Genomic DNA, 72,089 nt, shown 5'->3' on the forward strand with positions numbered 1-72,089 from the left:
CAAATCTTACACTCCATACAACAACTTGTTCATCTGAGCCCTGGAGTCAGCAACCATGTGAGGAGCATACCTGGAGAGGTTGTTAAACTTTAGCCCATACTCTTGGATTGTCATGTTACCTACCTCAAGTTTATGAATTCCTGAGACTTTGCTTCGCTCAACTCTATTCGAAAAAACCTTTGGAGCAAAGTATCACTAAAGCAATCCCCAAGTGATAGGAGTTGCATTTTCACCCCTATTCTGCTTCCACTGAGTGTACAAGATATGAGAAACATCCTTCAACTGGTATGATGCTAACTAAACCCGATTATTCTCAATGACTTGCATTACCTCAAAGATGTTCTTGATCTCATCCAATAAATTCTGAGGATCCTCATTAATCTATGATCCTAAGAACTCAGGCGGATTCATCCTAACAATGTTATGGACCCTTGCTGCTATTGATCCACCGTTTTCATTCACATGAGCATGATCCCGATTGTTCTAGTTAGTGATACTCTAAGCCTACATGTGTATGACATTTCAGAACTCAGCATTGGAGACTTCCTGATCTAGGGCTGGAGGAGCTGCGTTTGCATTTCTGGAGTTCACATTCCTAGCGTTAGCTCTAGGAGAAGGCATGATATGAAACGTAGAACGTCAAGTTAGAATGGAATAAGATCATGCGTCACACACAATGAGAGTAATAAGAAAGTGATGTTTTTCTCGAAAACACTTCATAGCCTCCCTCTCATTAGATGTGGTGCACTTTACACCCATGAAAATGACTCTACTTAGTTCGGCTTTTCAGACATCCGAGGACACTTAAACCTAGTGCTCTGATACCATATTTTGTCACGCCCCGAGCTTCCCCGAGACGCGGACAAAGAATCTAGGACCACAAGTAATCCAAAGCTAACTCTGCTGGCATAATTATGAGCATACTAAAGAAAATAAACAGTTGTGGAAACTAAATCATATATTTTAAACTCAAAAAGACGGGGAATAACCATATTCTATAACTGAGATGAATGAAATCAATGAGTTTCATAAAAAGAAGTTATTAACTCAATACTAAGATGAAACTAACTATGTTTGAAAATAGCCTCTAAACTGGACGAGAAATACTACGACAAGCCCCAGCTAAATCTAGGAAAAAATGAAACTAAATGACTAAAAGACTTAAATGAAACTCATGACTGTTATCCTCGAAGAATAAGGACTCACCACTGAATCTGCTTAACTAGAGATCGAAAATTGATCTATGCGTGATCTAGATGCTGAGAATCTGAACCTACATCACGAGAAAATGTAGCGCACATATGCGTCAGTACTTGAAGGTACTGAGCATGTAGGATAGAGTAAAGCTGATATAAAACATAACTTAACAAGCACAAAAGCAAGTATAATAGTCTAAATTTGATACATTTAATACTGAGATAACTGAATGCAATGACCAATTTATAACATATTGATGGTCAATGCAAGAGAGTCTAAGTGAACTGTCGGAGCTACTAATAACCAATAATAAAACCATATGAGCTAAATGTGGAGTCCGTTGTATACGCCCCACCGAGAGGACCCAATATACCCTGTCAAAGGTATAAAGGCATGCTAGCATGATTACTAAACTTATTCCCACAGATGGGACTTACAACCTACTTGGGTAGTAGTTCTGGTTAAGTGATTATGTCTGAATTTTTGTAATTACTGGATAGCCCAAAACTGAACATGCAAACTGATACTGCAACATTTAATTTGATAATGATGCATTAAAAAATGAGGCATGTATAACTGAATAGCCGAAATATCTGACCTAGCATGTGTGATTCAAGAACTAAAGAACTACATAACTAGGTTTCTGAAATTCATGCAATAATATGAGTAATAACATCAAATCTGATTTGGAACATATATTTCAACTAAATCATGAAGTTCTGCTGTAATTCTAGGAAACCTAGGTGTAATCATTATAAGAGAATCATGAACTGACGTAAAACTAGGGACCCAATGGGTGAAAGGAATCCACCAATGAAATCTCACATACCTAGTGATATAATTCACGGAAAAAACACTTGGGTTTTGGGGATGGAACTGCTGGAAACTTTTTGCGTTCTTGAACTAGGGTTCTTGACCTTTTTCTCCTTTCTTGCTTCTAATTTTCTATGTTTTGATTAATTTTTTTGACTTAGGTAAGTTTTTTGTTATGTTTCTAGGCTTAAACTGACTAAAATCTGATGATTTACGGTCAAAACAACATATGTTAGGGTTTAAACAAAGTGGGAAAAGACCAAAAGACCCCTGACTATATTTTTGTCGGACCAAACGACGGCCTAGACAGACGTTCCATTGTTGGATCGACCTTTCATCATTGGTTCCGTAGGTTGGACTTGTTCGACAGGCCTTCACTAAAACAAGCATAACATTTTACTCGGAGGTCTGATTTTAGCACGGTTGGCGGCTATGGAAAGCTTATTCAATTATCTATCTATGGGTAGGTCATACAAGACCTAATTCATTTTTTCTAAATATTATGACCATTTGAAATTGAACCAACTACATTTCCCCTTAACTGTCTTCTAATTCCTACCTTCGATCAGACCTGCGGACTGTGGGTCCACCTAAAGACCGTGCTGGTCATCCGTGGCTCTTGTCATAGAGTGAGTGAATGGGGTGTCGATCGATGGTCAGGGACTACAGACCGTAGTCTTACGTACGGACCATAGGTACGTTCGTTGATCATGTTTTAAACAAATTTTCCTAGGCTGAGATTTTAGGGGTTTCTAACACCACTAACGGATATGCAGGACGGACCGTGGGTCAGTCTACAGTCAGTCGATGGCCATGTTGGTTGCACTTGTAGATTTTCTAAATGCTGGTTTTTGGTCTGTTTAGGATACAGGGTGTTATGTGAACTGTGAAATAGAGTTATTCTATACCCAAAACTAACATCTAAACCCAAAATTATGAACGTTCAAAATTCTTCTTATTTACAACTATATTAATCTCTTTTTAAATAATATAAAATTGGTGGCATTTGAAAGAAAAGTCATTGACCTACAATTTTTCATATGTCATGGATCACCTATTTCATTACGTACTAAAAAGATATGGTAGTATACATTCTTTCCCTTCAAGAGAGACAAAATTGATTCCATGTAGTTTTTGGACCAAACTTTTTCATCGATGTTTATGATGATTTGATAAAATATGTGTTAGTTGGAATGAGTAATTATAAGTTTTTTAATTTGAAATGAGGTTTATAACGTCTTCATTAGCATGTTCCAAGTTTCTGAACATACAAATAAAATTGGTTATATTTTCTGTAATACGCATAATACTCTTTCACCCATAAAAGGAGGGAACCAATCCACAAGGTTTGCTTTAACATTTGTTGTGTACTAGTTGGAATCAAGTTATGTAAATCTTCTATATATCCATTTTTCTTCATTCGGACCTGTTTCATTTTAGTACTCGACAATATCGTGTTCTCTTCACATTCTAGAGACATTCAAATATCTAATTATACGAAGAAAAGAAAAGGTTTATACCAAACCAAGTTTTAACACAATTGTTATCAGGATTTTTAGTTTATAGCAAATGATTTTAAATCTGATAAAGAAAGTCTAATACGAAAGATAACATATCAATACAAGACTTCATCATTTCGATCCATGAACGCAACAACAACTATTGATTAGTGTTCAACTTTAGCTTCCACTTCCTGAAATTCAATAGTACAAAACAAATAGTTAGGTTGTGTCTCAAAACAAATTCACAAATAGTTTAAAGGATTTCTTTAGAATTCTTTGGCTATATATATTTGTTTCTTCCATTTTAGTTAGTTAACTAATCATTTTTTCTTCTAAAACATGTCATCGTCATCAACAAGTGCCACATTGTTATGTTTGTTTCTGTTGTTGGGTTGCATTGCTACTGCTACTACAACCGAACCCAAAACAGAAAACAACTTTGCTACTTCTTAATTCGATTTGTACCCTGATGGTAGTGGAGTACTCACCCGAAAATACCATCACCACCAACTCCAACTCCATCTTTATCTCTATCTCTATCTATGATTGATAATGCTGCTTCACCAATGCATATGTCTCCATCCCCAGATGATGTGTGGTTTCACCACCACACACTACCACTGCTCCAACCATTTCTTGCACCAAGGTGGACGTTTGTGCTTTAGATTTGATTACTTCCATTTTCAAGCGTAGAATTTCATGATCAATTTAATGATGTCAAGTACTTTCAACTATTTCGGATGATTGCTTTTACACAGAGTACACACACTCAAAGAGGGTTCCATTATTCCTTTGAAAAGTAAGAAACTATTGTAGTCATGCAGTTGATGATGCTATTCCATCTCCATCTATGGTTGATAATGTGGTTCCGTCTCCATCTCCGGTTTATAATGCGGCTTCACCAACTCATGTGGCTCCATCATCAGTTGATAATGTGACTTGACCAACTCCTGTGTCTCCATCACTATATGCGGTTGATAATGAGACATCTCCAACTCACGTGGCTCATCAGTTGATAATGTGGCTTCACTTACTCATGCGGCTCCATCTCCATCTACGATTGATAATTCGGCTTCACCAACTCATGGAGCTCCATCCCCATCCCCAATGGATGATGTTGTTTCTCAATCACACATGGCACCTTCTTGGGGGCCAGCCCCATCTCCAACCACTTCTATCATCAAGGTGAATTGTTGTGCATTCAATTTGATCACTTTTGTTTTCAAGCGTAATATTTCATTATCCACGCGATGATGTCAACTACTTTCAAAGATTTTAGATTATTACTTTTACATAGAGTTCACACACTCCAATAGGGTACCATTTTTCGTAGGCAAAGTGAGGAAATATTGCAGTCATTATCAAGCCTGAAGCAAGAGAAAAGGATAATGCAAATTTTTTTTACTTTTTTTGTTAGGTCATTTAGTTTACTTTCCAATTGGTTTTAAAACGGGTGGTAATTAATTATTTTCCAATTAAAATTTCTTTATTAGTTCAATTGGACCTTAATTCTATTTTATTGTTTAATTAGATTACTACTCTTCCATGCATATTTATTTGTCGACTCCATGCAAATAATTTACGACATCACTCCTAGACTATTGATAATGTTTGCTAGATACAATACTGATAATTCTGAGATTAGGATATATCAAGCATTCTCAATACAATCCAAAGAACACTGGACAGAAAGCAGCGAGACATGGACAATGAGGTTGGTTGTATCTTTATGTCAGATAAAAATAGGTCTTATTGAAGATTTCAATGATATTACAATAATTTGTTCATCAGAGAAATTGATGTACACAGTTCTACAATCAATTATGCTATTTTAACTGATCCCAGTACATTAAATTGGCTAATAAATAGGTTTCCCGACTATGGTAAGTTTTTTGGCAAGATTAATGATAGTAATAATTAGACCAACAGTAGTAGAAGTTGTTGTTGATCAATAATTAGATTTGAAGCATTTTCATAATTGCTAAGTTTTACTAGAACAACAAATAATAATCTTTCACCCTAAAAATCAGTGGAACAATCCACAAAGTTTCCTCTAACATTCTCGGTGTACAAGGCGGAATCAAGATTCAACAACAATTCTGATACTAAATGCAGCAGACGAGATGGAGCAAGAGAATAGATCATGACAAGGTTTCACAATTTCGATGCATGCACTCACCAGCAAGTACAGAATTAGCTTCCACTTCCTGAAATTCAATAGTCCAAAACAAGTTAAGGTTGCATCTGTCAAAATTTTCGTCAAAAAATTGTATAGTATGTTAGTATGTAAGCTTCCACTATTAGTAAATGGACTAGATCCCTTGACACAGCAAGAACAACAATAATAAGTAGTAAACAACAAAGAAGTTTATGTGAAACCCTCTTGCTCAAGGGTGGGGAAAACCACGACTGGTTCTCATAGGATTTCAAGTCAAACTCTATTTATCTCAAGAAGAGCAATGATTCAGATTACAGACTCTTGTAACTCTAAATCCCTTATGTAAGACAACCTGATTAGAGTTGGTTAAGGAGTCCTAAAGTTCTAGCCTTCTTACGCTCACTAAGGCCTCATTTATTTACACTTAATGAAGGTCTCAATTTTAATCATTCAGATTCATCCCATTCAGTACGTTTGGTTTTTAGCTCTGAATCTGAATCATTCAGATTTAGCCCATTAAGTTCATTTGTTTAATTTTTTTAGAAACCTCTTAATGGTCTGAAGAGGTCTGAACGAATCAGATCTGTAGGAGACTCTTAATAACATTCAGACTCATTTGATAAGTTTTCAAGTATTAAATCATCACTTTTTTGCTTTGGGCGTGCCTTTTTATCTCATAACTAAAAACTTTTTTTTCTCTCTTTTCACAATCGATCACCATTTTTTCCCTCTTGAACTAGTTAGTTTTCATAAAGTCTTTCAATTTTTTTTATATTAATAATATTCTTGTATTGACGTGTGTCAATAAATGTTGTAATAATATTTTTGGTATTGTTGTTTATCAAGGTTTTTGAATTAAAAATAGTACCCAAATGATGATTATTAAAACTTTTCAACTTTTTTTTTTTTATCAAAAGTGATATATTTTGTTGAAATGAGATTTTTTATAATTATTTTTTAATATATTGTTCAGTTTCACTTGCACATTCAGATATTAAAAACAAACAACATTATTATTTAGTGTTCAGATTTAGAGACCACATCTTAATATTAAGATGTGTATTCAGATCAAAACACTCAAATCTTAATGCAAATCTTAATATTCAGATGTGTAATCAGATTTAGACATCTTAATTTAATGAAAACAAATGAGGCCTAAGACTTTGTATAAATCCAACATTACTTGGTGAGGTAGATGTAAATAGGACCAAGGACTCTAGTTGGCTATATATATTTGCTTATTGAATTGTACCGCGACATCAAGAGAAAGAATAGCTTAGCAGACATACGTTGTATTCTCTATATTTTCTTCATGGTATCAGAAGCCTGGGTTCAATTAAGAACAAACTATCTTGAAGCCATTTTTTTCTTCTTCTTTACAAACTGTACGTTATGGCAGCATCCTTCAGCACCACCTTCGACCTCTCTCCCTCTTCACTGCACCAACTCATTGCAATATGTCCAATTAAACTAAAACCTTCAAAATATCTTCTTTGGAGGACACAACTCCTTCAACTAATGCAAGCCTTAAAAATCAATAAAATCATCAAGGACGACCCTCCGCTCCAGACTATAGAAAATGAGAAGGAAGAAAATATTCAAAACTCAAAATTCGCTGAATGGCAAGACCGTGACGTTCTTATTAGGAGTTGGATGTCTGGAACAATGATAAAAGAGTCAATGTTCCTTATTATAGGATGTTCAACCGCAAAACAAATAATGGAATATCTCGAGGATACTTACCTTCAAACAAGCAAGGATAAGGAATTTCAATTGAAACAATAGCTTCAAACTGTGATGCTAGGGTACAAATCCGTTGATGAATATATCAAAGAGTTTAAGCGAGTTTGTGATATCCTCATGATTATCCAAAATCCATTGGATGAAGATAGCAAAGTTACTAATTTTGCTAGAGGTCTTGGAAACAAATACAAGACCCTTCACACTGTCATGTTGGGTAAAACACCATACCACTTTTGGACAATTTGTGACCGCCCTTAGTGGGTTTGACATGAGGGAAGAAGAAGACGAACAAATGATACAACCTACTCTTGATCCAAACGTAACCTTCATTGCACAAAAGTCTCATGGCAGAGGTCGTGGAAACCCTTAAAGAGGAAGAGGAAATCAAATAGGCAGAGGAAACAGAGGGGGATTTAATCAAAGGCATTCTAATACACAATCACCAGGGCCTATCAGCAGAATGAGAATTCCAAATATAATACTTGCCAGATTTGTGTAAAGAACAAAAATTCAGCTCTCTCTTGTTTTTATAGGTGGTATTATTCTTATGAGGCACAACAGGAAGTACCAGAGGCTCTCGCAGCTATTTCACTTGATAATCAACATGATAATCATCTATACATGGATTCAGGTGCTAGTAATCACATGGTACTCTCCTCAGGTATTCTTATGAGCCCTTCTCTATATAAGGGAACTGATTAGGTCACTACAACAAAAACAACTTTTAGCGGCATTAAATATTGACACTAATAAAGAGTACTAAAGTCTTTACCGGCATTAGTTAAGTGTCATTAGAACCAATGTCGCTAAAGACTTTAGGGACGTATACAAAGAGTGACAATTGCCGCTAAAAATACATATTTAGCGTCAATTAAGAATTAAATGCCGCTAATGGTCATTTTTATTGTAGTGGGTTATGGTAGGCATTGGTGATGAATTACCTATTACACACATTGGAGAACAAAATATTGTATAAAAACTTCGTTTAAAGAATGTTTTTGTTGTGCCTCCACTCAAAAAGAATCTTATCTATGTTAGTAAATTTGTTGAAGATAATGCTTGCTCTCTTAAGCTCACTGACAAGGGTTTTGGTTGTTAAGGATAAAAGAACGGGCATAGTTCTGGCAAAGGGTAATAGAAGACATGACTTGTATGCTCTGGCAGAAAGTCTACATGAAGCTTTGATAACAACGAAAATAGAGAAGAACTCGGACACAGTTTGGAATCAAAGAATAGGACATCCACACTCGAGGATTCTTAATTTTTTTGCAGAGCAGTAAGATGATTGATGTTAGGACTTGGAGTAAAAACTTTTTTTAGTTTGTAGTAGTTGTCAAATGGAAAAATTTGTAAGCTACCTTTTCAAGTTTGTAATAAAAGAGAGCTTGCACCGTTAGCTAAAATTCATTGTGATGTATGGGGACCAGCCCCTGTTGTTTCTTCTCAAGGAAAAAAATTCTATGTTATTTTTGTCAATGATTGCACACGATTTACTTGGATCTTTCCCCTAAAGAATAAATCTGATTTTCTATCCATTTTCATGGCCTTTCACAAGTTAATAGAAAACTCAGTTTTCCAAGAAACTTAAAGTTTTCAATGTGATGGGGGAGGAGTATTCAACAGTTTAAATTTTGTATCTTACTTGTCTCAACATGGTATCACGAGACAAATTTCTTGTCTACATACTCCTGAATAAAATGGAGTAGCTGAACGAAAACATAGACACATTGGTGAGACTAGTTTGACTCTACGTTTTAATGTGAATCTACCTTTGTTTCTTTGGGTTGAAGCTTTTATGACTGCACTGTTACTAATCAATAGAATGCCTACATCAACATTGAGTATGCGGTCTCCATTCTTGAAGTTACATGGAAAGAAACCTGACTATAATGCCTTAAAGGTATTCGGATGTAGATGCTTTCCATATCTTAAAGGGCAGAATACAAATAAATTTCAACCCCGAAACTTTTCCATGTGTGTTCATCGGTTACAACCTACTTCACAAAGGTTATAGGTGCTATCACCTGAAAACAAGGAAAGTTTTTATCTCAAGACATGTAATTTTTGATGAATTTTTCTTACCCTACGTGTCTACTAGAACTGATTTGTCTGCAGATTAAGATAGTTCATATTTTACTACGTTCCATGATTTTCGGAGCATAAAAATGGACAATCTTCAGTCGTTACTCCTCTAGATAACTCAACAGACTGCTCTGCCCTCCAGCATCTGATTTTTTTCATGAATCATCTCTTATGCAGCAAATCTCCTCTGACTTGCAGCAGTTAGGATCATCAAATATAACTCCAAATTCTCTAGTATCTGTGTCCAACTCTACGGAAATAGCACCTCATGCAGCAGCTACACCTTATAACCAATTGTATCATAGTCCCAACATAACATCCTCTTTCACACAATTAAAAGACAACTCTTCATCACCTGACAATCAGTTGATGTTCAAGATCAAACACACACCCAACAAATCACTGATAATACCCACCACATTCTCACCTGAACAAAAAGTCATGCCATGTCAAACCCCACATTTCATACCCTCTTCACAGCTTCTATCCAACCCAATATTCTCAAACCAAAATCACTCAAAACAGCTTTATCCATGCCCCGTTGGTTGGATGCTATGCATGATGAATTGAATGCTTTGAAATTAAACGAAACTTGGACATTGGTTCGCGGCAACCCGATATCAATATTGTTGATTCTCGATGGGTATTCAAGAAAAACTCAAGCCTAATGGTTCTGCTGAATGGTTCAACAAGTAAAGCTGATCCATCATTATTTGTGTTGCATTCACCAGAGGGTACTATTTTACTACTCCTTTATGTTGATGATATTATTCTCATTGGGAGTAACTCTCTCAGTATGTCTAAGCTCATCAACAACCTTCAATCATGTTTTGCCATGAAAGATATGGGAAGCCTTCACTACTTCCTTGGTATTGAGGTTCACCATCGTGAGGATGGTCTTTTCTTGAGCAAGAGCAAGTATGCCTCTAATCTTCTTAAACGCACAGACATGTTGGGAGCATGTGCTATTCAAACAATTCTCTCACAAAAACATACTCTCGATGACTTTTCTAATTCACAAGACATTGAAGCTTTTGCATATCGAATTGTCGTCTGAGCCTTATACTTGACGCCCACTCGTCCAGATATCTCTTATGTAGTAAACCTTTTGTGTCAGTTTATGCAATGCCTCACATCTATACACTGGTCTGGCGTCAAACATGTGCTTTGATACATTGATGGTACATCTACATTAGGCCTCCGTATCTACACCAAGTCCTCTCTTAACTTTGTAGGATTTTCTGACGCCGATTGGGCAGGCTGCCCCCTAACTCGACGTTCCACATCAGGCTTATGTATTTTCATTGGTTCTAATTGTATCAGCTGGTCTTCAAGGAAGCAAGTTATTGTGTCGAAGTGTAGTGCTGGAGCTGAATATCATTCATTAGCGTCTCTTGCTGCTGAACTCAGTTGGGTGACCTACCTGCTCAAAGACGTTGGCATCTCAATATTCAGTGCTCCACTTCTTTTCATGGAATCAATGCCCTACACCTAACGTCTAATCCAGTTTTGCATGCTCAACAAAACATGGGGAGCTTGACTATCATTTTATGCGTGAAAAAGTTGTCCAAGAAGCTATGATTACCAAGTTTATCCCTTCAGGACTTCAATTAGCTGACATATTTACTAAGACATTGCCGAATATACTGTTTCAAGCCTTACGAACCAAGCTTGGCATTGTTTATCACCCCAACGCCAGCTTGAAGGGGGATGTAAGACAACTTGATTAGAGTCAGTTAAGGAGTCCTAAAGTTCTAGCCTACTTAGGCTCACTAAGAGTTTGTATAATCAAACTCTACTTGGTAGGGATTATGTAGATAGGACCAAGGACTCTAGTTGGCTATATATATTTGCTTATTGAATTGTACCGCGACATCAAGAGAAAGAATAGCTTAACAGCCATACGTTGTATTCTATATATTTTCTTCACCTTCCCCCTCTAAGCAACAAATCTATTATTCACTAACCCAACTAGCCATAGAGAACTCTAGCAATGACTCAAGAATAATGTTGAAAGGAAACACTTATCTATTTTCTTTGTAGCTTAGGAATAGATCTACAAAGATAAGCACTGATTGAAACTCTAATGCAACATTGTTCGTACCAAATTAGACCAATTGTCTATAACAAATGCTTTTGAAACATGTATATTGATAAATATTTATTGCTTTAAAATTACAAACATTATCATAATTGACGATAAGGGACAAAGTGCAATGCACATGTCTAGAAACTAATAACGTAAAAAATACATATTCTTATGGGAACTACGAGCTATACAAGGAAATATATCAATGTTGTGCCACGTTTTTAAGGGGGAAAAACATATTCAACGCCTCGTCCTATATTTAATAGAAAAAGAAGTGCAAAAAGAGCATACAAGCTAAACTAAGCAGAATTCTTACTAGTAATCGTAAGGGATTAACAATGCTTTCAGCATAATTTTCTACAGGATGGCATCCCATGAGATCAACAGTGTGCTCTAGCTTTCTTGTTGAACCCCCAAATATCAGTGCTATTTGTAGTTTTGATGATTTGACAAACACAGGGACCTTGTGAAGGAACATGGTTCTCAGCTCAATATGCCTTTTGCTGCGAGCTTGAAAAATTACAAAAATTTAGTGCACAATCTCCAATAGTAGAAAAAGTGGCAGACACGTCAGAAACCTAAACCAATGGAATGACTTTAAGGTTTGTACCTTTCTACAAAATCATAACAACTCCACATTCACTATTCAGTTTTTGCAACTTGAAAAGGCATATCAAAAACTTTTGCAAAGACTGAGAAAATCAGAGAGAAGAAATAATTCAACGTACGATTCAAACTGAAGTGAAGATAGTGTATGTGTCTTAGAAGTATTTCTTCTGATCTGAAATTGTAAGCTGATTCTAAAACCTATAAAAGATTCAACGTGTTTTGATCTGTAAATTCTAAATTATTTAAGTTCAACTAATTTAGTGGGCAACCCGTGTGTTTCTTAGAAAAGTCTAATCATCAGTAGATTGGTGGTTTGGTGGCCAGTCTGTATGATTTCTTAGAAAATCATTAGTTGTCTAGAGGTGATAGCTTAATGGGCAGAGTCGTATCTTCTTAGGCTCTTCAAGAAATAGAGTTGTTGCTTGATAGTGAAATTAATAACTTTTCTCAATAGTTATTAATATTTTAGTGTGTCAAGGGACCTTGTCCATTGACTGGTAGTGGACGCACAGATTCTAACAAGTGTTATCAGAGCAGGTACTCTCTATCTGGTTAACACCATGAGTGTGATTCCTATTCTAGAATGACTGCTCCACTTAACCTAGAAGAAGGTCAATCTTCAACCCAACCTCTTCTATTCAATGGCCAGTTCTATAGCTGGTGGAAAAAAAGATGCTTGATTTTCTCATGGCTGAAGATAGTGAGGTATGGGGTTTTGTCTTGGATGGACCGTTTATTCAAACGTATGAAGTTAAAGATGGTGAGATCACTCAAGTTATTCCAAAGACTCTGCAATAATACAGTGAAACTGATAGAAGAAAAATTGAAAAAGGCTACGAAGCAAAGAAGTTGCTTGTTTGCGGCATAAGTGCTGAAGAATTTAATCGTGTTTTCGCTTTTGAATCAGCAAAGGAGATCTGCTATTGCTTAAGAATTCCTCATGAAGGGACTGAACAAGTAAAGGAGTCAAAGATAGACATTATTACATCTCAATATATAAACTTCAAAATGAGAGAAGGAGAAATCATTCATAACATGTATACCAAACTCTCGTCCATCACAAATGAGCTGCGATGTCTTGGAGAACCAATTAGTATGAGCAAGAAAGTTAGGAAAGTTCTTTGAATTCTTCCTAAGTCCTGGGAAAGCAAGGTAGATGCTATCACAGAAGCCAAGTACTAAAGTTTTTAACGATGATGCTCTTGGAAATCTCAAGACACATGAGATGGACAGAAGTGACAATTTGTCAAAAAGGGAAGCCAAGAAGGACAAGTCTTTAATGCTAAAAGTCAATCCTGAAGAAATATCTAGTGAAGATGATGATATGTCTTACCTTACCAAGAGATTTCAGAAGATTGTAAGGAAAAACAAAGGCTTCAGAAAGGGAGGAAATTTTCCTATAGCTGCTACTGCCAGTGACACATGTCACAAGTGTGGATTGTCCATTACTCAAGGATGAAGACAATGAATATCAAAGGCCAAGAGGTTAAAAGGACAAGCGCAGGGACCTGGTACTTGACAAAAATATTCAAAAGACTGCAGCTAACTATGTAGTAAAGAAAGCTCTTGCTGCATGGGGAGATTCTTCAATTGAGTCAGAATATTTTGAAGAACCTTGAGATGCATCAATGGTGGTGATTCAAGATGAGGAAAATGTATTCAATGAAATGTATGCCTTCATGGCTCAGTCAAATGAGGAAGATGATAAAGATTAGGTAAATCTTGTTGATTTTAAGCTATATTTGAATACTTACTCTCTTAAAATATTGAAAAGATTAGCAAATGTTTTGATCGATTCTATGATAGAGTTAACTTCTGAGAGAGATTCCATGAATGCTGAATTTAAAAGTCTGAGTGAGAATAGAGAGAAGATGGGTGTGAAAATGTTAGTCATTGAAGACCAAATGCTTGTTTTAGAATCTGACAAATTAGAACTCAAAAACAATTGGACTTAATGATTGAAAAATCTGGAAAAAAAAAAAAGGAGAGTCTACTAGTTTATAAATTGAATTGGAGGAAAATTTGAAAACTACTGAGACTAAACTTGCTTTAGCATTGGAAAAAAATAGCAACTTAGAAATGGATCTGATCCAGCTTAAGGAAGAACTCACTAATTCCATAAAATGGACAAATTCCTCAAAATTACTTACTAATGTAACAAATCAAAGCAACTACAACAAAAGGGTTCTAGGAATCTTTAATACCTTTCCTCCTTACAATTCCCATAGTAAATATGCGTATGTGTCTGATAATTTGTTGTGTCTTCACTGTGGTAGAAATGGGCATTTAAAATGGGAGTGTACAGCTTGGAAAGAATCACAAGAGATGTTTTCAATTTATACAGGACCGAAAAAATTACCAAGAAGGGGACCTGGTCCTGTTCGAAATTCCTTGATAAAAAAAACATAAAATTACTTCACTAGGCAAGAAACACTTTGATCACACCTTTATCTGCTTTCTGGGAACTCAAGTTGAAATGGGTTCCTAAGTCCAACAAGTGATGTTGCAGGTGAGCGAGAAGAGTAGTATCCAATGTTGGTACATGGATAGTGGATGCTCCAAACACATGACCAGAAACACAAAAAACTTCCTCTCTTTCTCAAGGAACTTCAAGGTGGAGGTGTCTCTTTTGGTGATGGAAAGAAGGGGGATATTTTAGGTGTTGGCAGAGTTTGCGAATCAGTTGAAGAATCCTTGAAAATGTGTATCATGTGAGTGGATTAAGGTATAGTCTTCTTTGCGTATCTCCAGATCAGTGACAAGGGAAATGAAGTAACGTTCACCTCTGATAAGTGCACTGTAGTCAATCTGATTACAAAGAAAGTGATTTTTACTGCTCAAAGATGTAAAAACATGTATTTGTCAAACCTAAGAAACATCTCATGGAGACTATCTGACATGTCGTAGTGCTCAGAGTGATAATGCTGATCTATGGCATCAAAGACTAGGTCATGTGAGCTCGTCTTTAGTTAATAAGGTGGCTTCTGAGGACCTGGTCCGGGGTTTTCCAAAATTGAAATTTAGTGAAAGCAAAGTGTGTGAAGCTTGTGTGAAAGGCAAGCAAATCAGATCATCTTTCAAGTCAAAGAAGCAAGTGAGCTCCTCAAGAACATTAAAACTGCTACACATGGATCTGTGTGGACCTCTGATAATTCAAAGCAGAAGCAGAAAGAAATACATTTTGGTTATTGTTGATGATTACTCAAGGTTCACATGGACGAGGTTTCTAAGATCAAAAGTTGAGACACCTGATATGCTGATTGTGTTTTTCAAAATGATTCAAACAAAATTGAATCATCTGATTGTTGGGATTAGGTCTAATCATGGAACAGAGTTTGAAAACTCAAATATTGAAGAATTCTATTTAGAAAAGGGTATAAGTTACAACTTTTCACCTCCAAGAACTCCTCAACAGAATGGAGTGGTGGAGAGAAAAAATAGAACTTTGGTGAATATTGCTAGAACCATGCTTATTGAGTCAAATATTCCTCAAAACTTTAGGGCTGAAGCAGTCAACACAGCATGCCACGTTAGAAACAGGTGCTTGATAAGGTCGATATTGAAAAAAACTCCTTATGAACTACTCAACAAAAATAAAACTAAGTTGAATTATCTAAGGACGTTTGGGTGCAAGTGTTTTGTTTTGAATAATGGTAATGATGATCTTTGAAAGTTTGATCCTCGAAGTGACGAAGGAGTTTTTGTGGGATACTCATCATCAAGCAACGCTTACAAAGTATTTAACAAAATAAATGAATGTATTGAACAAAGTATTAATGTGATTTCTTATGAAGATGCTAAGTTGAAAAAGATAGAATCAAACGATGAAGATGAATTGAATAAGTTGCTACAAGTTCAGAAGAGTGAAGGAAGTAAGACTGATAATGATGATCCAGGTTCATCTGAAAAGACTGAGGAAAATGATGAATCTAAAGAAGGACCTGGTCCCATGCAGAATGAAAATCAAGATATAACTCATTGTCCAGAATATGATGATTCTGAGGATGAAAAGCATGATACATATCAACTTCAACCTTTAGTATCAAGGCCGGCTTGTAAGCATAGTTCATCTCATCCTCTTGATAATATCATTTCACATGTTGAATTCTAGAGTACATAATAGATCGACAACAAGAAATCTATTTGTTTTTTCAGCTTTCATCTGAACAATTGAGCCTAAAAATGTAAAGGAGGCTTTAAGTGATGCAAACTGGGTTAACTCAATGAAATAAGAACTGCATCGGTTTGAGAGAAGCAATGTATGGTACCTGGTCCGAAAACCTGTTGACAAAACAGTTATATTAGGTGGGTGCTCAGAAATAAGCTTGATGATAGTGGTATAATTACAAGGAATAAATCCAGATTGGTTGTTCAAGGATGTAATCAGGAAGAAGGCATAGACTATGATGAGACATTTGCGCCTGTCGCTAGAATGGAGGCTATCACAATTCTTATAGTTTTTGCTGCTCTTATGAGATTCAAGTTGTATTAAATGTATGTTAAAAGTTCTTTATTTAATGGAGACCTAAAGGAAAAGGTGTATGTTAAACAACCTCCTGGTTTTGAAGATACTGAGCTACCAAATCATGTGTTCAAATTGAATAAGGCCTTCTATGGGTTAAAACAAGCCCCCAGAGCTTGGTATGAGAGGTTGTCCAAATTCTTGTTGAAGAATGGTTTCAAAAGGAGGAAAATTGATAATACTTTGTTTCTGATGAAAAAGGAACAAGAACAGCTCATTATACAAGTATATATGAATGATATCATTTTTGGGGCTACATCTGAAAACTTGTGTGAAGAATTTGCTGGTTCAATGGGAACCTAGTTTGAGATGAGCATGATGGGTGAACTAACTTTCTTTTTGGGGCTGCAAATTAAGCAATAATCAGAGGGTACTTCAATTAGTCAAGTGAAGTACACAAAGGAATTGCTAAAGAAATACAACATGATTGAGTCCAAACCTATAGATAGTCCTATTGGAACACATCCCAAGCTAGGAATAGATGAAGCGAATCCTCTTGTAAATCAAACCATGTATAGGGGCATTATTGGGTCATTATTATACTTAACTTCTTTTAGACCTGACATTGTGTACAGTGCTGGAATGTGTGCTAGATTTCTTGCAGGTCCCCGAGATTCTCATTTAAAGCTGCCAAATGGATACTAAGATATCTGAAGAAAACAGGGGGACCTGGTTCTATTCTATCCAGCTAGTGATTCTTTTAATATAGTCAGATTTGTTGATGCTGATTTTGTAGTACTTCAGGCATGACACATTTTCTTGGGTCCTCTCTTGTCTCCTGGGGAACGAAGATAATTTTGTGGCTCTCTCAACCGTTGAAGATGAATATGTAGCTGCAGCTTCTTGTTGTTCTCAGCTTGTGGATTAAGCAACACTTAGAAGATTTTGGACTGTGCATAAAGTCAATTCCTCTTATGTGTGATAAGACTAGTGCTGTTAGAATGGGGAAGAATCCGTTCAACATAAGAGAACAAAACATATTGATGTGGGACATCACTTCTTGAGAGATAATGTTGAAAAAGGGATAATATTGCTTTTAAGTATTGCAGAACAGAGGATCAAATTAAGGACATCTTCACCAAAGCTCTCAGAAAAGATCGTCTGTGAGTAACAGGCTGAAGTTGGGAATGATGAATCGAAATTGACCTAAAGTCATTCAAAAGCATGGAATTTCCTTGGTGGCTAAAATTTGCAGTGCAGGTATCCTATTTACTAATAATAAACTGTCATAGTGAGGTCAATATTGTACCTATTGTAGGTATACATTCATGAAGAAGTACAGAAACAAAGTATGGCCAGAACTACTCAGGAATGGGGTTTCACTTGCAGTATAGGACCTATTCCTTTCAGAGGTTAGCTTTCTTTACATTATTTTTAAACATGTTTGAAAAGGAACCGTTGAAATGGCCACGTGTCAGTCATCGGTCATTCTGACCGATTGTCCCATCGCTTAACTCCAAGCGACACATCTAATCTAAGGGACCTGACATCGTTTCTATTCTTTTTATACATCTTCCTCTTCTCTCTTGTTCGTCTTACATATTTTTGAACTTTCTCTTGGAAAACCCTAAAATCCTTTTCTTCTTTCTCTTTATTAGTTACTGATTATTGCATATATCTTGGTAAAATATCTGAACCATCATCTTCATCAAAGAAGATTCTTTCATATCTAAGTGAAATCGACCCTCTGTCATTTTATAAACCTTCATCTGTTTGGTCTCAATCCAAAGTGTTGACTACTTATCCAGTCAACCTTGCATTTGATAGTTCTCAACATCATTCTCCTTCCCTTGATAAAACAACCCTATTCTCTCCCCTCAACCTGGTCCTCATGTAGAAACATTGTCCGATTACCTTTTTGAGTGAGATCTACCATAGGGCAAGACGTCTGAGTCCAACATCTTGGCCGCTAGTGAAAGTTTGGTTATTGAAAGTCTTACAATGATTAGGGAAGAAGCCCTACAATAAGAAAATGAAAATTTTTTGGATGAAAAGGTCAGAGAAACTCAACCTGTGTTTTACAAAACCCCAGATTTTTGAAGATACCCGTCTTCAGATTCTACGGACACGGAGGATGACAATCGTCCCATTCAATGGCTGCTGAAGAAGAGAGAAGTGTACATCTCAAAAAAGAGAAAAGAAAAGGTTGTTGAAGTTGAGTCTAGAAGCAAACCATTTACAACATCTGACTCCAAAAAAATGTTGGTTGATGCTATAAAAGCGAGTGCTGAATCTACCGCTAAAATTGGATGAAGAGAACTTTTACAGTGTCAAAATTCCAAATACCGTTGTCAGATATGGTGGAGGTATCTGGGGCGTGATCTGAAGAGGAACCTGATAAGGAAATTGTGGTTGATTTGAAACAAAATTTAAAGAAGAAAGATGATAGCGAGAAACCCAAAGGAAAAACTAAAGTTAGTGGTACTAAGGATAAAGGAAAAAGAAAGAGGAAAACTTATGAAGTGGAACCTGAAGAGTCTTAACAGGGACCTGATCCACAAGTACATGTGGATGACACAAATGTCAATAGACAAACAATTGTTGACAATCTGAGCACACAAAGTGTCTTAGCAGGTATAGTGTTTGATATGAATATTGTTACACAACCTGGCATGGGTACTCTACATGACATTGTGGTGATTCACTCATGGATACACCTATTTGACACCACGTCTCGTGTTCTCCATGAGGAAAAGTACGTGAGTTCTACTACAACATTTAGTTTCAAAAAAATGGAAGTATCAAGACATGAGTGAGAAACATAGAAATCTATCTTGATGAACACTTACTTGGAAATATTTTAGGGGTACCTCGAGAAGGTATCAAGTCTGTAGTTTGGAAGACTTGTTCTGTTGAATTTTTTGAGGTATGCTCCCAAGTTCCTAAAACTCGATGTGCTGGATTGCTCAAGAAGTTAATAAAAAGTGAATATCAGTTGATCTTTGAATTTGTCAACAAGGTTCTTCTTCCCAAAATAGAAAACAGAACTTCTGCTACTTCATCTGATCTGTTTATTATGGAATCCTTGTGAAAGTTCGAATCACTGGACCTTCCAGCACTCATGTTTGAACACGTGTACAAGATTGTAATTGAACAGAAAGGGAAGCACTGAATGGGATATGGATACTTACTGAAAAAAGTATTCACGTACCTAAACGAATCATTTGGAGTTGGAAAAGTAGGGACTGCAAAGCAATCATTCACTGAGACTACTGTGGTTGAATGCGAATGCATCGAAGGAAAGGGAAATCCTAAGAGTAAAGTGTCTCAGTTAATTGAAGAGCATGATCAGCTGAAGCATGAGCTGGAAGAGATGACTGTGAGGTTGAGTAGCAAGGATGCAGAAATTGCCATTCTCAAGGATGAACTACTCAAGGCGCAGACTGAGGGACCTTGTACCTCCATATTTCAAGGACTGCATAAGGAAAATGAATAAATGAGGGCCAAGATTGCTGCTTTGCAAGAGAAAGAAATCAAGGAGAATGATGACGCAAATGCTAGACTTACCCTCATCATTTAGTCCCTTTCCCATTAGCCTCCCCCCTCACAGTTCATCCTGTCAATTCCCTTTGTATTTTTCTTGTGGCACATTTGCAAGGTCTCTTGAACCCTAGTTTAAATTTAATGTATTGAATGTTATTTCTTATTTTGCAATGAATCTTATTCCTATTTCATTCTGGCTAATGTCTATTGTCAGCTGTTTTCTCTTATGCTTGATAGCCACAAGGATATAATCTTACTTGACTGTCTTATTTGTATTGTTTGTTTACTGTGTCTCTTTTTTATGATTCCAAAAGGGGAAATTTTTATGCTTTCGGATGCGTAAGCCAGGGGAAATATGCCACTTAGAGGAAAAATGTATGGCTGTGTGTAAGTACGAGTTGAAATTGCTTAGGCTCAGGGAAACTTTACTTGGGGCATGCAATTCAGGGGAACATGTATAGCTGTGTGTAGGTCAAGGGAAAATATCGGAAATTGCTCAAGGTGTGATTACTGTTAGGGGAAAGGGTTAAAGGTGTGATTTTGCCAATATCATGGAGAGTTAGAACATTTTTTGGGGATTGGTTTATTGTTTATCATCATCAAATAGGGGGAAGATGTTATTTGTAGTTTTGATTATTTGACAAACACAGGGACCTTCTCAAGGAACCTGGTTCTCAGCTCAATATACTTTTTGTTGCCAGCTGGAGAAAGTACAAAAAGTTGGTGCATAGTCTCCAACAGTGGCAGAAGTGACTGATACATCATAAACCTCCACTAATGGCATGGCTTTAAGGTTTGTGACGTTTCTACTAAAGCATAACAACTCCACATTAACTATTATGTTTTTGCAAATTGGAAAGGCATATCAAGACCTCTTGCAAAGGCTGACAAAATCAAATAGAAGAAATAATTCAACGTACGTATCAAAATTAAATGAAGATAGTGCATGTGTATTAGAAGTATTTCTTCTGATCTGAAATTGTAAATTGATCCTAAAACTTATAAAGGATTTAGTGTGTTCTAATCTGTAAATTCTAAGTTAGTTAAGTTCAACTAATTTAGTAGGAAACTTGTGTGTTGCTTAGAAAAGTATAAATCATCAGCAGATTGGTAGTTTAGTGGGCAGTCTGTAAGATTGCTTAGAAAATCCTAAGTTGTCTAGAGGTGATAGCTTATGGGCAGAGTCATGTCTGCTTAGGCTCTTCAAGAAATAGAGTTGTTACTTGATATTGAGAAAAATAACTTTTTCTCACTTTGCTGTAACCGGTTTACTTTTTCTTGTGAAGGTTAGTGAAACGGTTTGAAATCCTGTGTGATAGGTCGTGAATTTACTACCTTGAGCAAGGAGGTTTCCACATAAACTGATTGTGTCAAATAATCTGCATTTATTTACAGTTATTATTATTTTAGTGTGTCAACAGACCTGATCCATTGACTGGTGGTAACGCACAGATTCTAACAATCAGTATAACTCCTAGAAGGGAAACTAAAATGTAACCCTTGATTGAGTGGCGAAGATGTGAAGAGAATGGGTAAGTGGTTGGAGAACCCATTATGAAACCCTACATTTTGAGGATATTCAGTGGTGAACTGCTTCTTCCAAGATACATGTAAATCATAAAAAACTCATTTCCAAAAGCTCCCAATTTGAAATCGAATTGTCTTCTCCACAAATAGGAAGCTCCAAGCTACCCCATTTCTCGGCTGCAACATCAAAAGAAATGATCTTCTGCACATTGATATCACAAAAACTTGTAGATGTAGTCCAATAAAGCTTCCCGTTGACAATATTAGCTGGAAGATATATCAGAAAGACATCCTTAAGCTGATCATGAAGTGTTCTCCAAGAATTCGTCCTCGAACTATAAATGTTGACCACATAACTCAGTTCGAGTACATCAGCAATAAACACAGCTTTGTAATCAAACGTGATTCATCATATCCCAAACTATATTTTATATAGAAATTGGAACCCCACGGCAAATTAAGTAGTTTCGTGGACTTTCTAATGGTGGGGTTCCATATATATATATCTCCCATTTATAATTGTCCAGACAAATTAACCCATTGGCAGTAGCCACAACGGAAGATATTTTAAAACGGTCGAATTCATTTTAAAAGTCAAAGGGAAGAGAGAAGTAAAGTTGAAATATCCATTGATGGCTGGAAACACAAATCTATGATTTAAGCTTAATTTGAGATGTGTATACACGAAATATGGGCTAGATATGAGTTGATGTTGTGATTTAGAAAAAGACATACATTTGAAGAGAGATTTGGGGGGCAGCCTTAAGAGTATGTCTGTTATGATCTCATTTGCAATTTCGGAATCAGTTGTTGTACAAGTAGCCATAGGAGTGAAGATAAAATCAAACCATGAGAAGAATTTGAGAAGAATAATGTGAATCACCTGATGAACCAATCCCAAAAAGAAACAAACAGAAACATCACCACCGAATGATTTTCTGTTAACTGAAGAAGAACAAAGCAGAAAGTGAGGCAGCAGAAGCAGCAGAGCAAACAGTGAAGTAGCACAATTTCCTAAAATTTGAGCTACGCCTACCCAAAAGTAAGATTCATTTTTTTCTCATTGTCCCATACAAAACTTCTCTAAACATTTTTTTCGCGCCAATAAATTACTTATGAAAAAATTTTATGTCCCCGCTTCGTCAGCTTTCATGTATACTTGTTGACTGAATGGACTGATGAAGACGGATCCAAAATTTGATGTTTATTTAAAAAAAAAAAAAAGATGTAAAATAAAAGATTTGACATTATAATTCCAAATGATAATTTGATAATTTATCTAAAATTAAAAATCTAAATGTCCATTATTTTGAATTCCTTTAATTGTGTATTGAAAAAAACATGTCTAATTGAAGCAAATTGCTTAAAACATGTATTTGCGGAAATCAAATATGTGTCTTAGATATGATAAGTAATTTGTAATTTCATACATCTTTTTTTGTGTTAATTAATAAGTTTTTTTTGCGCGAACTAATAAAGTTTGACAATAACTATTTTTATCTCAACAAGACCCCAAACAGCTTTTAAGAGTACTTTTCAATTGAGGTTTTGGATCAAATGCACTCTTATTCTTGCTTCTTGTCTTTCTTTTATCAAATTTTAGCAAGACAATCGGATAATGCAGCTTTTTTCTTCCTTTTGTTTTTGGTCGTTTAGCTTATTTTATAGGTATTTAGGTGTTAGTTAAACACTTTGTTGGCTCAAAGTGAAAATCAAATTCCTAAAACGTCTGATTTGATGCACTACTTTCTGATTTTGATATACACACATTATTAGACTTATGTCTATCAAGTTGTCTCTAGCATGTGTATAGTACAAAAAATTTACTAAAGCAAAGCTAAATATAAAGTAAGATAAAAATTTATGATATATGCAATGCTTTAAACTACCGCCAAGCATATCCCGACAACAAGGCTCGACAACCTAAATTCTCGTGGTAATCTGGTAGTTGGCGGAGCAGGGAGAGTCATCAGATACCAAAGGGACATTCAAAAATAAAAAACTTTGGCAGAAATCATGGCCTTAATTCATGGTGCAAGCAACACAATTTGTGATCAAAGTATTATGGATCAGTTACATGAATCCTCGATCTATTTTTCTTCATTTGGACCTGTTTCATTCCGTTACTCAACATTGGGTTTTCTTCACGTTCTAGAGACATTCAAATATCTAATTATACAACAAAAAGCTTGTACAAAACCAAGTTTCTAACAATTATAAAAGGATTGTAAATATGGTAACAAGATATTATTACAATTCTAGTACTGAATGCAATGGAGAAGGCAAAAGAGATCATTGTTGAACTTGGCATGCAAGAATGATCAGTTTTTCAGAATAATTGATGCATAGAACTTTATAATCGTCACGAGGCTCGTCATATCCAAAACAAAGTTTTGTATTGAAAGAGGAACGCAATGGCTAATCATGTATTTTCTGACTTGCTAATAGTTGGGTTCCATATATACGTTTGAAGTTTATTATTGCAGAGACAGATGAGTCCATTAACAAAACCGACAATGAAAGCTGATAGATTGGAGGAGCCATGTGAATTAGCTCCTCATCAGTTACTTGCCGTTTGTTAAACAGAGGAGATAGACGACAAAACTGGAGGTTTTCAATTATAATACCATGGTGTCTGAATTTTTTTTAATTGGCTGCTATTATCAAATGCGTATTCACAAAATGAGGGCCAGATATTTGTTGATTCCACGGTTTTTGAAACCGATGTAAATCACAATAGAGACTCTGAGGCAGCCTTAAGAGAATGTCGGTAAGGATTTCATTTGGGATTATCGAATCAGTTGTAGAAAGTGGAGTTGGGAAAATGAAAAGAAACCAAGAGAGAATGAATTTCAATAGAAAATAATAAAGTGACAAAGTCATGTGAATTTGCATCTGGCTCGTTTTCATTCATAGAAACGCAGTTAATGGATAGAAGAACTGAGTTTCATTAGCAGGCATTCCATTGAGTAACTTACCTCGAAGTCAATGACTTCCCTATTGGAGACACCACATTTATTCGAAGGTCCTTTTATTTATTAGTGAAAAAAATAGAACGAAGGAAAAAAATCATCTCATCTATATATTGCCTTGGATCAAGGTATAGAAACAATAGCTTGTCTTGAATACATGTGCACTTCTTTTTTCCTTTTTTATTGTCTTTTTAGAATATTTGGTGCATTTTGTATTGAGTTTTTTTAGCAGATAAGTAATTTAGTGTTCAATGATGGAAGGATGTTGTATACACACACTCATATGAAATCAGTAAAAGGTGTAATAGAGCACATTAAAATATTACAAAATCCAATAAGAACTTCATAATTCAAACAAACGCTTTTGAATACAAATATTGCACGAATCTAGAAATACTAACAAGAAAATATGATGTTTGGATTCATATATATTTTAAACTAAGAAAAACTCTTACAATGTAAGGGGATTAACCATGCTTTCTCCATAGATTTGTGCAGTATTTCATTCCTTAACAATAGCAGCATGCTGGAATTCTTTAGTTGAACCATCAAATATCATGATTTATCCGGGTATCAAGAGTAAAATATCATACTGGTTAAGGTATACAGAAAATGTGTAAATGGGTGAATCAAACCCATACAATACAACATCTCGAGGATATTCGATGGTGAAATCTTCATCCATGATACATTAACTCTGCAATCTTTTAAAATCCAGATATCAGAAGTCATACCTGCCTTACAAGTATAGAGAACAGAAAGTTCACTTCGACAACTCCCAATTTGATATTAAAAACTTCTTCTCCACAAATGAGAAGCTCCAAGCTTCCCCATGTATCGTTTGCTACATCAAAATAAATGATGTTGCGCACATTGTAATCATGAATATCCGTAGATGCAGCCCAATAAATCTTCCATTGATAAATTTTCCTGAATAATTTAATAGAAGGATTCTCTGAAGCTGGTCATGGAGTGTAGTTGATAACTCCATTAATGGAGTTTGTATTGCTTTAGCATTTCTGAGTTTTAAGCAGTCCTTGACAAATTTTCTCTCTTACATGATGACAGTCAATATCTATGTGTTTGTTCTTTCATGGAAAATGGGATTTGCAGTTATTCACAATGTAGTTTTAAGGGCTTTGAGATTTTTGGTAAGGGGAGAATTTATGGTTCACAAGCTTGATACATTATCACTTGTGTGAACCTCCTATGTATTCTGAGTAAATTGGTTGAGGTTGTTTCTTTCTGTATTTTGTACTCCCATATTTATAGTGGATTGCTCATGTCCTTTGTGGACGTAGGTCGATTAACTGAACCACGTTAAATCTTTGTGTCTTTTGGTATATTTCTCGTTGTCTTCTTACTCGTAGTCTTTTGAGGTTTGCTTTGCTAGCTTCCACATTCACACCTACTTATTTTCGAACCTAACAAGTGGTATCAGAGCCAGATTCAATGACGGAGTCAAGTTCAGTGGTTCCATAATCGATGATTGTACCAGGTTAGAAAGAGGTGTTCATCTTGACAGGTGTAGTTCTAGCCGCAACCTCTTTTAACAGTAATGAAGAATTTTTTTGGAGAAATTGTTTCAGAGAGGTTCTTTGTGTTGAGACATAAATTTTCCAAAGGAGATTATGAAGAGGAGAAGCAAGTTGTTGAAGATTAAGTCAAGAAGGTGGACAAATTTAGTTTGTTAGAAATTCAGGTAAAGGGGGAGATTTGTTGGGTTTTATTTACCATGATTTCTTACCATAAATAGGTTTCCTTTTAGGAAAAGATTTTATATTGACTAATCCTTTTTCTATTAGGAAAAGGTTTAGGACTCTATAAATAGAGACATGTTCCTTCTAACTTAATTAGCATTCACAATGTAGTCTTAAGGTCTTTGATATTTTTGTTGGAGGGAGAATTTATGGGTCACAAGCTTGATACGTTATCACTTGTGTGAACCTCCCATTTATTCCGAGTGAATTGGTTGAGGTTGTTTCTCTCTGTATTTTATACTCTGATGTTTATATTTGATTGCTCATCTCCTTTGTGGACGTAGGTCGATTGACCGAACCACGTTAAATCTTTGTGTCTTTTGGTATATTTCTCGTTGTCTTCTTACTCGTGGCCTTTTGAGGTTTTGCTTTGCTAGCTTCCGCGTTAACACCTGCTTACTTCCGGTCCTAAAAAATGGTATCAGAGCCAGATTCAATGATTGAGTCAGGTTTAGTTGTTCGATAATTGATGATTGAACCAGGTTAGAAAGAGGTGTTCATCTTGACGGGTGTAGTTCTAGCCGCAACTTTTTTCACAGTAATGAAGATTTTTTTGGAGAAATTTTTTGAGAGAGGTTCTCTGTGTTGAGACATAAATTTTTCAAAGGAGATTATGGAGAGGATAAGCAAGTTATTGAAGATTAAGTGAAGAAGGTGGAGAAATTTATTTTGTCAGAAATTCAGGCCAAGGGGGAGATTTGTTGGGTTTTATTTGACCTGATTTCTTAACATAAATAGGTTTTCCTTTTAGGAAAAGGTTTTGGATTGAATAATCCTTTTTCTAGTAGGAAAAGGTTTAGGACTATATAAATAGAGGAATGTTCCTTATAACTTAATAAGCATTCACAATGTAGTCTTAAAGGCTTTGAGAGTTTTGGTTAGGGAGAGAATTTATGGGTCACAAGCCTGATACGTTATCACTTGTGTGAACCTCCCATGTATTCCGAGTGAATTGGTTGAGGTTGTTTCTCTCTGTATTTTGTATTCTCATATTTATAATAGATTGCTCATCTCCTTTGTGGACGTAGGTCGATTGACCGAACCACGTTAAATCTTTGTGTCTTTTGGTATATTTCTTGTTGTCTTCTTACTCGTGGTCTTTCGAGGTTTGCATTACTAGCTTTCGCATTTACACCTGCTTATTTTTTGTCCTAAAAATTTTCTCTCTTACATGATGACAGCCAATATCTATGTGTTTGGTTCTTTCATGGAAAATGGTATTTGCTGCTATCTGAATTGTTGTTTTGCTATCACAGACCATAGTTTCTGATAGTTCAATATGGACTCCAAATTCTTTTAACAATCCTACTAACCAAGTGACTTCAGCAAGACAATTTGCCATACTTCTGAACTAGACTTCAGCTGAACTTCTGGACATTGTCTGTTGTTTCTTTGACTTCCAAGAGATTACTGCTCCTCCAAACATGACTAAACACCTAGATACTGATCTTCTTGTGTAAGAACAAGATCCCCAGTCAGAGTCACAGTATGCAAGGAGTTGATTAGTGTCTTCAGCTGCCAAAAATAGCCCAGACCTAGAGCTTCTTTTATATGACTGTTAACCCTTAATGTTGCCTCCATGTGAGATTCCTTAGGAGTGTACATGTAGTGAATTAGGACTTTGACTGAAAATGATATGTTTGGTATATTCATAATGAGGTGTAACAACCTTCCTACTAACCTTTGATATCCACTAGGATCCTGTAGTGTAGGAACTTTGTGTTCATTCTCACTAACAATGCATTCATAAAATTGCATAGAGGTCAACTTCTGATTATGTTCTATTGGAGTTGCAACAGGTTTTCCACCCCTAGTCCACAATCTACAATGATCTCTAGTGCATACTTTTTCTGTTACATGAGAATAACTTTGCTTTATCTAGCACATTCAATTCAAGAAAGAACTTGAGTTCCCCCAAATCTTTCATTTTGAATTGTTTCTGTAGGTCTTTGTTGTTAGTGTCCGTAAGTAGTTGACTGCTCGAGTAACTAGAAAATCATCTACATAGACTAATACAATGATTATGTCAGATCCTTCATGTTTTATAAACAGTGAACAATCATAGTGAATTTGCTAAAATCATAACTGGATCAATACTTGTGTTAGCTTATAGTTCCATTGTCTTGGAGCTTGTTTAATACCATATAGAGACTTCTGGAGTGTGCAGACTTTAGTGTTCTCCCCTTGTCTAGCAAACCCTGGACGAATGGACATGTAGAACTCGTCAATGAGATCACCATTGAAGAAGGCATTGTGAACATCCATCTGGTGAATAAACCACCCTTTGGAAGCAGCCAAAGCAACCAAAGACCTGATAGTAACCATCATGGCAACAGGACTAAATGTTTCACCATAGTCAAGGCCCTCCTTTTGGATATAGCCTTTGGAAACCAGACTGGCTTTCAACCTCTCCACCTCACCAGAAGATTGGTACTTAATTTTGTAAATCCACATGCATTCAATGGCTTTCTTTATAGGAGGTAGATCAACTATAGACCATGTGTGATTAATCTCCAAATCATCCACCTCCTATTGCATGGCCTGAATGGGGATCAAGGAAAGCCTCCTTAAAGGAGGAAGGTTCAGTAACAAAATGAAATGCATAGACAGAATTTTGATAAGAAGGGGACAAATGATCATATGAAACATTGTTGGAGATAGGATAGACACATGATTGCTCTTTGATGTGGTAACAAATTCTTGAGTCCAGGAAGGTGGTTTGACTGATCTTGATGAATCTCTAATAGGAGATTGTGTTATAGGATGTTGTGATTGGGAAGAAGATGTGTCATTTAAGGAGCACACAGGCATGGGAATTACATGATTAACTTCTAGAGGAGGAGCTGTAGGAGAAGGGAATGATGAGGGGGAATAATCATCAGGCAAGACCATTGTGACGACAAGAAAAATAGGAGTGGAAGTTTATAATCCGTAAATGGAGACACATCTTCTTAAAAAACCACATTCCTTTTCACAAATAAGGTTTTGTAATAGAGATCATAAAGGAGATAACCTTTCAGAGATGAGGAATAACCTAAGAGGACTGCAGGAATGGCCCTGGGAGAGACCTTTTCAAGAATCTCATGGCAAGAGGCATACATAAACATACAAACGTCCTTATGTGAGAAAAAGAGGGAGGATGGGAGTAAAGCAATTCAAGCAGAGATTTGTAAGGCACGAATAGTTATATGCTTTCTCTCAGCAATCCCTTTCTGCTGAGGAGTATAGACAAAAGTACTTTGATGTGAAATTCCAAGAGATAACAACAGAGATTGACAAGCAAAACTAAAAAACTCACTACCATTTTAAGTTCTCAAAGTTTTTACACAAGTAGAAACAAGTTTTGAACTTGAGCAAAGAAATTTCTAAGTAGTACAAGAGTGTCCGATTTAGAAGCGATGTGAAATATCCAGGTGAAACTTGGAAAATAATCAAGAAAGGTTGCAAAGTACCACATGCCAGCATCAGTAGGAACTCCGCAAGGTCCTCAAATGTCACAATGAACTAGTTCAAACAATTCTTTAGTAGTATGACTACTTATAGAAAGAGGAAGCTTGGACTGCTTAGCTAAGGGACATACAGTGCAAGGAGAACTTATTGCATGTTCTAATTCAGGCAGACTAGAAGATTTCTTCAATATCTCAAAAGGAACATGTCCTAGTCTTTTGTGCAAATGAGTTCTGGAAATAGTATTGCCAGGTATAGACACTGTGCTACATGATGTGTTTCCTATTGAGGTTTTGAAATCTTCTTTGAGGATGTAGAGGCCTTGGTCTTCTCTACCAATTCCCTTGACCTGTCAACTGGAGAGATCCAGTAGAACACAGAATTCAGGGAAGAAATAGCCACGCAGTTATGTTCCTTTGTCAATTGTAACACAAACAATAAGTTGCACTTAATGTCAGGCACAAAAAGTACATTGCAATTAACATGATCCCCAAGGACAGTAGTATAACCCATGTGTGACACAGATTCAACATTTTCAGTTAGAAGATTCCCCTGCCTTCTTTCAGATATAGGGAAAGTAGTACACTTATGTAATAATTCAACCTTACATGTCATGTTATTAGTAGTTGATGTGCCAATGATCCACTCCTTATGTACATGTTTAGATGAAAGTGCAGATAAAACTCTACCTGTTGTGGCAGCTTTTTCCAAAGGATCTCCGCCTGTTTCACTTCCTTTAGTCAATAGTTGCATTATCTGATTGTATTGGTCTGTTGTGAAGAAAGTTGCAAGAGATGCAGGAGGTGCATGGTGTGACTTGGTTGGCATTGTTTCTCCACTATGTGTGGATCCTGCAGAATTAGAAGTTTCAACATGATTAGCATAACCACTTAAATCCCCAGTCATCCTTTTTTATTTCCACCCAACTGGATAGCCTTTGATTTTGAAGCACCGATCCTTTGGTATGTCCTCTGAAACCATAGACTTCAGAAATAATAAGTGGGTTCTAAGGCTTCTGTGGGTTATAGTGACTTTCGTAGTGACCTCTACCTTGATTTTCTCCACCACTCCCTCTTTATTGATGTCAAAAAATAACATTATCATACTTAACGCTTCTTGAGTTACCATAATTTCTTCCTTTCTGACTCATCATAGCACTGCTCTCAACTATCATAGGAATGTTAGACAATTGGCATTTTTTCAGCTTATTGTTTTTAGTGTTTTTTACTTATTTCAGTTTAGTGCTTCCTATTTTGTAGCTAGACTTAGTCAACTTTAGTTGCTCAACTTTTTGAAGTTAGTGGCCCCACTATGGATGTTAGTGGACACCTTTTATGGTAGTTAGTTGCACATGTTCTTATTTTAGATTTAATGTTTATGTTTTTTACTTTGTACAAATTCAGACTTTCTGCAGATTAATATACACAAGGAATTTCATAAGTTCACTCTATTTTTATTTTTTCAAATCAGTTCCTTGAGTTTTTTTGTTCTAACAGTGGCATTTGAGCCTTTATTTGATCTTACAGGACATAAAAAAGTTTTAACCTACAACACAAATGGCAACCAACAAACTACGTTTAAATCCACCATTCACTTTCACTGGTGAAAATTAAGAAATCTGGTCTGTGAAGATGCAAGCTTTTTTGGAAGCCTATGAACTTTGGGAAACTGTGACAGAATATAAACCACTTGTTGCTCTACCAACAAATCCTACCTTGGCTCAGATCAAATGCAAAAACGAAGAGAAGGCAAAGAAATCTAAAGCGAAGTCGCTTATGCATAATGTTGTGGCAGATAATGTGTTTTACAGAATCATGGCTTGCAAAACTGCAAAAGAGGCTTGAGATAGGTTGAAAGAAGAATATCAACGCAGTGACAGAACACGTCAAATGCAAGTGTTGAACCTAAAAAGAGAGTTTGAGTCCTTGAATATGCCGGAGGATGAAACTATTAGTAAGTATGCTTATAGAATCTCCTTCATTGTTAATAACATTAGACTTCTTGGTGAAGAATTTACAGATAAATGAATTATGAAGAAAGTTATTGTGACTCTTCCTGAGAGATTTGAATCTAAGATTTCATCTCTTGAATAATCCAAGGACCTGAGCAAACTTTCATTAGGTGAACTAATGAGTGCTCTTCAAGCACAAGAGAAAAGGAGGACTATGAGACGGGAAAAGTTCATTGAAGGAGCTTTCTCTGTACAAAAGCAAAAAGGAAAGCAACAATTCCACCAAAAAAATAAGGGCAAGCATGATGGAGGAAACAATAGTGGAGATGTGAAGCAGAAGTTCCATACTTGCAAACATTGTAAAAGAAATACACATCTGGAGAAGTATTGTTGATGGAGAGTCGATGCTATATGCGGCAACTGTAAGCCGATAAGACACGTATCCAAGGTTTGCAAATCAAGAGCAAAGGCCTCTGGTGCTTTGCAAGCAGAAGTTGCCGATGCACATGAAGAGCAACTATTTGCAGTTTCATACTTTTCAATCAGTGAATCCTCTAATTCATGGCTTCTTGACAGTTGTTGCACACATCACTTGTGCAATAATGTTAAACTATTCAAATTCCTAGATGATACTTACAAATCTAAAGTAAAAGTGGGAAACGGTGAAGCAGTAGAAGTCAAAGGCAGAGGTACAGTGTCTGTCTCAACAATATCAGATATCAAACCTATGTCTAATGTTTTTTAAACACCTAATATGAGACAAAATCTTTTGAGTGTTGGACAAATGCTTGAAAATAATTATTCTCTGCATTTTAAGAATCGTGATGTGTTGTTTCTGACCCTTTTGGAGTACAGTTATTTTATGCCAAGATGAGCAACAAAATTTTTTCAGTTGATTGGGAGAAAACTAAGCAGGCTTACACTATTACTTCACAAACATGTACAAACCTATGGCACAAAAGGTTTGGTCACTTCAATTTGAAAAGCATCGCCAAGATGAAAAAAAAGGAGCTAGTGGAAAATATGCCTGAATTTCTTTCTAATTCTCGAGTTTGTGAAACTTGCCAATAAGGAAAGCTAACAAAATTGCCCATTCAAGCAAATCAAGTACGTAGAGCTAACTAGAAACTTCAGCTCATTCATATGGATGTTTACAGACCAATGAAAACAGATTCGCTGGATGGTAACAGATACTTTCTCCTCTTTATTGATGACAACACATAGATGTGTTGGGTTTATTTCATAAGACTGAAGAGTGAAGTCTTTGATGTTTTTACACAATTTAAAGATTTAGTAGAAAATCAATGTAATCTTGGTATTAAGGCTTTAAGGTCTGACAAAGGAGGAGAACACACTTCTTCTCAATTTGTGGAGTTTTGTAATAACACATGTATTGAACGCCATTTGACATTACCATACACTCCACAACGAAATGGCGATTCTGAAAGGAAGAACAGGACAGTAATGGAGATGGCCAGATGTCTTTTGCTCGAAAGAAAGATCCCAAATCAGTGTTGGGCTGAGGCAGTCAATACCTCTGTATATTTGCTGAACTGATTGCCTACTAAGGCCTTGCAGGACATGAATCCATATGAAGCTTGGTGTTGGAACAAATCGTCAATACACCATCTCAGAATCTTTAGGTGTATATATTATTATCGAGTTCCAGTAACAAAAATGAGTAAGCTGGATAACAAGGCTCATAAAGGCATATTAATGGGCTATAGAATATCCAAAGGTTACAGGATTTTCTATTTGAAATAAGACAAACTAATTCTCAACCGAGAAGTGAAGTTTGATGAAGCAACTGCTTGGGATTCGTAAAATCAGAAGACCTCTTATTCGGATTCATTTTCAATAGAGCAGCCTCAACTTTCAGAAGATTAACTAGTGGATGATGTACCAGTGAGGGGAACTAGATCCTTATAACAGGTCTATCAGCGGTATAATTTGGTTAGATCTGAACCAACAAGCTATGCTGAAGCACAAGACTCTCAGGCATGGAGGAGAGCTATGCAAGAAGAACTAGACATGATCGAGAAGAATGGAACCTGGCAGCTTGTTGACAGACCTAGAAATCGCAAGGTAATTAGTGTAAAATGGATTTTCAAGACAAAACTCAATCTTGATGGAACAATTTGCTAGTTCCTGGCAGATTCATCAACTTGATGTCAAATCGGCTTTGTTGAATGGTTTGCCTGCTGAAGCGATCTATGTAGAGCAACATGATCGTTTCTCAACTCCTGCAAAAGAGGATCAAGTTTATCTTTTAACAAAGGCCTTGTATGGCCTAAAACAAGCCCCAAGGGCATGGTATGAGAGGATGGACAATCATCTCATCCAACATGGGTTTAGTAGAAGTCAAAGTGAAGGTACTTTGTATGTGAAAGTCAATGTTGCAGGTGAGTCCTTAATTGCTCAATTTATGTGGATGATATGCTTGTGACAGGAAGCAAAGTTGAATCAATCCAAAGGTTCAAGGATGAAATGGAGAAAAATTTTGAAATGACTGATCTTGGAGTCATAATATACTTTGTCGGCATGGAAATGTTGCAGTCCAGTGATGGAATATCCATATGCCAGCAGAAATACATTTCAAATATTCTAAATAGGTTCAAAATGCAAGATTGCAAACCTATGAGTACTCCAATATCTACTGGTGTGAAGCTTGGCAAGGATGAGGATTCCGAAAAGTGGATGATAGTATGTATAGAACCTTAATTGGCAGTCTTCTATATCTAACCGCAAGCAGGCCTGACATTCTATTTGTTGTTAGTTCTCTCTGTAGGTTCATGCATTCGACTAGAGACACACACCTCACAGCAGCTAAAAGAGTGTTAAGGTATATTAAAGGAACTAGCAAGTTTGGAATTTTTTTCCCAACATCTACCGAAGTAACTTTGAACCTGATTGTGTACTCTGATAGTGATTGGGATGGTGTAGTTGATGATTCCAGAAGCACATCTGGATATCTTTTCTGTTTGGGGACAAGTTGTTTTAGTTAGAGCTCTAGAAAACAAAAAACTACAGCTCAATCAACAGCAGAAGCTGAGTACATAGCTGTTGCATCTGTTGTGAATCAAGTTATATGGCTAAGAAAGATGATGAAGGACATAGGCCATGAACAAACAAAAGCTACCAAGATCATGTGTGACAACAGTTCAGCACTTTCAATCTCAAAAAAAACAGTGTTTCATGGTCAACTAAACATATCAAGATCAAGTTTCATTTTATCAGAAAAGTCGAACAATCTAATGAAGTGTTTCTTGTTCATTGTTCATACGAGAACCAGCTAGGTGACATTTTCACCAAGTCATTGCCAAAAAAAAGGTTTGAAGATCTGAGGCAATGAATTGGTGTTTGCCACAAAAATGTCAAGGAGGAGTGTCAGACAATTTGCATTTTTCAGCTTATTATTATTTTTACTGTTTTTTACTTATTTCAATTTAGTGCTTCGTATTTTCAGCTAGACTTAGTCAACTTTAGTTGCTCAACTTACTGAAGTTAGTGGCCCCATTATGGTTGTTAGTGGCCCCCTTTTATTGTAGTTAGTGGCACATGTTCTTATTTTAGTTTTAATGTTTTTGTTTTTTTCTTTGTATAAATTCAGTCTTTCTACAGATTAATATACACATGGAATTTCATAAGTTCACTCTATTTTTATTTTTTCAAATCAGTTTCTTGAGTATTTTTGTTCTAACAAGGAAAACCTCTTTCATGACTTGCACCTGCTAAGTTTCTCTCACTCTGATGATCTATAATGAGAGAGAATGCTTTGTTGAGACTAGCAGTTGGAGACTGTATCAAAATGTGACCCCTAGTTGCTGAGTAGGTTTCATTCAATCCCATTAGAAACTCCAGTACTATTTGATAATCACAATGCTCTTGAAACTTCTTAGATTCAGGACAATTACATCATGGACAAGGCATAATAGAATCATACTCATTCCAAAGTCCTTTAAGTGCAGTATTGTAATTAGTTACAGACATTGTTCCTTCAGTCGAGTTGTGAATTTCTTTATGAAACTGAAACACATGAGCTCCATTGATTTTGTCAAACCTTTCCCTTAAATCACACCAAACTATATGTACATCACACTGTGTACAATACTGCTAAGTAATTCAAGTTTAACATCATTCATAATCAATGAAAGTACTACATCGGTACACTTCTCCCAGATATTAGACAGTTCAGCAATGAACTTAGACTTAGGGAATCGACCATCTATGTACCCTAGATTACTCTTTCCTACAAGTCCTATATGTGTAGATCTACTCCAAATAACATAGTTCTCAGACCCTGTGAGCTGAAGAGATATGAGAGAGCTACCTAGAGTGCATTTGATTGTAGATAGAGTGGATGGTTGTGATCAATAGGTGGACCGATGTAGTTCATTGATCCACCAACTGAGTTTCCTTGTGTTGTGCTTGATTCCATATTTGCAGCAATTCCAGCTATCTCTGCCATGGATCTTAGCTTGGACAAATTTGATGGTTATTTGTGACTCGAAGGATATTCAGCTTCAAATCAAGGCACCTCTACTGCTTTCAGTCACGATTACTCTTAGACTTCATTTTTTTGTTAGAATCGTATCCTAGCTCTGATACCATGATAACTCCATTAATGGAGCTTGTAAAACACTATGTAAAGAGATATAGAAGAAAGAGGAGAAGAGAAGAGGAAATTGTTTTATTGATTTATCATTTCCAAATACATTGTATTTACATCAGTCTACTATATATAGGCAGAGCATTGAACATTCCTTTTGCACTAACTACTTTCTAACAAACTCTGCTGACTCACCACGATTATAACTAACTTAACACACTGTATTTAACCATGGTAGCTTTCACTATGATTAATAATTGTCCAAGAATCAATTCTCGAACTGTAAATATTGAAAACAACCCTCAGGTTGGACAACACACCATAGTTAAAATTACCACAATGATCAATAAATAGGTCTTTATAATCGTTACATGAGCCATCATATCCAAAACCAAATTTGGTATGACGAGAGGTATCCCACGACGACTTAAGCAATTTCATTGACAGTGGAAGATCCATGTGATATAGCTCTTGACTGAGTTGTTGTTTGTTAAACAGAGAGGGGAGCGAACAAAACCTTATATTCTCTAAGTAGCCTTCAAATAGAAAGGTATGATGTTTGTTTAATTTAATATGGATGTTTACAAAATCGAGGATAGATATGAGTTAATGCCATGATTTTTATACACACATACATTTCAAGAGACACTTTGTGGGCAACCTTAAGAGATGTCTGTTATGATTTTATTTGGGAGTATTGAAGCATGATTTGTTGTTAAAATGAAATGGTGATTTGTAGTCAAAATGAAATGATACCATGAGAGAAGATATTTGAATAGAACAATCTAATAAATCCAATTTGGAAAAGCAAAAAACGAAAAGATGGTGGGCAACTAGAGACTGAGGGGTGAAGGAGAAGTAGCATTTTTGTTCTTCCAACGGCTCTTAGACTTATATAGAGACTGCTAAACCTAATTAAAAGATGATGGGATATTAAATATATTTAGAATAATTTTTAATGTGATTTGATATATGTTATATATATTTAGAATAATTCGGAGTGTGATCTAATATATGTTATATTTATGTAGAATAATTTTAGATGTGATATAAATTTTGTTATCTATATTTAGAATAATTTTGAATGTGATCTAGCTAGTATATATTATATATATTTAGAATAATTTTAAATGTGATCTAATCATCATAACGTATTTATAAGTGGGAAGATCCTAACTTAAAAGTTGAATTACCATTCTAACCTTATTTTGTTCCTAAACTAAATTAAATATTATTATATAAATAATTTAATATTAAAGAATAATTTTATTTAAGATCATGCATCTAGACATAACGGTTCAAATTCTTTGGGATATTAAAATTTTCTATCTCATCATTTTTATACTTGTAAAAATTTTAATCAAAAAAGAGTAAACATACATTTCTAATTAAAGCATTCTAACTGATAAAATATAAACTTAAATTCAACAAATGTTATAAGAAAATGGACTAAATACACCTATTAATTTTGTGTAGTATATATTTGAGAAAGTTATTCATGTACTAAATGTGAATAACGAATATTCAAAAAATAAGTTTTAGTTTAAATTAATAATAATTTTGGGTGATTAAGGGTCTATTAAACACTGACCAACAACATTATATATATTCTCTTCTTTCATCAAAAGTTGCGATCATCTCGCTTTCTGTATATTAAGGGAAAATAGTTAAATGCTCTTATCACCCCACCCCCCTAAACTATTTACAATTGAAATTTTTATCCCTTTAAAATGTCACAACCACATTTGTATTGGCAAGTGATACGCACGCGTTTGACTGCTGGAAAATTTACTAAATATTTATTTTTATCTTTTTATTTATTATTCTAAAAACTATGTGAAGGTTAAAAGGTTGAAATTTGTAGGTTTATTTCATGGATCTTCATATATTGGAACTTTGTTTTATTATAATGGTGGTTGCTAATTGAGTTTCACGCCAAGAGCCTACACACTGGACGTGGCCAGCACTCGAAGACCATTTTCGGCCCTAAGCGAACCATTATAAAGTTCTAAGAAAAGAATTTAGTACCTCTATCTGCATTCATCCGGATTCAAAGAGATGTGGATATCTTTTATTCATATCCTCCTCAGCTTCCCAAGTCTCTTCATCAACGAATTTGTTCCTCCAAAGGACTTTGACTGAAGAAAATTCCTTTGTCCTTTATTTGCAAACTTGAGATCAAAAATCTGAACCAGAACTTCTTCATAGGATAAGTTATCCTTAATCCCAACATTTCAGCTGGTACAATCAATGAAGGATCACCCAAGCACTTCTTCAACATAGACATATGGAATACTGGATGAACCGCTTCTAACTCTTGGGATAACTCCAATTCATAAGCAACATTGCTCACTCACTTGGAGATTCTATAAGGTACAATATATCGTGGACTAATTTCCCCTTCTTACCAAACCTCATAACGCCCTTCATTGGTGAAAATTTTAGGTACACCCTATCATCCACCGCAAACAATAACGACCTTCTCCTTACATGTAGGACTTTTGATGACTCTGTGATGTTGTCTTGAATCACTTTCACCTTATCCATAGCTTGGTGAACTAGAAAATGTGAATATGGGTGAATCAAACCAATATAATATAGTATATTGAGGATATTTTATGGTGAACCGTTTCATCCATGATGCATTACCTCTACGATCTTTCAAAATCTAGATATCAGAAGTAGTACCTGGCTTACAAATATAGAGTTCAAAAAGTTCACTATCCACAACTCCCATTTTGATATTAAAGACTTTTTCTCCACAAATGGGAAGTTCCATGATTCCCCATGTATGGTCTGCTACATCAAAATAAATGATGTTGCGCATATTGAAATCATGAACACCCGTAGATGTAGCCCAATAAATCATCCCATTGATAAATTTACCTAAATATTTTAATAGAAAGATTCCTTGAAGCTAGTCATGGAGTGTTGTCCAAGAATCAGTTCTTGAACTATAAATATTGACAACAACCCACAGGTTGGACAACTCATCATTGCATGAATAACCACAATGATCAATAAATAGTGCTTTAAAATCATTACATAAGTCATCGAATCCAAAACCATATTTAGTATAGTGAGAGGTACCCCACGACGACTTAAGCAATTTCTTAGACTTCCTAATGACGGGGTTCCATATATATGTATCCCCTCTGCGATAGAATAGACAAATCAACCTATTGACAAAACCCATAAAGAAAGGTGGTGAGCAGGGAGGATCCATGTGATACAGCTCTTGAGTGAGTTGTAATTTTTTTAAGCAGAGGAGGGAGTGAACAAAATTTGATATTTTTGAAGTAGCCTTGAAATAGAACTGTATGTTGTTTGTTTAATTTCAGATGGGTATTCATAAATGTCTAGATGTGAGTTGGTGCCATGATTTTGACACACACATACATTTCAAGAGAGACTTTGTGAGTAGCCTTCTGTTATGATTTCATTTGGGAGTATCGAATCATGATTTGTAGTGAAACTGACATGATAATTTGTAGTGAAAATGAAATAATACCACGAGAGAAGGAATTTAAATAGAACGCCCTGATGAATCCAATTCCGAAAAGGAAGAAACGAAATCATGATCGAATGTTAGTGAGGAACTAGCAGAGTAGTGAAGTAGGATTTGGGTCTAAAATTGTGTTCTCTTAAAATGACATAGTCTCTATCATATATATATATATATATTCATACATGAAAATAATATAAGGAATAATTTAAAGAGATTCAACATGATCCAATTTTATTAATTGATTTTCCTTAAAAGAGATTGTGTATAAGGTATGAAATAGAGAGAGTATTGTAATTGTTTTTCCTTTAAAGGTCATAAAAAACAAAGGACAATTTTATTAATTTACTATTTATGCATCAATCCAACTTAATATATTTCATGAATATGTAATATGTCATTTAACGACTTTCACTTATATATTAAAGGTGTCAGAACATCAAATAAAAGAAGAGTTTGTTACACCTAATTAAAAGCTGTTGGAATACTAAATATATTTAGAATAATTTCAAATGTGATCTAATATATGTTATAGATATTTAGAATAATTTTAAGTGTGATCTAATATTTGTTATATATATTTAGAATAATTTTAAATGTGATCTTTTATGTGTGTGTGTGTGTGTGTGTGTTTGTGTGTGCGCGCGCATTCGTTTCTCGTGTGCACAAAATGATCCAACTAAATCTTTGATGGATTGCTTAGAAAGATCTTTCGTATCCTCAGTGATAGAAACAATGTACTCATACTTTTTTGTGACTCTAATTTGAATCTTTTTCACAACTTGTTGGTCAGAAATTATATCACCATGATTTCTCATTTTATTAACAATATTCATGCCTCTTGTGCAATATTCATCACATTTTTCAGATTCTATCATCTTCAAATTTTGAAACTCTTTTTTAAGAGTTTGAAGATTTATAGTGCGTACCTTTTCTTGAACATACACCTCTGTTTCCAGAGAATTCCAAACATCCTTTGTAGTCTCACAAGTAGTAATTTTTGCAATATATGCTCTTGAGACTCCCATTTGGATTTTGTTCAATGCTTTTGCATCTTAACGATACGTAGCCTCAAGATTTTTCATCTCTGCTGTTGTAAGATCACCATCATGTTCTGTCCATTCAAAGCAATTTGCAACAATAGTCCACACCTTCATCTTTCAAATGTGTTCTCATTCTTATCTTTAAGTATTCAGAATCAGTTCCATCAAAAATGGAGTAAGAACAATTGAAGAATCAACACCTTCATTTGTTTTGGATGCCATATTTTTTTCTTCACCTAACCTCAGATTAACAACGAAAACCTGCTCTTGATACCACTTTGTAGAAAATATGGAAGGAAAATAGTATCTTAGAGAATGCTCAAGTTTATTATACGATACTTAAGGCAACTTGAGATGATTAAAATCATCAACTACATCACTATTTATACTACTAAAAATAGAAAATAAAAAGTCTTTCACAAATAACTAAATACATGTATCATAATTTACTAGATACATGTACTACAAAACTTTAAAGAGACTTCTTGAAAAATAAAGAGACAATTTCGGAAAACTAAACATTGATGCATTAATTCCAACACTCCCCCTTAATGAATTTGCTTGATAACTCCAATGCGTTCTCGAAGATAGCAAAAAAAATTTCTCTACGAAGTGCTTTGGTGAAGTTGTCAGCAAATTGTTCTCCTGTCTGACAATAATGCAACTGAATTTCGCCTTTCTGTTGTGCTTCTCGGATAAAATGATACTTGATGGAAATATGCTTTGATCTTTCATGGCTGACTTGATTCTTGGTGAATTGCAATTGCTGATTTGTTATCACAATACATATTAGTCCCTTTTTTTTCAACAATGTCCTCAAATATTATCCTAAGCCAAATATTTTTAGAAGTAGCCTTGGATGCTAAAACATATTCTGCTTCGGCAGTGGATTGAACAAAAACACTTTGCTCTTTTGATAACCAAGAACAAATACTTGATTCTAATAAGAAAGCATAACCAAAAGTACTCTTCATGTCATCTATAGTTCCACCCAAATTACTATCAGAATAACCAATTAAATTCAAATCTCCACCAAATTTGTAATTATTCCATAATCCATTGTTCCTTGTAAGTAGCGTAGAACACGCTTTGCAGCTCCAAAATGCACTTGGTTTGGTTCTTGCATGAATCTGGATAATAAACTAGTAACAAACATAATATTTGACCTTGTTGAAGTAAGATATAGCAAACTTCCAATCAAGCTCCTACAAAATGATGTATTAGCTTCTTTTCTTCATCATCTTTTATGAACTTCTCATTTGCTGCTAATGGTATGGCCACTAACCTGCAATCCATCATTTTGAATTTTTGAAGAATACTTTTTGTATATTTCTTTTGAGAAATGAAAATTCATTCTTTCACTTGTGAAACTTGATGCCCAAGAAATAATTTAGCAACCCAAGATCACTCATTTCATAATCTTGCATCATATCTTGCTTGAAATTTTGAATCATCTTTACATCATTTTCTGTAAAGAGCAGATAATCCAAATAGGGACAAACAATGATAATGTTGTCATGTTCTTTCTTCACATACAAAGTGGTTTAACTTTTACTTCTATGAAAATTATTTTTCAGAAAGTATGTATCAATTTTATTGGACCAGGATCTGGAGCTTTCTTCAGCCCGTAAAGAGATTTCTTTCATTTCTTTTGTGCAACAAAAATAGTTACAGTTCTGATTGTCTCAAGACGAGCAACGAGAGATAAAGTTTCGTATAAATCAATACCTGGCTTTTGCGTGAAGCCTCTAGCAACCAACCTTGCTTTGTGCTTTTGAATATATCCTTCTTGATTGAGTTTGATTTTGTAAATCCATTTTAGACTTACAACATCTGTTTCTCTGGGTATAGCCACAAGCTCCCAAGTATTATTTTTTTCAATCATCCGATTTTCTTCTTCCCTGGATTACTTCCAAACATCATGTTTTATTGCTTTTTCATAATTTTCTGGCTCAACACCAGCAAAGTTACATCTTTCATAAATGTCACTCATCATTTTTGTTCCTCTTGGAGGTGGTTCTTCATCATCCGAACCAGGCATTTGTCCCTTTTTAGAGACATCTTCATCTTTGTCATTCTTTTCTTGATTTGAAGATATGATAGTAGTATTCTCTATCTTTTTATCCTCTCAATGCCATGTTATTTTTTCATCAAAAATGACATCTCTACAAACAACAAGTTTGTTAGTTTTGACATCGAGAAGCCTTTATTCTTTTGTCACATCACTATAACCAAGAAAGATACATATTTTTACTTTTTTAATCAATTTTGTTCTTTTCTCAGCAGGAATATGAGCATAACAAATACACTCGAAAATTTTAAAATGACTTACAGAAGATTTAATTCCACTCCAAGTTTCAATTGGTGCCTTGTCCTTTATTGCCTTTGTTGGACACATGTTAAGGATGTGAACTGCAATATGCACTGCTTCTGCCCCAAAATATTTTGGCAGCCCTTTCTCATTCATCATAGTTCTGGCCATTTTAACAATTGTTCTATTTCTTCTTTCAGATACACCATTTTGTAGATGAGTATACCCGGCTGTAAGTTGCTTCTGAATGCCTTCATTTTTTCAATATTCTTCAAATCCTTGACTTGTGTATTCACTTCCTCTACCACTGCGAATGATTTTGATGCTGCAAACTTTTTGCTTTTCAACAATGGCTTTAAATTTCTTGATTGTAGCAAATGCTTTTGATTTTTCTTTCAAGAAATTAACTCAAGTCATTCTTTAGAAATCATCAATAAAGATTAGAATATACCTTTGACTTCCAAAAGATGGAGTCTTCATTAGTCCGCATATGCCAGAATGGATTAGTTTCAAAAGTACATTTTCTCTCCAAGATATCCCTTTTGGTAAAGACTTCGTATGTTGCTTTCCCATTATAAAACTTTCACATGATCCACCTCAGTATGTATATCAGGAAGGCCTTGCACCATGTCCTTTTGCTTGAGAAGCTTCAAATCATGGAAACTCAAGTGACAAAATATTTTGTGTCAAGGCTATGAATCATCTACAATTTCATTTTTAATGCATTGTAATGAAATTGCAAAGGGAAGTTTCTTTTTATAATCTTTACTTCAACAATGACTTGATTTGGCTCAATTTTATCATAAATCATGCAATAATTATCTCTAAACATAAGAGAATAACCATTTTCCATGAGTTGACCAACATTAAGCAAATTTTCTTCCAAATAAAGAACATTATGAATTTGCTTACTGCTTCCTTTCATGTGGAACGAATTAGTACATTTACCTTTCGCATCAACTAAGGCTTCATTCCCCATTCAAACGTTAGTAGTGATACTATTATTATTTGAGAGGAAAGCCTTTTCATTTCCAGTTATGTGATTACTACAACAACTATAAACATACCATTCATTGTTTTTTGTTGAAGCATTAGATTTAGAAGCAAAGAAAAGGTTTCTTCCCTTTCTTCCTCCTATTTTTCACAAAAAAAATGCTTGTTCCCGTTTCTTTTGCTAGCAATCCTTTTCAACGTGGTCACAAAATTTATATTGGGCTTGCCTTTGTGCCAAAATTTTTCTACATTGTGATTAGTCCTTTTACAAACTTCACAAAAAAGACCAGAGTTTTTCTCACATTTTTCTTCAACCTTCTTGGAAGAACCATCATGATCCTACTTCTTTTTTGGCTTGTAATTCTTATTCTGTTATTTTTTGAGAAATTTTGATAATTCTCATTTGTTTTAGACCGAAAAGCCGTCTCTTTGGGTTGATCTTCACGAAAATTTTTTGCTTCTCGTGTGCACATAATGATCCAACTAGCTCTTTGATAGAAGCATAGAAAGATCTTTTGTATCCTCAGTGATATCAACAATATACTCATACTTTTGTGTGACACTAATTAGAATATTTTTTCAAAACATGTTGGTCAGAAATTGTATCACCATGATATTTAATTTCATTAACAATATTCATGGCTCTTGTGCAATATTCATCAAATTTTTCAGATTCTATCACCTTCAAAGTTTGAAATTCTCTTCTAAGAGTTTGAAGATTTATAGTGCGTACCTTTTCGTGACCATACACCTCAGTTTCTAGAGAATCCCAAGCTTCCTTTACAGTCTCACAAGTAGCAATTTTTGCAATATATTCTTTTGAGACTCCCATTTGGATTTTGCTCAAGGCTTTTGCATTTTGACGATACTTAGTCTCAAGATTTTTAATCTCTGTTGCTGAAAGATCACCATCGTTGTATGGCTCTTTAAAGCCATTTGCAATAATAGTCAAACCTTAAGCTTTCAAATGTGTTCTCATTCTTATCTTCCAGTATTCAAAATCAGTTCCATAAAAAAATGGAGTAAGAACAATTGAAGAATCAACAACTTCATTTGTTTTGGATATGATTTTTTTCTTCACCTAACCAAGATTAAGAACAAAAAAACCTGCTCTTGATACCAATTTGTAGGAAATATGGAAGGAAAATAGCATCTTTAAAGAATTCTCAAGTTTATTTTAAGCTACTTAAGGCCACTTGAGACGATTATAATCATCAACTAATCACTACTTATATTACTCAACACAGAAAACAAAAAGTCTTCCACAAATAACTAAATACATGTATCACAATTTACTAGATACATATACTACAAAATTCTAAGGAGACTTCTTGAAAGCATAAGAGACAATTTCGAAAGACTAAACATTGATGCATTAATATCAGAGAACTAATCAAATAATTTAACACTGAATAGTGTATTACCGTCTCATCCACATAAGAAGAATCTTCTCCTTGGCTCTTTCGTTACAGAAATAAAGCAACTGGTCATAAATACGGCATGTTTTGACCTTACCGCCGGAACAGCATTTAGCAATCATAACTAGATTTCTTCCAATAAGATTCTCCAAGTAGTCTTCTGCTATATCCTCCAGTCTCTTGTCATCACAACTTTTTATAAATCCTTATGAAATCCATAACCATGACAAGATTGAAATGTGGATTTCTTTGTCCTCCAAAAATACTTCAGAATAATAAAAAAAAATGCAAGGCTTTAGAATATAAGGTAAATTCTGATAACTTTGCTTTATGATGGCCTTCGAGTTGCTGAGGACGTTAGTACATAAATCCATAGCCACTTGTTTCCAGCACTGTTCACTCTTCTCCATCTTTGTTAACATACCAACCACCAAAACAATTGAAAGAGGCAGCCTCCTACACTTGTTTGCTATTTCTTGTCCAACATTTGAAAGGAGCATGGAGAAGCTCTCTTCACCAAACACTTTCTGGTTTAGTAACTTCCAACTCCCATCAGCATTAAGAATACGAAAATGAAGGGGATCACTAACAGATTTAGTATTTTCTGCAACATCAGCATGTTGTGTTGTTAGGATAATTATACTTCCGTTATCGGAATCATGGAAACAACATCTTAAATCATCCCAAATACTAGCTTCCCATATGTTATCAACAAGGATAAGATATCTTTTTCACAATAAAGTTTTGCAAAGCTGATCTGCTAATACATCCATAGACAATTTAGCAAGAGCAGGAGACTCACCAACGGCATCACGTAGAATGGAAAGTAACACACTTATACGCGAGTATGCTTGGGATAGACAACCTTTTGCACGGATATCAAATTGAGAGACAACTAGCTCGTCAAAATATACTTTGTTGGCCACAGTTGTCTTGCCTAATCCAGGCATTCCAACAACTGATATTATATCTTGCTGTTTGGTTCCTCTTATTAGTTGTTCTCTTAGTTTTTCCATAACATCTTCAAAACCGACTACTTCTTCATCGGTCATCCTTAGTCGATTCTGATGATATATGAGCAGGGTTAGTATCCAAGGTATCATGTAATACAAAGTCAAACTTTAAAAATTCCTTCTCCTGAATCTTTTTTACCTCTTCCTTGATAAGTATAACTTCCTTTATGATGTCGAAATGCCAACGGACAAGGCACCATTCAGAAACTCCTTTTCTAATAAAAGAATAAACTATATATTCCAACTCATAATTTTCCATTTAGTGGTGCAGCACAATGTTGGAGCCTTTCATGCTTATTGTACCACTCTTTCGCCACATCCTTGAGAAGGTTGTAAGCCCTCAAGTTCTTGCTGAATAACATGAAGTTGGCTCTTAACAAAAGAATAATGTGAATCTTAATAACCGTCTTGGAACTCCTTCAAGTTGTTGTTAGGATCAAATTCACGAACACACACTTGATGAATGAAGAACACACGAACTTTCAAGAGAAAGAGATGAGAGATCTAAAGAGAGAAAGAGAAAACCCAATATTTCGGGGTAACACCCCGTGAGTAAACTTCCACGGCGGTGGGGTATATTTATATTAATAAATCAGAGTATATTTGGTTACAGAGACTAAATGGAGAATAAATAGTAAATCCTAAAATTTAGGTCGGGGCGCTGCCCCGAACCACTCCTTCAGATGGGGGGCTCCCGCCCTGCATAACCCTCTGGCAACCACACTGCGGAGGTTATACCGCGTAAACAGTTATATATATTAATCATTCTCCACAACCTAACAATTCTCCCACTTGGAGACTGATTCAGTCATCCATAAAGTACATTCTCAAAAAAATTCTCTTCATCATCAACATCTTTACCGCACCGCAACATCTGTAGCAACAACTACAGAAGACCAACCGAGGTTTTGCATAACCCAAGTTTCCCAACATCAACACATTTCTTCGACATGTCTGCCTGGTTCTTTGCACCCTTTATCTTCTCCAAGCACATATCACCATCCTCCACTACCCTGCGAGTGAAATGGTATCGCCTTCTGATGTGCTTTGTCGTCGAATGATAGATTGGATTTTTCACAAACTGTATGACACTCTGGCTATCTGAGTAAAGAATCTTCTCGCTCTGCTTCATGCACAATTCCTCCAGATAATCTGTCAGCCATATCATCTATTTCCCAGCTTCAGCTATTGCCACATACTCAGCTTCAGTAGATGAAAGAGAAACACACTTCTGAAGCCTGGACATCCAACTCACTGCTGTTCCACCTATGGTGTAAATGTACCCGGATGTACTCCTGCGCGAGTCAACATCCCCACGAAGATCAGCATCCACAAAACCCTTTAGAGTCACCTTGCCTTTGCCAAAACAAAGTGAAGTACTGGATGTACCTCTCAGATATCTTAGAAGCCACTTCACAGCTTCCCAATGCTCTTTCCCAGGGTTCTCCATGTACCTGCTAACAACTCCCAATGCATGTGCTATATCAAGTCTAGTACAGACCATAGCATACACCAAACTACCAACTACTGAAGCATATGGAAAAAGTGCCATATGATCACGCTCCTCCGCAGTCTTGGGTGACTGCTCCTTTGACAATTTAAAGTGATTTGCCAATGGAGTAGTCCTGGGTTTAGCATCATTAACCCTGAATCTGCTCAACACCTTTTCAATGTACAACTCCTGAGATAGATTTGAAGTGCCAGTAGATCTATCCCGAGAAATCTTCATCCCCAAATCTACTTCGCTGGACCAAAATCATTCATTTCAAATGCTGCAGACAACCTTGTCTTCAGATTGTTAATCTCCCTCATACTAGATTCTCCAATCAACATATCATCCACATACAAGAGTAGAAAGACATCTGAATCAGTTTATTTCTTGAAGTAACAACAAGGATCCTTTTCAGCTTTGCAGAATCCACTCTTGGTCATGAAGAAGTTAAATTTCTTGTACCACTGCCTTGGTGCTTGTTTTAGTCCATACAAGCTCCTGGTGAGCATGCGCACCGTGTGTTCCTTTCCTGGAACCAGAAATCCTTCCGGTAGCTGCTTATAGATCTCTTTGTCTAGATCTCCATGTAAAAACGTTGTTTTTACATCCATTTGCTCTAGATGCAAATTCTCCGNTAACTTCACAACAGGAGAAAATATTTCAGCATAATCAATACCTTTCCTTTGTGAATATCCTTTAACCACTAAACGAGCCTTGAACCTTCTTTTGCCATCTGGTTCAGTCTTGATTCTGAACACCCACTTGTTCAGCAAAGCTCTCTTCCCTGCAGGTAACTCAGTCAACACCCATGTGTCGTTCTTTTCAAGTGACCTCATCTCATCATCCATGGCTTTCTCCCACTAGATCGAATCATCCACATGTAGGGCCTTATCAAAAGACTCTGGCTCCCCCTCATCAGTCAGCAATAGATAATGTAATGAAGGTGAATACCAATCTGGTGCCCTGATGGTTCTTGATGATTAGGAGCTGGTTGAGTATATGCTTCGACATCTCTGGGGTTACTCTTCTCCAACTTAAGCTCAACTCCCACTTGCTTTGTAAACTCTAGAACCTTCTGCTCTCTGTCTTTGTACAGGACAGACTCATCAAATATCGCATCAAAATGTCTCAGGATCTTTCTGCTCTTGTAATCCCAAAATCTGTAACCAAACAAATAAGAACCATAGCCTATGAAGTAACACTTCACAGCCTTGGCATCAAGCTTGTCTCTCTATTCCGGATCAACATGAACATAAGCAGTGCAACCAAAAGTCCTCAAGTGTGAGTACTTAAGTTCTTTTCCGGTCCACACCTCCTCTAGAATCTTGAACCCTAAAGGAACTGATGGTCCCCTGTTGATTAAGTATGCAGCTGTGCTCAAAGAATCCGCCCAAAATGTTTTGGGCAGCCCAAATTGTATTCTCATACTCCTTGCACACTCATTCAATGTTCTGTTCATCCTCTGAGCAATTCCATTTTGCCTTGCCTTACCAGGAACTGTTCTCATCAATCTGATTCCCTCATATGCAAATAATTCCTTGAACTTTGATTTGTCATACTCTCCTCTATTGTAAGACCTTAGGAATTTGACTTTCAAACCGGTCTGATTCTCAACTTCAGCTTTCCACTTCTTGAAAGTTGCAAACACATCTGACTTATGCTTCAAGAAGTAAACCCATACCTTCCTGCTAAAATCATCAGTGAAGGTAATATAGAATCTGGATCCTCCAAGTGATGATACCGGAGATGGTGCCCAAACATCTGTATGGACCATTTTCAACCGCACTTTCTTTGGCTCTCTAGGAGTCTTTGTGAAGCTTACTCTTTTCTGTTTGCCCATAACACAGCTCTCGCAATGACCCATATCAACAGCCTTCAGACCCTCTAATGCTCCTTTTGCAACCAGCATCTTCATTCCTTTAGCACTCATGTGTCCAAGTCTGTTGTGCCACGGACATGAACCGGAAGCACCTTCAGCAACAGCGGCCATGTTAATACACCCTGCAACGGTGTACAAGGTTCCAGATTTGGTGCCACGAGCAACTACCATAGCACCTTTCACAATCTTCCACGAACCTTTCCCAAACTCTGCTGCATATCCCATGCTATCCAACTGACCAACAGAGATCAGATTTTTCTTGAGCCCAGGAATTTATATGACATCCTTCAATGTCCACTGGTTTCCCGAGGAGGTCTTTATGCAAACATCCCCCTTTTCTTTAATCTCCAGGGCTTTATTGTCAGCAAGATACACCTTTCCAAAATTTCAAGATTTGAAATTTTGGAACAAGTCCTTGCTTGGAGACGAATGGAAAGATGCACCAGAATCCAAAATCCATGATTCAACCGGGCTATTTACACTAAGGATTAGAGCATCCCCAATGTCCTCTGCTGATTTATAGAAACATTATCATCTCTAAATTTATGATTCTGTTTCTTCTTTGGCTTTGTACAGTTCGTCTGAAAGTGCCATTTTTCTCCACAGTTCCAACAAGTCACGTTTGATCTGTTCAGGGATTTTCCTCGATTCTTTGATTTTGATCGACCATGTTGATTTTGGCCTTTCGTCTTACTTCTCCCCCTTTTGTTAACGCTGAGAGCACTGCCCTATGAATCTCCCACTTCTTATTTGCGAATACTTTCGCTAAGAAAAACATCACGGATTTCATCAAACTTTAGTTTCTCAGATCCACGGGAACTGCTAATCGCAGCAACAACAGTATCCCAAGACTCGGGCAGAGATGACATCAAAATCAACGTCTTAATTTCATCTTTGAAATTAATATCCACAGAATTAAGTTGACTCACAATCATATTGAACTCGTTTAAATGATCAGAAACGGATCCATTCTCAGACATCTGTAAATTGAACAATCTACGAATCAAATATACCTTGTTCATTGCCGATGATTATTCATACATGTTTGACAGTGCCTTCAACAGACCAGACGTAGTCTTCTCCTTCACGATGTTGAACGCCACGTTTCTTGACAAAGTCAACCGGATCAACCCTAGAGCCTGGCGATCCTTAAGGTTCCACGTCTCCTCCATCATGAATTCTGGCTTCACCTCGGTCAATGGTTCATGAAGATCTTTCTCGTACAGATAATCTTCGATCTGCATCTTCCAGAAACTGAAATCGGATCCATCAAACTTCTCGATTCCAAGCTTTGAACTATCCAGCTTTAGTGATCGTGTTGAATCTCCTTAACTCTGATACCAGTTGTTAGGATCAAACTCACGCACGCACACTTGATGAATGAAGAACACAAGAACTTTCAAGAGAAAGAGATGAAAGATTTAGAGAGAGAAAGAGAAAATCCAATATTTCGTGGTAACACCCCGTGAGTAAACTTCCACGGTGGTGGGGTATATTTATATTAATAAATCAGAGTATATTTGGTTATAGAGAATAAATGGAGAATAAATAGTAAATCCTACAATTTAGGTCGGGGCGCTTCCCCGAACCACTCCTTCGGATGGGGGGCCTCCCGCCCCCCATAACCCTCTGGCAACCTCACCGCGGAGGTTAAACCGCGTAAACAGTTATATATATTAATCAGGCTCCACAACCTAACAGTTCAGATGGAAATCAACGCAGCCTAGTCCATGGACCATAGGCAAATTAGATTGAAATGCATTTCGACTCAGGAGGAAGATCACTTGATATACTGAATGCTTTTAGCAAACCACGAAATAGTATTTGATTCACTTCCTCCTCCTGCTCCTCGCTATCATATAACAAGTAAGTGAGAATTCCCACATCAATGCTGATAGTATCAATATCTTTAAAATGAAATTCAAGACCCAATGTTGGCAATTAGATCAGACTAGCTCTCAAGAATTTGAGCATTTCCACAAGGGTTGCCATTTGATGATTCAAAAACTCTATCCGACTAAGAGTACTAACACTTTGTATCTCATCCAAGTTGTGTATGAGAGTCTGCACGAATCCAGCTTCAATCTCAACTGCATACACATTTTAGATATTCAGAGACAATTCTGATTGCATTGTCCATTTCAATGCTTGTAGTACAGCAACATAGATTTTGTGGATGCACCGATTACAGGCTTGATCCTCATCCGCACGAGATAAGAAAGCAAGAAATTCATCTTAGCAGGAACCAAATCCTTATCTCTGGCATTTTCATAGCTGGGAATGTACAACCAGACAACCATTGCTGCAAAACTAGCCACAAATCGAACATTGCCGAACAAAGAACGTACGCTCTGAGGATCTGAACACCACTTGTTTGATAAAAATCCTACAGATTCTTCAATAACTTCAGCTCTTTTAAAACCTCCTGTATTTTGCGAGTACAAAGATCATCCATCTCTGCTAACTCACGAACATTCTGTACAACACCATTGATGAATTTCATTACAAACTTGTTATCAACCTCATTCTTTTCCGCAAGTTGTTTCAACGAAATTCCGGAGAAAGAGTAATTAGCTATGATTTACATCTTGGTCATCAGAATTTTGTTCTTCAGCATGGGAAGTAAGACGATTGAGATTTTGATATATTTTTGATACATCAAATGCAGAATCTTGAAACAGAGGATGAACTTTCTGAGTGACAGTTAGCATGTTTTGTTCATCAGTGAAGCTCTGAATACTGAGGAACATATCCATGAATTCGAATTCTGTTTTGAGTAAATAATTTTTTCCTTTATAGTCTCCTGCATGTAGCTACTACCCCATTCGTCATCTATTCGCTGCGAAAAATCGAGCGGGTGATGCTTTTTCGAAGACAAATATTTGCCGGAAAACATATTTCTTGAATTTGCGGGAAGGGGAAGAGGGAGAGCAGCTAACAACTTTTTTTAATGGTTGTTAGTTGTTACAAATGACACTATTCGAATTTCCTGCGTACATTTAAATTTATTTGAAATTTAAGGCTTCAAATTTTTGAATATATTTAAAAATTAAGTTAAAAGTAATAATTGGCTAAAAAAAGTGATTATGACATGATTTGTTTTTTGCAAAAATGTATAAGTACCTCTAATCTAAGTACGGAATTTTACAGCCACACTTATACTATGTTAATAACCTATTATTCTCGAACTTATTTTATAAATTATTTTCTACCTCTTTTTGGTCTACGTGATACCATCTTCTGGGCCCAGCTCATTTGACAATTTTTTCAAGCTATCTGGTTGAAAGTGTCACGTAAGCCGAAAAGATAGAATGTTAGTATAATATAAGTGTGTCTCTGAAAATTTTGGACATAAGTTAGGAAAACCGATGCATTTTCCCTTTTTCATTACATATTAATTAATCAAACAATATTATATAACAAAATATAAAAAAAAAGTTACACAATAATCAAAAAGATTATACTTAAAGTATCAAATCTTTATAGGATAAATCACATAATATGTTGTATTATGAAAATATTTACCATTCATAGGAATATAATTTTTCTAACTAAATATAATATTTATTAAAAAAAAATTATACAATGTTCGCCTCTTTCTCAACCCTTTTGGCTCTTCCTCTTTTAATTCTTCTGTTTCTTTAATTCTTTTTTTTTTACTCTTATGTTCCTTCATCTCTTTTTTTTTACTCTTCTACTTTTTTGTCTTTTATTTGACAGTATTTATCTTCCTCCTCTTTTTTTAAGTTCTTATTCTTCTTCATTAAACTTTTCATCTAAATAACTATATTCCTCCAACAAGTTTTTGCTCATGTCATTATTTTTATTCAAAAATAAGACAAAAAGAGGAACAAAAAGATCGAAAATTTGTATAAATCATATTTGTAAGCAGAAATTCCATATCTATAAAATTTCAGAAGCAAGAGTTCACCGTTGATGGTCACTATAAAGTTTCAAATTTTGAATTCATTATTTGAATTTTACGAATTTTTGATATGTTTGAATAGGTAGTTTCTACAAATAATTGAAAATGTAGTTCGGAGTTTATATATCAATTTTAAGAGGGTTCGGTTAAGTTTATAATTGATTTTAGGTGAAATATTAGATTGAAATGTCTACTATGAATAAGAAAGCATCTGAAATGTGCTTAGTTTCAAAAAAAAAAAAAAAGAATCTGAACTTATGAATTACAATGTCAACCTTTTTCAATCTTCTTTAACCGGAACAAGATTAGTTCATAAATATACAGTAAAGAAAAGAATCTTTTGTAACTACTTTAACTACTTATTTACTATCTAATCCTCTAATTTGTATTATTTACATAATGACCCTCAACTTACTATGTAATACCATCTTTAATACTCCCCCTCAAGTTTGTAGGAGTGAACAGATTCAATACTCCAAACTTGGATGGTAAATACCCATGTTGAAACTTGCTAAGACCATTAGTTAGTATATCAGCCTCTTGCTCTGTGGTATGCAGATATTCAGTCTGAATTAGGGCATTCTAAATTTTCTCCCTTATGAAATGACAGTCCAATTCTATATGCTTAGTTCTTTAATGTAGTACTGGATTAGCAGCAATTTGTATAGCTGACTTGTATCACTATAAATGATAGCTGGGGTTACTACATCAGATCCTAGTTCCTTGAATAGTTTTATTGTCCACACTACTTCAGCTACAATACTTTCATGCTTCTGTACTCAGCTTCAGCTGAACTTCTAGATTTAGTTCCCTGTTTCTTAGATTTCCATGATATTAGTGAATCTCCCAGCTTAACTATGAATCCAGTAGCAGATCTTCTGTCGTGTAAACAAGCCCCTCAATCTGAATCACAGTAGACCTTTAACTATTTGTTATTCTTGCTGGATAATAGTACACCTAGTCGTGGTTGTCCCTTTATATATTTGACCACCATAAGAGCAGCATTGAGATGTGATTGTTTAGGTTGATGAAGGAAGTGACTCAGAGTTTGTGTAGCAAAAGCAATGTCAGTGCTGGTAACATTTAGATACAACAATTTTCCAACTAATCTTGTATATACTGTTTGACCCTCCAGTAATCTATCTTCCTTTCCTGTCCCATTTATTTCATCATACTCCTTGGTAGTTAACTGTACATAAGGATCAATAGGTGTAGAAGCTGGTTTAGCAGCTCCAAGTCCAGCTTCAGAAATGATTTCAAGAGACTATTTTCTTTGATGCATGACAATCCCTTCTTGTGATCTAGCAAATTCAATTCCTAGGAAATACCTGAGTTCTCCTAGGTCTTTAATCTTGAAAGTGTCTTGAAAAACTTCTTTGGTTTGTTGAATAAGACTAAAATCAATACCTGTAATCATCATATCATCAACATATACTAGAACTACAACCAAAGATGTTTTTGTTTTCTTAATAAACAGTGAATAATCTGCATGACACTGAATAAATCCCAGTCTGATACGTGCATCTGTAAGCTTTACATTCCACTGTCTAGGGGCTTGTTTCAAACCATAGAGGGATTTAGTGAGCCTACACACTGGTTTCTCCCCCTGCATAATAAATCCCTCAGGAAGCTGAAGGCCTTGAGGTAGATTCATATAGACTTCATCAAATAAGTCACCTTGAAGAAAATCATTTGACACATCCATCTGATGAATCTTCCAGTTTTCAACAGCAGCCAAAGCCAACATACTTCTGACTGTAACCATCTTAACAACATGGGAAAAATTTTCTTTTTAATCCAGTCCCTCTCTTTGGTTAAAACCCTTTGCAACTAATCGAGCTTTGAATCTTCCAAACCTCCCCTGAAGCTTGATATTTGATTTTAAAAATCCACTTACAACCAATAGCCTTTTTGTGTGGAGGTAAAGGTACCACTTTCAGAGTCTGATGAGTTTCCAAGGCTGAGATTTCAGCCTGCATGGATTCAACCCATCTGGGATCCTTGCAGGCCTCTTCAAAGGTAACAGTTTCAACCTCATGACTAGAAGAAGAGAGAAAAGCCTGATAGGAGTGAGACGAATGATTATAGCCAAGATATTTGTCAATAGAATATAGAGGTCTGATAGGAGTGAGATTAGCAGAAGCAACATAATCTTGCATCCATAAAAGAGCTTTGGTACTCCTCTGTGATCTCCTCACATCTGAAACTTGAGAACTAAAATTAGGTAACTCTGCAGGCAGTTTATGAGATTCAACCATAATAAATGGAGATACAACATGTGATAAATCTAATAAAACATTGACTGAAGGAAACAAGTGCCAATTAGTGGAAGAAGAAACTGCAAAGGGAAATGTGGATGCCCTAAACTCCACATCTCTGCTAATGAAGAACTGTTTTTCCTTAATGTTGTAGAGAAGATAACCTTTAGTATTAGGACTATATCCCATGTGAATAGCAACAATACTTCTTGGTTGAAACATATTATGTTTGTACATATTCTTTTCAAAACACAAACAACCTAAAACTCTCAAATGTTGTAGGGTAGGTTTGGTTTTATGAAATACTTCATGAGGAGATTTACCATGTAACACATGAGTAGGCAACAAATTTATGATGTAAGCAGCTGTAAGTATGCAATGACCCCAAAATCTGATAGGAAAGTGTCCTTGAAATATGAATGCTCTAGCCACTTCAAGAATATGTTTATGTTTTCTCTCTGTAATACCATTTTGCTGAGGTGTATGAATGCAAGTTCTCTGATGAATGATACCTAAGCTTGTAAATAGTTTGTGACATTCAGCATTTACAAACTCGGATCCATTGTCAGTTCTGACTATTTTAACTACGGCATTGAACTGTGTTTTGACAAGAATGAAGAAGTTTTTCAGGACAACACAAACATCACTCTTCATTCTTATTAAAAACAACCATACTAGTCTGGTACAATCATCAACTATAGTAACAAAGAATTTATGTCCATCATAGGTAGGGGTGTTAAAGGGACCCCAAACATCAATGTGAAGTAGATGAAAAGAAGAAGTAGAAACAGTAGTACTATTGGGAAATGGTAATCTATGTTGTATTGCCAAAGGACAAATGATACAATTATGAAGATCTTTAGAACATTTACTAGGGGAAAGAGCTAATAGATGAGCCAGAACAGTGGAAGAAGTGTGTCCTAGCCTTTGATGCCACAATAACGCTTGTGAATTGTGGAATGAGTATCTCCATGAGCTAAATGTGATGAACATTGTGCATTTGTTTTGAGAGGAGAGGAGTTGTTAGGTATAATATAAAGGCCATCATGTTCTCTACCAATCACCTTCACCTGCCCATTGGAGAGGTCATGAAGAGTAACAAAATTAGGAAAGAAGCACAGAGCACATTTAAGATCCTTAGTAATTTGAGATACTGATAGTAAATTGAATTTAAATTCAGGAATGAGGAGAACATTTCTTAGTGTGTTTTGAGGAGTTATATTACAGGAACCTATATGTGTGATTTGATTTGTTTCACCATCGGGTAATTGAACAATTCTAGGTTTATCACTAGGAAGTGGATGTTTATGAGTAAGAATATCACAGTTTGGAGTCATATGATTGGTTGCACCAGAGTCTATTATCCAACCAATATTGGCTGAACTTACAGTGAGGGCAGTTTCATTACCTGGTGAGGCACCTGCTGAAGAGCAATTATCCTGGGCCATATTAGCACTGAAATGTGATGTAGATGCTGCTTCAGAATTTCCCTGCTGCATATTAGTCTGTCGAAGCATGTGTAAGATCTGATTATATTGTTCATGCAACATAGTCATGCCTTTTTTATATTGAACATGTTAAGTGTTTGTAGATCCTCTTCCATATCCCTGATTTGCTGAATTCACACCTCTATTAACATCTATATCACCATCACTGACTGCATTGTGAGCTGTAATATTTTGCATCCTGTCATTATTAAACCTTCCTCTCCCATGATACTCATTATTAGACCTTCCTCTCCCGTTATATGTATTGTTAGGATTCATCTTCTTTCTTTCAAATCCTGGGGGAAAACCATGAAGCTGATAGCAAATTGCTTGTGTATGACATGTTCTTTTGCAGTAATCACAGAATGCATTGGGATCATAGCTAGAATTGTTGTAAGTCCTTGATCTAGGTACCATAGCATTAGTATTGTTTCCAGTATTGAACATGACATTCATTTCAGAACAATTAGCACTACTGGAGATTTGAGAAATCCTTCTCTGACTTTCTCTCTCAATTAAGAGTTAATATGTTTTGTTCAATGAAGGTATGGGTATCATCATCAATATTTTTCCCCTAGCTTGTTCATATGAGTCATTCAGACCCATAAGAAAATGAAGTAACTTCTGATTGTGTACAAATTTCACAAATTCTCTTGAATTTACACACTCATAACTTGGAGCAGGAGTTAGACTATCATATTCCACCCACACTTCACGTAATCTAGAGAAATATGTTGAGATTGAACTAGTACCTTGACTTACAGTAGAAATTTCCTTGTGTAGTTGGAAGATACGAGATCCATCAACTTTATCATATCGTTCAGCCAGATCTTTCCATACAGATTCAGCATTTGTTGAATAAACAATACCTCCAAGTAATTCTTTTGAAACACAATTCATGATCCATGATAATACAATTGCGTTGCAGCGTTCCCACAAATTCACCAGATTTGCACCATATGCCTCATTTACATGAACCATCAATGAACCCTAACTTATTAAGACCTATAATTTCAATCTTTAATGCTCGACTCCATACCAAAAAATTATCAGCTCCAGTCAATTGAATAGAACTTAGCAATACACCAGAATTGTCAATGGTGTTTAGAAAAAGAGGATGATTATGACTTAACTTTCAGGCAAGTCGTTATCAATCGTCGCCATAGCTTCGTCTGTTGCTTATGTAGATGATACACCATTGATTTGAACAACCATTTACAGTTGCCGGTGCTCTGATACCATGTGAACTATGAAGAAGAAAGCATCTGAAATGTGCTTAGTTTCAGATAAAAATAATCTGATCTTATGAATTACAATGTGAACCTTTTTCTATCTTCTTCAAACTGAACAAGATTAGTTCATATATATACAGTAAAGAAAAGAATCTTTTGTAACTACTTTAACTACTTATTTTCTATCTAATCCTCTAATTTCTATTATTTACATAATGACCCTCAGCGTACTGTGTAATACCATCTTTAATATGAAATGAATAAAATATAGTATTAAAATTGTATTAAAGTTGAACTAGATAATATAAATTTAATGCAAATTTAATTCATTTTGAAGTTTATTTTGATATATTTGTTACTATTGGATACTTAGCTTGTTTAATTCATCATTGATATAATTTATTAGTTTATAGATCACTGTGATGTCTTTCTTTAGTTAATTTTTCTTTTCATTGTTAATTCTCTCTTCTAATTCAACTTTAATACTGCGTAATACAATTTTAATGCAAATATAACTCATTTCATAGTTGATTTTTTTTTATTATTGGATACTTATTTAATTCACTTTACAGATCATTCTTAATTCTCTTTTTTATTCAAATTTAATGCAATGTACTACAAATTTAATGCAAATTTAATTCATTTTGCAGTTTTTATTTAACTATTGTTATTATTGGATACTAGTTTAATTCATTATTTATACAAGTTTAATTCACTCTATAATTCAATTTCTGATATTTCATTTGTTACATTTTGTATTCATGTTTAATTCTCTCTTTTGTCTCATCTTTAATATTTGTGTAATACACTTTTAAATACAAGTTTAATTCTTTCTGCACTTAATTGATTGATTTATTACGATTGACTTACTTGTTTAATTCATTATTGATACAAGTTTTATTCAGTTTACATGCGGATCAAAGAATGCTCTTTTGTTTTCTACATTCTACATTCATATTTATTTCTCTTTTAATAATTCAACTTTAATATGTTTGTAATATAGTTTAATTCAAGTTTAAGTCATGCCTCTTTATTTGTTACGATTACATTACTTTTCTTCTAATAATTCAACTTTAATATATTTTTAATACATTTTAAATTAAAATTTAATTCATTTGCATTTTTTATGCCTCTTCATTTGTTACGATTATATTACTTGTCTAGTTAACTATTGATACAAATTTTATACAGTATAGAATCATTGACTATTCTACGAAAACAAAGGGAAACAGAGCAATAGTAAGAGAGGGAGAAAGAACAACAAAAAAGAAAGCAAGAAAGAAAGGGCAACATAAACAAAAGAATAAAAGGAGAAAGATAGAAAGAGCGAGACATAGAAAAGGAGAAAGAAAGGAAGAAAGGAAGAAAGAGCGAGACAGAGAAAAGGAAGAAATTTATAAAGCTGCTATAAATGGTAATAATTAAAAAGTATATTTAAAATAAGTAATTATTTTTAAAAGGAATCCACTCACGTAATTAATCCATCTTTATAAAACAATACACAAATAAGTACCAACCATCCAAACAAAGCTAAAATATGATCCTTGTCTTAACTTTTTGGTAACAATCTAAGTTTATTCAATTACACATTATTTAAATTTTTACGAATTCAAACTTGAGTTTTACCATTACATTTTATTTATTATAATTTATAGTTAATTAAAATTATTCAGTTCCAGTAAACTCATTTTACTTATCCTCAATGACCGTCCATGCACCAATGAAAGTTCCTTTTTTTCTCTTTATTTTTTTATTATTATTTTTAATGAATAATAATGGTTTGAAATTACAAAGTCCATAATAAAACCTACCACTAATAATTAAAATACGAAATCCATATATATATAGTGACTCTTTTGTGGAATTTAATTAGGTTCTAGATTTTAAGTGGAGTCAAAACTAGAATATAAATTAGTTGTGGAAATTAAGGGGTACCATATAACAAGATGCTTCCAAGAAACTTTGAAAAAGATATTTTTTGATACATTGAATCAAATGACTAGATGAAGAAGTGTGTTTGGATGAAATTATGTGCAGTATAAAGATTGGGATGATAAATTGACTTAAATATAATATAAAGTACAAAAATTCTAATAATCTCAGCTCTAATTATATCCTTATGATACATTGCTTCTTTGCTTGATACATAACAAACTATACACAAGTTAAATATCATATACATAACTATAAAATCATATTTATGATGATTTTGATTTGAAATAATTGACAGTAGGTACTAAAAATAAGATTTGTACACGATATATTCTACACAAACAAAGTTATAATGTATTTGATAAAGGTGAAGTGATGTATACAAATACTAAGAGAGAAGGAAAAGAATGATTTTTGTAATTAATCTAAATGGTAGAGATTTTTAGAGATTATGTTATCTTAAGTAGTGAAATTACATAATTTTCCCATTAATATAAAGGGGTTCTGGATTATGTTTTCTAAGTAATAATTTTCAGTTCAAGATAAGTATTACCTTAGCAAAAATCAGGTCTGCTAAAAAATCAATATATTAAGTGTGTAGTTTATTATACAATATGTATTACATAAATGTTTTTTGAAAATTAAACATTATTAAAAAGATGGAGTAGAAAGAACCTTATAGTTGAAAAAACATACTAATTTTTGTCTTGAATTTCTAAGTGATACTTATTCTGGAAATTGTTATTTTTCTTGCAAAGGTGACAATATCAGAGTCTAGAGCCAGAAGGACAAACAAATTGAGCGAAAATTTCTGAAGGGCAACAAAATTGAGGATTAAACCAAAAGGATAACATTTGGATGGAAGGATGGATACCGTTAAACTGATTGGTTGGAAGGCGTATACTGACATGCACCTTATAAGGAGGATACTGACATGCATTTTTGAATTAAAGTATTGACGACAAGAACATTTTTGGACCTATTATAAATAAAAGACAATTTTTTTCGATTCATATAGTTTAAGTATATTCTAAACCTTTTTTCAATTTTTTAAGGAATGAACCAGTCAGCTATGATACGTTATCGTATATGATACATACCATGGATTCATAGAGGACCTATGAGTATCACTTCAATGAATGAATCAATATTCTATGATACCTTTTCCGTATATAAAATATACCATATGCATATCAATGAGGATTAAGAAATATCTTTTTGAAGAAATATATACGGTTCTATGAAATCATGCCAATAGAATGATATTAATTTCCCTATTAATGGCTTATTGCATTAATTTAATACAATGAAAAGAAGTTATTTTTATTGTTTCATACGGTGCGTTCATCGAAAAAAATACTATAGAAATTATTTGATGCATCATTTTATAATTGCTAATTTGTTACCGAACTTATTGATATCTTATCGGCTGGCTAACAACTTAGTATATTTAACACTTGATAGCTAATATGCCAATGTTCGAAGTGATCTTTCTCTGCTTTGTGCTTGTAGTCTAGGTATTACACTACCTCTGATGTGTGGATTATGAAGCATTGCGGAGTTAATGTATCTTGGACAAAATTGTCACTATCGAATGTATTCGATATGCTTGCCTACATATGTATTATCCACCCAGTAACACATTCTCTTTACATTTTCCTCAGTTAAATAATGGTGAAGCTTCGCCTTTTCTTCGATCAGCCATCATAATATATTATAGTTCAACCAGACAACTGAAGCACACTGTTGATATTGAGGGATATATGGCTGCAGAAATCTATGTAGAAAGCCTTGTTAATCCCCTAATGATATCTCTACAGGGACGTCATATCCATGAAATCTCACAATCATGTAATTTGTCATTATTATTATCTTGACAACGTCTTGGCGAATTATTTTTGATATACTTTTTTTGTTCAAGTTTGATTTTATCAAAAGGAATCCAGAGGATTGAGTTCTGTGCATGTACCCAAAAAAAGGGAACAGAACCGATATGCGTATATGGAAATTGTGGCGAGTTAGAGTTTCAGTGGGTCTAATGTTTCAACATAGTGCTACTGATGTGTCATTTCTAATCAGTTGATTGAAACATCCTTTTACATCGAGAAATGATACATTCACGTCTATGTTGTTGCTTTGCTTAAACTAAGTGGATGGATATATTTTTCAGATGTTTTTTCTAGTCATTTGAAAATTTTCCACGATGCAACCTTAACTTGTTTTGTACTATTGAATTTCAGGATAGAAGTGGAAGATAATGTTGAACACTAATCCGTACCTGCTTTCTGCTGAGTTAATGGATCTAAATTATGAAGCCTCGACCTATCTGTTTTTGACGTTTATTATGATACATTACTGATGTTTCTTTCTTGTTGAACTTGAACAATGTTCTCTTTTGCTTTATCCATGGTATATATTATAGTTAGTATCAGACTATTGTACACAAATTGTGTTTTGCTTGCTCCATGAATTAAAGCCATGGTTTCTCTCAAATTTGTTACTATGTACGTATGCCCTATAGTTTATGATGACCACGAGAACATCCATCAGTATTGATCTTGCTATTGGATCGACCTCTTAAAGGTGCATTATGAAATTAGTTAAATCCATGATTGAGTCTCACAGCATGAGAGGATTTTATATTAATATCTGACAAGTTCAAAAGTATTCATTTTTGAGAATAGTTCAAAAGAAATCAGAACAAAATATTGGTCAATTTTAGTATTAAAAAATAGAGAGTATAGTCAATATTCATAATAAATACAGTAGAAAATTTATTTTCAAACTTCATTAATTCTCACAAAGAAAATACATAACTTATGCTCTGCTTCAAAAATTTACTACTTTGTTTCACTTCAAAAAAAAATATCCAACCATATTTTCGTTTCCTTCTTTTGTGATTGGATTCATCGGGTGATACACAGAGTTCTGCTCAAATTTATTTCAGGGTATGCTTTCATTTTCACTCCACTTTCTACTACTATTGAAATCTTTATCCCGAACGAAATCCTTAAAGACATTCTCTTACGGCTGCCCCTGAAGTCTCTCTTGAAATGTAAGTCCATTTCTAAATCGTGACATCAACTAATCTATAGCCTTGATTTCGTGAAGACACATCTCAAATTAAAAACAGATCAACTAGTATGTTTCCAGTTATCAATGGAAAATACAAGTTTTGTTCTCTCACTCCCCTCTTTAACAAACAACAAATCGCTCAGGAGCTAGTTCTCATCGATTCTACTAATTTAAAAGTTTTCTTTGTCGGTACTGTTAATGGGTTTATTTGTTTGTGCAGTTATGCGAGGGAGACATATATATGGAATCCCACCATTAAAAAGTACTTTATCCCAAATTGGGCACCTCTTTCTATAACAAATATGGTATTGGATAGGATGAGTCTAGTGACAATTATAAAGGTGTATTCGGGGATTATTATAGTAATTCGGAGACATATATATGGAATCCCACCATTAAAAAGTCAAAGAAAGACTTTATCCCAAAATTGGGCACCTCATTCTATAACAAATATGGTTTCGGATACGATGAGTCTAGTGACAATTATAAAGTTGTATTCGGGGATTATTATAGTAACTCTTACAATGATGATGTGTCTAAAATGAAGACTATGATCAACATTTACAGTTTGAGGATTGATTCTTGGACAACACTCTATGACAAGCTTCGGGGCATCTTTCTAATAAATCATTCGGGTAAATTCGTTAGGGGGGGAGATCTATTGGGCTGCATCTACTTGTATTGGCAATTACAAAGTGTAAAACATCATTTCTTTTGATGTAGCTGATGAGATATGGGAAATATTGGAGCTTCCTTATTGTGGAGAAATTAATTCTAAATTCAAACTCGGAGTTGTAAAAAGTGACCTTTCTATATTGTATACATATTATATAGGTACTGCGACTTCTGATGTCTGGATTTGGAAAGATTGCAGCGTATCATGGATGAAACTGTACACCATCAAATATCCTCAAAATACAGTGCTAATTATGTTTTCTGCACTAATTTTCACATTTTCTTACACCTTAGCCAGTTAGAAAAGGGTAACATTTTACTTTCGCTTCCCGGTTTAATATTGATATTTGATGGTTCAACTAAAATACTAGAGCACACTGCTGATGTTGAGGGATGCAATCCTGCATAAAACTACACCGAAAGCATTGTTAACCCCCTAATTATATCCAGCGAGTATTTTATGTCCCAACTAGGGGTAGTCTCAATAGTGACGCACAGTTTGAAATGTTAATTACTTGAGGCTCATCACTTAAACAAAGTTTGGGCGAAATCCTACAGAGGTGTAGGTTGTGGTTTTTCACTCTTCTGAGTAGGGTGTTTTTCATGTAAAAATTATTGTGTTAGTAATTTTTCTGCTTCTTTACTTTTACGTTTATGTTGCAAGTGAAATACGTAACATAGTTTGCTTCAAAGAAGATATAGGAGTGCACAAAATATCATGAACTTGAACATTTTATTTTGAATCTTTTCATTTATAATAGCTTAGATTTTATACGTCTTTGAAACTAGTAATTTACTGATTATTATTACCTGATTCATGAAATACAAAACTAGCTAATGATTTTTAGTTGCTTTACCATCATATTCCTTTATATATGATGCTTACTTTGCTTATTTCTTCTAGGGTTTAAGTTCTCATTCTTCAGTTTTGTGCTATATATCTCAACCTATATCTAATCTCTATTATGCGAACATAGATATTATTGTATGTATTGTAGTAAAATCAAATATTTAATAGGAAAACATGCATCATAGTATAATAAAAGTTGGAAGAATGTTAAACAAAAATTAGATTATCATTTGATCAATATATAAAATACAAATACTGTTAATCATCTAAAAAATTGTTAATGTTAGGAACTTGTATATATTATAGTGAATGTCTAAGAGTTCTTTAAGGATATGGTTAGGAATCCTACTTAGTGACCAAGTTAACTTTCTCCTATAAATAAAGAGATTTTCCTTAATTTTAAATTATATCCATGAATCCTGAATATATTTCAAGATGAATAAGAAGCGTTTTCTCTTATCCCTACTTTATTCTTCTTCTTGTTTATATAGTTTCATAACAAGTTATTAGCACGACCTTTATATTTTAAAGAATTATGATAGAAGACGAAAAAAGTGCAAAAGATATCTTGCATAAGTTATGCAATAGGGTTTTCAAATCTGGAGTTAGCATATGGAGTAAGTATTTAAAGAGACCTGACAACTTTTTATACATTTTATTTAACTGATTGAGAAGAGAATTCCTTAGTTTATTTTAATAATTAAATGAGAACAATTTAGTTAAAGGTACGTTTTAAACCTTCATATGTGGTATGTGATCTATAAATCTATATCAATAAACTAATAATGTTGATTATAATAAATCAACAATCTCAATTTTGTGTGTAATTATAATGTACAATCATATTAATGATCAACAAAAATGATAAAACTACAATTATTTTGAAGGCTTGAGGTTGAGCCTCACTGTGGGGTAAAATAATGGATTTATTTTTTATCGCACCAAAAGAATAAGACAATGTATTTACATTCAATCACACCAAGAGGGTAATATATTAGGTGAAAGTCCTAGCACACCATGATGAGAAGATATTGGATTCAACTTCCATCGATTTATGGCCTAACACATGTTTATATAGACAAGACATTGAATTTGAGTCTTAATGCACCATATTGATGATGTAATAACGAATAAAGAAAAACTAATGTGTTCTAATGAGAAGTCATGAAATTTACTTAATTTTCTCCATTACTTAAAGTGTATGTCGTATCGTGCATAATATGTCTGAAAGAATACAAGTGATTCAATAACGCACATAAATATTGAATGAGATACTAATGTTATCATCATTTGATATGCTCACATGTTTGTGTTCCATTCATGAAGAATGAGAACTTCTGATAAACGCTAAAAATATAGATCCGTTCTCTAAAGGGAATGAGGTGTAAGCCACCATGCTAGGCGTGGGAAAGATTGCGACCTTTGGTCAATGATGTTTTACCACCAAGAATGTCTCTAAGAAAACATGCATTCTAGAAAAAGTTTCATGCTTTATCTTCAGGCTTGTATTGGACAAAAATTAGTGCAATTGAAGCACATTCTATAGTAAAATAAAAAGTTTACTAATTTCAATACTTTCTTAATTTGGCATGATTGTCTAGGACATCATTTGTCTATAATATTTAGAAGAATTATGGAAAATTAAAATAGACATCCATTGAAGAACCTGAAAATTCTTTGAAATGATGAATTTTTCTTGTACTGCTTGTTAGCAAAACCACATATTTTTGTAAGACCATCATTAACGAAAGTTGAGACCGAATCCCCTGCATTTTAGGAACGTATATAAATATTTGTGGACGTATTCATCCCCCTAGTGGATTTTTTTAGATATTTAATGGTCTTAATGGATGTTTCTTCTAAATGGTCTCATGTATTTCTATTATTATGTTGCAACATGATGCTTGCAAAAATGTCAACACAAATGATATAATTACGTGCACAATTTTTCGATAATCTGATTAGTATGTCCAGTGATGGGATCACAACTCACCTCTATATGGGGTAGAATAATTAAGAAGAAATAGATCTGAAAATTGCTCTTGGATTACCTGAACCACTTGGATAGAATGAAGGATAGGGTTTAGCCCTACGACGACTATCTCCCTCATTCTTAGCAACTGATGAAAAATATCTTATCTTGTGATCCATCATATCACAACCAAAACAAGCATTGGAACACGCTAGGAATTTTCCCTCATGATTTATTTCACACTTAGTTAAATTTGGCAATGACGACCCACTACCATCTCCTTGAGTATTAGGTTTTACACTCCCTCTTTGTCGAACTTTGGAGCATTAAAGGAACCTTGCTCGAAATACCATTATAGGTACCTAGGAATACCATGTTCATCGGACATTGAATAATATAAATTACCATCACTATTTCTAGACCTCTTCGTCTCCCTAGACCTCTCCTTAAGTTTATCCTCTTTATTCTGTTGGGCATGAATCAGGAGACGAGAAATATCCATGTCATGGATGTAACACTCCCAAAATCCAAATCTAATCTAGAGCCTTAGTGTATAAGGGTTTTAATACTGTTTTAACGTCAATAATAGTGTATAAATGTCATTTAGGAAGTTCTAGAGTCAAAACGTCACAAGACGTCCATGACATCCAGAGACTAGTCCAAAAGCTGCTAGTGTGCCTTAGCCTATTTCACGGGGTTTAAAAACTTGAAAATTGATGAAATTTGGTAAAAAGGTTTCTAACACATATTAGAGTAGGTTTAGGGTCAAAATGTCCTAGTAAGACTCCCCAAGGACCACCCTAGGGGTCCTTGAAGAGGACCCTTCCTATTTGACCAAAAAGTTGTCACGAACAGTGTCTACCAACTATGGATGACAAAAAGACGTGGTCCAATCGACGGGGCGTCGATTGCCTCTGTGGATGATCACTTAGCCCATTTTCCAAAAAGGAAAAATGACAACTCTCTGACCAAAACTACAGTTTCACAGAACGGTGGGGGTCTTGCCCGTCGACTGACCTATGACCTGTAGGTCGGGGTATCGTAGATCAGGCTTGCACTTTCTGTGAAGTTTTAGTTAGTTAATTTAATTAAGTTAGATATTTAGGGGGTTTATTAGGTATTAGGGGGTGGTTAATTAATATAGTTAAATGACGTTATAAACTACCCTAAGCCTTAACCCTACTTAACACCCCTAATTCCCAAAACACCAATTTGCTCTTCCTTATCTCTACTTTATCTCTCCCAAAGAAGAACTCCATTGAAGATATAGGTTGAGGTCATTAGGTCATAAATAAGAGTGCTCTTCACCATAAATCTTCAACAAATTACAATCATGGGAACCTTTCACCTTTGGGAATCCTTTCCACAAAGGGTTCTTCTAAAATTGGTTTTCAAAAAGATGATTTCATATGGGTTTCTTTCTAATATGACTTTGATCTTTGAAAGTGTATTATATATGGTTTATTATGATATTATTCTTAGATTATGATGTATTATGATTCATTATGCTAGTTCTTGATGAGTTAACCTAGTTTGTAGAATAGATCATGAAATTGACCCAAGTTCCTAACCCTAGGTTATGAACTAGTGTTAAATTGAGTTGTAGAGATGGTATTGACTTCACTATTGTGTTATTTACTATTGATTTATGTTATTACACCCATTCTTGGATTGAATTGACTTGGTTAATGGTAAGACCATGATGGTGACTTTTGAAGGAGATTGGGTAAGTCTCTGTTATCCTAAACCTTTACTTCAATTATGATGGCTTGTACTTGGTGATGAAGTTCAATTGAAGTATGTCTTGTATTTGGATTAGGTAGGTGTGGTATGATGAAGCAATTTAAACATCTTGATTCTGTGATTGTGAGATTATGCTTAAAATGTAATGATACAAGGTTGGTTATGAAATACCTATGTGCCTTACTATGATATAATAATGTTAATGTGCTAATATCACATATGAGGGTTGTAATGAAAGGTTTTCTCATACAATTCCTATTGAGGTAATGATTATGATTATAGAAGGAGCTATTCTCCTATGGCCTAAACTAAGTTATGATTGTTACTGAAAGACATTTAAAAAGGGACTCTAGCTTAGCACCGAGTAAACTACTAGTGAGGAGTCTCTCTTCCCAAGTAGGGAAGGTAGGTTCACTATTGTACTAATGAGATTGGAGACTATAATAGCAAAGTCATAAATAGGGTCCTAAGTAATATCTCTTAGTTATTGAACTATGTTTCCCCAATAGGAATACTAGTTAGTGGATCCACGTAGATGCTATGTTCATGTCTTGGTACTACCTTGACAAAGAGTCCACCTTCTTTTGGTGTAGAGTTTCGTGACACCGGATTCCACATTTAGCTCTTGTGGTCTATGTCGGCTAAGGCAAATGTTACCGAAGGTAAAATAAAATAATAAAGCAAACTCTAACTAAGATGACTTAAGGGGTGTGACTTAGTCTAGGTAGGGGTATGGGACTCTACCTATACATGGAACTAGTTGGCCTTGAGGGGAGACATAGAAGGATGTTCTCAAGTTCTTATGCTCTTATAAAGTTAATGAAGTATATGTGTTGAATTTACATGTTGATGATACCATATGATGTTGGTTTCATGTATGAACATGCTATTGGTCTATATTGCTAAATATGTTGATGAATGGCCTTGAGACTATTTTATGTAATGTTAGGCATTGCTTATGGTCCTTTGTTGGATTTACTTGGTTGAGTAAGGTTATGAGACTTTTCTTGGTCACTGCACTTGTAGGCTTGATGGTGGGTTATGAGTGAGGGCCTTGTATATGTTGTTATGTTATGAATTCTTGCACATGTTTTATGTTGTACATGATGTTGGAATTGCTTTGGTTATGATTCTAATATGCTATTAAACATGTTGACTTGGTTATACTTGATGATGTTGGTCTTGTGTTGAATATGTTATTGTCTTAATGAATATGTGGTGTTATTGTCCTATATGTGTTCTTGATTGTGCATAAGGCTTTTCAAACTAACTTGGAATGGTTTTGAACAAATGTTCCTTTTAGCATGATTTCTTCATTGAGTGTGCATATGTTTCCATACTTAGTACAAGTGTTGTACTAACCCATATTTCTACCTTTTCCCCAACATTTTAGGTTCCGGTCGTTGAAGGTTTTGGTGACCAATTTGCAAGGAAGGTTTGGATCATTACTCCAAGTGTGGGTATGTCCTCAAGTTCCGAGGATGATGCCTTTTTCTCATTCTACCTATGTTACATTGCAATAGTATAAAGACAATCATTTCACTCTTGTTGTTTCAAGATAATGTTGTTGGATCATTACTCCAAGTGTGGGTATGTCCTCAAGTTCGGAGGATGATGCCTTTTTCTCATTCTACCTATGTTACATTGCAATAGTATAATGACAATCATTTCACTCCTGTTGTTTCAAGATAATGTTGTAAGCCCTAAGTGACATTTATACATTTGTATAAGGGCTATGCCCATATTGTTTTATTCCTTTTAGATGGTCTAGTATGAGACATCCTTAGTAAGACTATGTTGTGTATCTTACACATATGTAACATAAAAGTAGAAGGCAATGTAATCTTTTTATGTGAGGAGTCTAAGCAAACTAGCTATGAATATATTATGTGTAAGCGAGAGGTCTAAGTAAACCTCATGAAGTAGATGTAGATGAAAAGTTTTAATTTTCCGCACTTTTATTAACATATGAATGTAATGATGAATGCTAAGAGGCTAATCTTAGTCCTCTCCGAGAACGCCGCCGCCGCTTACATCTAGGGGGTATTTCTCGGATGTGACAATGGTCAAGCATACCTGCACGACACTCTTTCACTACCAATTCAGACACACCTGGTATGAACTTGCTCATACTTTCCCTAGAGTCGACAACTGTATAAGGAGCATATTTTGAAAATTGAGTGAACTTCAAAGAATATTCTTTCACACTCATATTTCCTTGTTGGAGATTAATAAATTCAAGATCTCATATCATAGGAAATAACCTATCAAAAAAAGTTGGCTTAAACCTTTCCCATTCTTGGGGACCCACATATTCAGGTCTTGCTTTCTTCCACAGTTGAACCAAATTTGAGCAACACCCTAAATTTGATAAGTGGTGAATTTCGCCTTTTCCACTGGAGTCACTCCTATAATAATCAACACCTTATAAAACTCATCAATGAACTTTTGAGAATTTTCCTCAACCTGTAAAACATAGAATTTTGGAGAATTCATCGTAGTGAAGTCTCTAACTTTAAATGTTGTTGTACCCATTTTGGGTTCATGGGTACCACAATCTCTTTGTTGGATTTGATCATCACGGTATGAGCCAACACTTGACAAGCAGTTCTAAAATCCATATTTGTCACTTGCTCGGCGAAAGGGCCAACCAGAGTTTGAGGAGGAGCTTCTTGACCAATATGTTCTCTCTTATTCCTTCTAGGAGAAGCCTTTCTAGTACTCACTATATCTAGACCATCGGATAAGGATTAGGAGAGAGATCTTATAGAGTTGACCTCTATCAAACGACTTAGAATAATAAATAAGTGAAGTTTCCTATA

The 72,089-nt window shown here is 35.0% G+C and overlaps 5 pseudogenes; 1 reads left to right on the forward strand and 4 right to left on the reverse strand.

Moving 5' to 3' along the window:
* Nucleotides 1-11,843: 11,843 nt before the first annotated feature.
* On the reverse strand, nucleotides 11,844-22,646 carry LOC107019551 (annotated as a pseudogene).
* A 2,502-nt stretch (nucleotides 22,647-25,148) lies between these two features.
* On the reverse strand, nucleotides 25,149-38,442 carry LOC107019552 (annotated as a pseudogene).
* Nucleotides 38,443-39,003: 561 nt separating this feature from the next.
* Nucleotides 39,004-40,043, reverse strand: LOC107019553 (annotated as a pseudogene).
* A 5,693-nt stretch (nucleotides 40,044-45,736) lies between these two features.
* Nucleotides 45,737-53,014, reverse strand: LOC107020258 (annotated as a pseudogene).
* An 11,211-nt stretch (nucleotides 53,015-64,225) lies between these two features.
* LOC107019554 lies at nucleotides 64,226-65,213 on the forward strand (annotated as a pseudogene).
* The last annotated feature ends 6,876 nt before the right edge of the window (nucleotides 65,214-72,089 follow it).

Source organism: Solanum pennellii, chromosome 5, assembly GCF_001406875.1.
Source record: "Solanum pennellii chromosome 5, SPENNV200".
Taxonomy (NCBI): Eukaryota; Viridiplantae; Streptophyta; class Magnoliopsida; order Solanales; family Solanaceae; genus Solanum; species Solanum pennellii.